At 61.6% G+C, this 66,478-nt stretch overlaps 4 protein-coding genes and 2 non-coding genes across 21 annotated transcripts; 4 read left to right on the top strand and 2 right to left on the bottom strand.

Moving 5' to 3' along the window:
- Positions 1 to 19,452: 19,452 nt before the first annotated feature.
- Positions 19,453 to 24,171, bottom strand: LOC144337603 (uncharacterized). The gene is made up of 5 exons (XM_077983502.1): positions 23,887 to 24,171; positions 23,007 to 23,691; positions 22,368 to 22,588; positions 22,119 to 22,162; positions 19,453 to 19,795 (listed from the first exon to the last, which is right to left on the bottom strand). The coding sequence occupies exons 1-5, from the start codon at positions 24,169 to 24,171 to the stop codon at positions 19,471 to 19,473; spliced, it is 1,560 nt and encodes a 519-aa protein (XP_077839628.1). The 3' UTR covers positions 19,453 to 19,470.
- Positions 24,172 to 27,575: 3,404 nt separating this feature from the next.
- MIR200A (microRNA mir-200a) lies at positions 27,576 to 27,665 on the top strand. The gene has a single exon (NR_032444.1). It is a non-coding gene; the product is annotated as a microRNA mir-200a (primary transcript).
- Positions 27,666 to 28,646: 981 nt separating this feature from the next.
- Positions 28,647 to 28,729, top strand: MIR429 (microRNA mir-429). Its single transcript, NR_032520.1, has one exon. It is a non-coding gene; the product is annotated as a microRNA mir-429 (primary transcript).
- Positions 28,730 to 39,299: 10,570 nt separating this feature from the next.
- TTLL10 (tubulin tyrosine ligase like 10) lies at positions 39,300 to 57,172 on the top strand. Of its 6 annotated transcripts, none has more exons than XM_015133880.3 (13): positions 39,300 to 39,950; positions 40,306 to 40,382; positions 40,662 to 40,968; positions 41,103 to 41,221; positions 41,352 to 41,481; positions 43,067 to 43,141; positions 43,673 to 43,758; positions 44,212 to 44,383; positions 45,250 to 45,421; positions 46,048 to 46,188; positions 55,649 to 55,765; positions 56,140 to 56,233; positions 56,676 to 57,172. In XM_015133880.3, the coding sequence occupies exons 1-13, from the start codon at positions 39,829 to 39,831 to the stop codon at positions 57,152 to 57,154; spliced, it is 2,091 nt and encodes a 696-aa protein (XP_014989366.3). In that variant the 5' UTR covers positions 39,300 to 39,828; the 3' UTR covers positions 57,155 to 57,172.
- A 2,227-nt stretch (positions 57,173 to 59,399) lies between these two features.
- On the top strand, positions 59,400 to 62,048 carry LOC144337602 (uncharacterized). Its single transcript, XM_077983493.1, has 4 exons — positions 59,400 to 59,466; positions 59,637 to 59,813; positions 59,898 to 60,881; positions 61,914 to 62,048. The coding sequence occupies exons 1-3, from the start codon at positions 59,400 to 59,402 to the stop codon at positions 60,827 to 60,829; spliced, it is 1,176 nt and encodes a 391-aa protein (XP_077839619.1). The 3' UTR covers positions 60,830 to 60,881; positions 61,914 to 62,048.
- TNFRSF18 (TNF receptor superfamily member 18) lies at positions 61,657 to 65,285 on the bottom strand. Of its 11 annotated transcripts, none has more exons than XM_015115547.3 (5): positions 64,971 to 65,285; positions 64,001 to 64,123; positions 62,628 to 62,715; positions 62,275 to 62,477; positions 61,759 to 62,209 (listed from the first exon to the last, which is right to left on the bottom strand). In XM_015115547.3, exons 1-5 carry the CDS (start codon positions 65,137 to 65,139, stop codon positions 62,085 to 62,087), a joined length of 708 nt encoding a protein of 235 aa, XP_014971033.3. In that variant the 5' UTR covers positions 65,140 to 65,285; the 3' UTR covers positions 61,759 to 62,084. The 11 variants fall into 11 exon arrangements, with proteins under 11 accessions (XP_077837462.1, XP_077837484.1, XP_077837494.1 ...); XM_077981390.1 differs by having other exon boundaries at positions 62,628 to 62,892; positions 63,609 to 64,123; positions 64,971 to 65,256; XM_077981400.1 differs by having other exon boundaries at positions 62,628 to 62,884; positions 63,582 to 64,123; positions 64,971 to 65,255.
- Positions 65,286 to 66,478: the final 1,193 nt, after the last annotated feature.

Here is a 66,478-nt window from a genome sequence, read left to right as displayed (position 1 = left end):
GGCAGCGGGGGGAGGGGGCGGCAGCGGGGGGAGGGGGGCGGCAGCGGGGGGAGGGGGGCGGCAGTGGGGCGGGCGGGGCCCAGAACCTCGAGGACGGGAGGACCCTGCCCCCGTTAGGCCGGGTTTTGGGGGCCCGGGACACTCAGCCCTGCCCCCCGCAGGCTCTCTGTGGCCCTGGGGTGGGAGAGCTGCGGTCGAGGACCCCCCACTTGGTCCCTCTCCGGAACCCGCAGGCTGGGAACCCTCTGGACTGAAGTCAGTCCCGGCTGGGGGTTTCCAGGAACAGGGCAGACGCTTTGAAGCAGGGGTGGCCAATCTTTTGGCTTCCCTGGGCCACATTGGAAGAATCGTCTTGGGCCACACATAAAATATGCTAACGAAGGCTGTATGAGCGAAAAAACATTGCCAAAAAATCCCATTATGTTTTATGTTTTAAGAAAGTTTACAAATTTGTGTCGGACCCATTCACAGCAGCCTGCTCTGTTGGACAAGCTTAAAGCCTGGAGGGCTTGCCACTGGGAGTGCACCCTCCCTGTCTCCCTCTGCCCGCCTCCCTCCCAGCCCAGCGGGCCCCACACTCACAGGGCCCGGGGTCCTCTGTCCAGGAGGCCTCCGTCCCCCAGCAGTGAGTGGGGTGGGCCCTGCAGGGGGTCTCGGCCATTGCAGTGGGGAACCCTGAGCCTGCCAGCAGGAGTGGGTACTCTCACACTCCCTCCTCCTCCACCAGGCACATGCTCAGGTGTGGCCCAGCCGCTGGGTTCATGCTCACACGTCCTGTGTGGCCCAGAGGGAGTTCACCCCTCAGGGGTGTCTTCCCATCACAGGAGCCCATGGAGGCCTTCAGGACAGGGCTCTGGGAGAGGAGGCTGTCCCCACGAGTTCCTGCCCAGTGGGAATGAGCAGGGGGTGGGGCGGGGATCTCAGGGATGGTGGCACCTCCCCGCATTCAGGCTCCAGGCCTCAACCCCAGAGGGTCTGAGCTGAGCCCTCCACAACCTCTTCTGGGGCTTCCTCCCCCAGCCCCTCTCTTGGAGCTCTGCCTGTCCTCCTCCTCTGGGCTACTCACACACATGCACACACGCACTCAGCCACACGCGTGCTCAGCCACGCACGTGCTACTCACACACATGCACACACGCACTCAGCCACACGCGTGCTCAGCCACGCACGTGCTACTCACACACATGCACACACGCGCTCAGCCACACGCGTGCTCAGCCACGCACGTGCTACTCACACACATGCACACACAGCCACACACAGGCTCAGTCATGCACGTGCTAATTATACACATGCACACACGCGCTCAGCCACACGCAGGCTCAACCATACACATGCTAATTACACATGCCGCCACAGGCCCTCTGTGGTCTCCTGCAGGGGCACACATGTTCTCCTACCTGCCACAGCATGGACTCTGGGCCTGACCAGGCTGCCTAGGACCTGGTCACAGGGGAGAGGAGCCGGGGGTGGCAGCAGGGGTGAGAGCTCGGGACCCCAGCTGGGACACGGGGATGAGCTGTGGGCTGCGTGCGGGGGATGCTGGCTGGTGGGAAAGGGGCTCAGAGAGCAGCCTCCTCCCGCTGGTTGGTGCCGGAGCCTCCTGGGGGGCACCATCTGACCAAGTCTGGGCCCGGCCCCTCCTCTGGGTGGTGGGATGGCCGCAGCTGGTCCCACCTGGCAGGGAAGTTGGCTGGAGTGATCCACAGGGCCCGGCCCACTCGGACACAACCATTGGTGCCTCGGGCTCCGGTCACCGCAGCAGAGGGCTGGGGCGCCACAGGCTGTGCTCGAGGGAGATCTGGGGGGTTCTGCGGTGTGAGAACTTAGGGAGAAGCTCCCCGAAGATGGACCTGCCCGAGCAGGGAGGCAGCCGTGCTGAGGACGGAGGAGCGGCCTGGGGTCTGTGGTGTGTTGCAGGTGAACTCTAGGGCCCTATCTCTGCAATGGGATGGCCTCTAGGTCGTGGGAGGGCCCAACCTGCGGGTTCTGGACCCCAGGGGCCACACTGGGTGGGACCCTGTTCACAAGGTGGGAGTGCTGCCCCAGGACTGTGCAGAGGCAGCCAGGGCTGAGCTGCATCCGGGGGAAGCAGGACTCTGAACCGGGGGACCTGGGTCCTGGGGAGCTTCGTGGGCTCAGAAGGTGGGGTGTCAACGTGTAAAGCAGTGAAATGGGCCCCAGAGAGTCCACAGGTGGAGTTCAGAATGGCCTTCACCAGGCAGCCAGGGAACGGTGTGGGGTGCTCACCAACACCCCCATCACTGCTCCGGGACCCCCGGCAGTCACAGAGCTCAGGCTTCAACGTTGGCCTGACACCAGGGCCAGGCCAGGAATCAGCCCGGGAGAAGCTGGGTCCGTCTCTGATGCTGGTGGGCGCGGCCCCACCCTGTTTTGTTCTTGGCGGAGCTGAAGCGGTTAGTTCAGCCTTTGTCTGGTGGCCTCTGACCCACCAGACAAAGGTGTGGGAAATGGGACCAGCTTGACTCGCTCAGGTGGGCACTCGGAGGTCCCAGTAAATCCTCTCCTCAAAGGCCCCCCCATGTACTACCACTGCCTCCCCAAATCCCGTCCCCACCCCATCCCCACCCCTGTCCCCACCCCCATCCCTCTCCCCATCTGTCAATCAAGACCGTCCTCCACACAACACCCCTGCACTGCCGCCCTCTCGGCCTCCCATTTAGCAAAACGGCTTCCCCACTGCCTCCTGCCAGGACCCCAGCCTCCCCTCGGCCTCTGAAGGCAGCCGGGACCCCTGCTCCCCTCCCACCTCCCCACCTGCACCCTCTCCTCCTCCTTCCCTCTAAAAGGATCTTCCTTCTCCGGGTACAGGGTCACCCTGCACGTCGGGGGCCCGGCTCACCCCTGATATTAGCAACCCCAAGCATCTTGGCGCAGGGAAGGCCCCCTGTCAGCCGGGTCCCCACGCAGCTCCAGGCAGCGCTGGCGTCCACGAGGGAGCAGGGGCAGCAAAGTCCTTCTCCCCAGACACCCCCGTGTTGTCGGAAAATGCCAGGTTCACCCCTGGCTGCTGTTCTCGTCTTTGGAGGACCCGGCTTTGCTGGTGCCACACGCCTGCTGCAGGCTGTGCCATGGAGGGCGGCACCTGCCTCTTCTCACGTGGCAGCTGTGACACCGGGAACTTCAGAGACCCCAGCTGGGCTGAGCCACCCTGGGCTGCGGCCTCGTGGGTCGTCCCAGATTCTAGCTTCATGGGCCCAGCCTCCTGCCCTAATGGTTGCTGAAGTGTCCTGCTCTCACACAAACTTGTGTCTAAAACTGTGGTCTTTGCTTTTCTCCCAAACCCGCCTCCCCGTGCTGCCTCCCTCAGGCCTGGGGGCTCCCCCGGCTCACTGTCTAGCCCCCCAGCCCCGCGCTGCATCCTGGGAGCAGTTCCAGGCTGACCTCTGCTCTCCACGACTGGGAGGTGGCCCGTGTAGACAGAGCCCCAGCTCTCAGTCAGGACACCCGGCCGCCCCACGCTCAGCCCTGCCTGGCTTCTCCTGTCCTTCCTGGGTGTCCCCTGAGGGTGTGGCCCTGTTGCCGGGCCCCCTCCTGCCCCCTTGCCCTGCCAGGTCCTGGGGCCTAGACTGAGGGCAGGGCCATTGCTGTGAACAAACTGGACAGGCTCCGCGGGAGTTCAGAGCTGCCCCGTGTCTGAGGGCGTGGCTGTGTGAAGAGTGGGGTTCTCGGGCTCCCCTCAGCCAGGCGGGAAAGGCCCCAGATTGCGTGTGTTGTGTGACCCCTTTACTGGACAACACCTGGAACAGCCAAGTCCATGGAGACAGAATGGGGTGGTGGCTGCAGCCTGGGGGCTCGGCCTCCCATCGGCGACGGAATGTTCTGGACCTTGATACAAGTGGTGGATACTCAGCCCTGTGAGTGTAATAAATGCTACCAAATTCTCACCTCAAAATTATTTTATGCTCTGTGAATTTTGCCCCAATCAAAACACAAACTCTCTTGCAAAATGCACCCTTGTCTCCGCGCCTTCTCCCGTCGCACCCGGCCCCTTGAGAACAGCCAGCACCTGCCTCCCAGGTCCGGGCAAGCAGGCTCTTCTCCCATCAGCCCCCGGCCGGCCCCGTCACCCTCGGTGGCTGCCCAGACCCAGGCCTGTGTCCGGTCCTCTGAGCACCTAGAGGGGAGGAAGAACGTCTTCTCTCCTGGGCCTCTGAAAAACAAGTCTGCGCCCCCGGCTGGGCGGCCCAGGGCACAGTGAGCCCTGGGAGTGGAAAAGGCGGTGGTGGGGTTTTCCTGCTCTCATCCCAGCAGCGTCCGTGGTGACACTTTCCCGCCTTTGGAGACCAATTACCCGCAGAGGCCCAGAGGCCTCGTTAACTCTGCCGCAGTGAGAAAGGGGGAAGGAGCCGGCCCACGGGCAGGGCAGGGAGGTGCAGACTCCCGCAGCTTAGGGGCCTGGAGGAGCCTGGCCACACCTGGCCCAGCTGGGTCCGGCCTCTGCCAACAGGAGCCCAGGGCCCCAGGGCTCCCCTCCCTGCCGGGGAAACAGCCCATAACGACAGCCGACAGCCTTTCCTGGGGCCTGGGTTGCATCAGCCGAGCCGCCAGCCACAAGGGCCCCAGCAGCAGCCCCTGCAGCCTCTGGGGCTGTGCCTGCCTCTCGGGGCTTCCACACGATTCCTCCTTCCCGTGGTGCAGGCTGTGCGGACGGGGACCGGGCCAGACCTGACGCTGGATCCAGAGCAGCTTCCCAGACAGGCCACCCACCCCTCCGAGGCCTCTCTCGTTCCCCTGGCGGGAGTCCCCGGCCTTCCCGGCCTCTCTCCCCACCCTTCCCACCCCCCAGGAGGCCAGAGGACTGGGGTTCCTGCTCTGAGGCCTGCACTCGCCCAGGCCGGAGTCTCCACGAGGCAGGAACCCTGGCATGCGAGCAGCAGCGCCCACAGCACCCAGTCAGTCAGGAGGGGCCTCGCCCCACAGCCCCCGCTCCTCCCCTCCCTGGAGGTCACCCCACACCCAACTGCAGTCCCTCCTGGCTGACACCGTGGTCCTCCCGGCCTGTGCCCCCCCATCCCTCCCGGCCTGTGCCCCCCCCGTCCCTCCCGGTCTGTGCCCCCCCGCCCCTCCCGGCCTGTGCCCCCCCGTCCCTCCCGGCCTGTGCCCCCACGTCCCTCCTGGCCTGTGCCCCCCCGTCCCTCCCGGCCTGTGCCCCCACGTCCCTCCCGGCCTGTGCCCCCCCCGTCCCTCCCGGTCTGTGCCCCCCCGCCCCTCCCGGCCTGTGCCCCCCCGTCCCTCCTGGCCTGTGCCCCCACGTCCCTCCCGGCCTGTGCCCCCCCGTCCCTCCCGGTCTGTGCCCCCCCATCCCTCCCAGCCTGTGGCCCCCCAGTCCCTCCTGTGCCTCCCCTGGAACCTCATTCAGTGTCACTTGAACCCCAGCACCGGACCTGGCCCCGTCCATCCAGCCTCTGCCCTGAGAGTCCTGTGTCTCCAGAGGACACACCCTGCCGGGGGACAGTTGGGAGCAGCTGAGGGCCACCCGGGGAAGGAAGGCAAGGAGGGCGTGTAATCGCCTGACCACATGGCTGACCCCCTTGTGACCTCATGATCCCCACCACCTCATGGCCGACCCCACCTGACCTCATGGCCGAACCCAGTGACCTCATAGCCGACCCCACCTGAACTCATGGCCAACATGACCTAACTGCATGGCTGACCTCACCTGACCTCATGGCTGACCCAACCTGATCTCATGACTGACCCCACCTGACCTCATGGTTGACCCCAGTGACCCCATGGCCAACCCCACCTGACCTCATGGCCAACCTGACCTGACCGCATGGCCAACCTCCGCCAGCCTCATGACTGATCCCAGTGACATCATGACCGACCTGATCTGACCCCATGGCCAACCCCACCTGACCTCATGGCTGATCCCCATGACCTCACTGACCCCCCTGACCTCATGGCTGACCCCCCAGGAGGGCTCCCAGAAGGCCGAGGGCTGGGGACAAGGGTAGAGCCCAGTTGAGTCCAGGAGGCCGGAGGGGCTGCAGGTCTGGCAGAGCCAGGGGGAGCGGCCCTCGGCGTTGGCAGAGGGTGCCGGGGGGACCCTGCCAGGGCGTCCGAGGCCCAGGGGGGGACCTTCCCCACTGGCTGACCCAGGAGGGTCAGGGGTCAGAGGCCACAAAGCAGCATGGAGCGGCCGGGAGGCCACAGGGGATCCCGCAGAGCCCTCTCGGCCCCATCCTGGTGGGAAAGGAGCCTGTCCATTGCCTTCCCGGCACCCTCTGGGGTCTGGGGCCGGTGGGCAGCCCTGGGAGGGCCCATTCTCAGTAATGCCTGGCGCTGCCTGGGGTTCCAGAGCCCCCCGCCCGGAGTCTGAGATTCTCACTCAAATTAGATGCTGATGCTGCCACCACCGCAGCTTTGGGAAGCAAATCTGTCGCCTGTGCAAACGTGGCTGCGTCAGAGCCAGGTCTGGGGGAGACCCTGGGCCTTGCCGGTGCCAGGGCAGGGTCTGCGCCAAGTCGAGGCCTCCAGGGAGAAAAGCTGCCCCCCAGCCTGGCAGTGCCATGAGTCTGTGGGTTCCAGCAGGGGACACAGTGTGCAGCCCCTCCAAGGGTGTGCAGAGCCGCCTTCCTGGGGCCACCTCTGGCCGGAATTTCCCACGGGGGTCCTGGCCGTGGCCTCAGTAAGGGGCTCAGCTCCTCCTCCTGCTGGGGCAGCCCTGTGCCTTGAGGGAGGCGGGTGGTCAGCAGTGGCCGGAGGCCGCTGTTAGCCCCTTAGAAGTTGACCTTGAATGGGTTTTGGGGTTTTTTTTTAACTGTCATTTCACCTCTGCTTGGGGAAACATCCAAGTGGCTTTGCTGGATCTGCTGGGCCGGCCAGGAGGGGCATGAAGGCTGGTGCTTGGACCCGACCCAGAAGTGCACGGACGCTGGGGGCCGCTCTGGAGGGGCCCTGCCTGGGCAGAGGGCGGAAAGAGGGGTGCAGGGAGTGGGGACCGGGCAACACGGACTCTTAGGGACGCGGGTCTGCTCTGAGCGCGGGGCTGGCCCAACTCACGCGTCCTTACTGGCTGCAGTGGTGCAGGGTGGCCACGGGGCCAGTGGGCGTCGTGGCACCAGCCAGGCGACGGGCATCGGCAGTCGGGAGCAGTGCCTTTGGCTGCGAGGACCCCGGGTTCCGGGCGCACTTTGAAAGCACAGCCTGCTCTCCTGGGAGGTGGGCTGTGGAGGACCCCAGGTTTTGGGAGGCTGGCGGGGGCGGGTCCAGGGAAGCTCGGTGTCTGAGCTCAGGTTTGCGTGGGCCTGGGTGACCCCTGGCCACTTGCACTTGTAGAGGGCGTTAGAGCCTGGGAACCAGCTGACGTGAAGGACAGCCCTGGGGCGGTGGGTTCAGAGGTCAGAACAGGAGGGGCCAGAAAAGGAGCCACCAGGAGCAGGGAGGTGGGAAGTGGGACCTCTGGTGCCTGGAACCCAGGTAGGAAGGTGGGGACCCCCGGCGCCTGGAGCCTGAGGGGAAAAGTCCTCAAGGCAGAGGTCCCAGCCTGAGGTGCCAACCCTGCTGAGGGGCCGAGCAATGTGGGGTTGGGGGATTGGAGTCAGTGAGTCTGGATCCATCTTCCAGGCCCTGCAGTGGCCCCAGCCTTCTCCCCACAGGTGGGTGATGGGACTCAGGCTGCAGTTTGCAAGGGGTCTGATAAAAAGAAGGAGGGGTGGGGGGCACAAGGGCACTCCTGCCCAGGACTCAGCGTACGCTGGTGAGGAGAGAGGATGGTGCCCATCTTGGTTGTTGAGGCCTATATTGTTTGGGGCTCTCCTTAAGAAAAAGCACAGGCCAGGCCGGGCGCAGTGGCTCAAGCCTGTAATCCCAGCACTTTGGGAGGCCGAGACGGGCGGATCATGAGGTCAGGAGTTCGAGACCATCCTGGCTAACACGGTGAAACCCCGTCTCTACTAAAAAATACAAAAAACTAGCCGGGCGAGGTGGCGGGCGCCTGTAGTCCCAGCTACTCGGGAGGCTGAGGCAGGAGAATGGTGTAAAAACCCGGGAGGCGGAGCTTGCAATGAGCTGAGATCTGGCCACTGCACTCCAGCCTGGGCGACACAGCGAGACTCCATCTCAAAAAAAAAAAAAAAAAGAAAAAGCACAGGCCAGGCACGGTGACTCACGCCTGCCATCCTGGCACTTTGGGAGGCCGAGGCGGGAGGATGGTGTGAGCCCAGGAGTTTGAGACCAGCCTGGGCAACACAGAGAGACCGCGTCTCTACAAAAAATGAAACAACTTAGCCAGGTGTGGTGGCACCTGTGGTCCCAGCTACTACCCAGGAGGCTCAGGTGGGAGGATCACTTGAGCCCAAGAGGCTGAGGCTGCAGTGAGCCAAGATCATGCCACTGCACTCCAGCCTGGGAGACACAGTAGACCCTGTCTCATAAAAAAGGGAAGACCAAGAGGACAGAATAAAGCATGAAAAATTGGAAAGAAGTGAAATATTTATTTAGAACCTGAAACAAAATCACAATAAATGGCAAATTTTGAAAAGCTGATAAATGCCACAAACATCATATAGTTCAGAAGGCTGGACGGGCCGGAGCCCGTGGATCCTGTCACAGCAGGTGGGGGTGGAGAGCCAAGGCGCGGGTGCATCCATGGGTGGCCGCACGTTCATCCCTGAGCTCGTCCACCCAGCGACACCCCAGAAGCCACGAGCTCACCCACGCCCAGCTCTTGGCTTCTAGATCCCATTCTCCACCGGGAGGAGCCGGGCCGATTCCTGGGCTGTGCAGAAAAGATACAGGAGGAGCCTGGAGCATCTTGCAGGAAACAAGGAAGAAACAAGGGAGGACTCAAGGAATGATGGAGAGGACAGGAGCAGAGCCCAGCATCCGAGCGTCAAAGCAGACAATGGGAACAGCCCATGACCCGCGGCGGGAAGCAGGAGTGCCGGGGCCGCTCTGAGTGTGTAAAGTAAGCAAATGGGGAGCAGAGAAGCTTCTCCTCACAGTGGCATGTGGCTGATAGTGTGGAAGGAACAAGGTTCCTGGGAAGCCACCGTGGGGGACAGTCAGGAGCAGGACTCAGCACCACTCTGTGCCTTCCTAGAGCCACGAGGACCTGAGACCTGCACGCAACGTCCTGGCCCGGAACCTGCGAGGGCGTCAGGGAACAGCCCAGGCCTGTTCCGGGCTGATGGAGACGGCAGAGACGAACGGCTCACCGTGTGGCCCGGGCTGGGTCCTGTCTACAAAGGACGCCGTGGGGATAACCGGGGACGAGGTGTGGGAAGGTCAGCAGCCTGCACTCGGGACTGTGGGTGTTTGAGGGGCTGCTGTTCGCAGGACGGACACTAGAATGTCAGGATAAGAGCGTCAGGCCCCAGAAGCAGCAGCATCTGCAACTCTTCCGCAGAAATTATTTCAAAATGAAAAGAAAAAGCTTCCACTAAGGAAAGTCTCTAAAACTAATAAACGAGGAACCAAGGCCCCAGCCAGGCCTCCAGCCCCCGAGAAAAGGAGGAAGGAGTGAGGTCGGGTCCGGGATGAGAAGTCGGGGGGAGCAGTTGCCACGGAGGCACCGTGTGTGGAGTGACCAGCCGAGGGGGACCCAGGGCCCTGGTGGGGGTACGAGAGGGAGGGGCTGGGACGAGTCACCCGAAACAGGAGGCCTTGCAGAGAGGAACAGACAGGCCCAAACGCCCCGGAAATTCAGGCAGGTGGGTGAGGAGGCGGGGACACGAGGTGGGGGGCCTGGAAGCTGAAGGTGGGAACAACTGCTGACCCCTCCCCAGCCCCAGGGGAGGGGGGAAGGGGGCTGAGTGGCTGGGGTGGGTTTGCTGGAGGGCTGAGGTCTGCGGGCCCTGCCCCATGCTGGGGAGTAGCGGAGGAGGGCAGGTCCCGTGGGTCCAACCCCGGTGCCCTGGGAGTCTGGGAGTCTGTAGGTGACACAGACGTGGGGTTGGGACATCAGGAGGTTGGTTTTGGGGATGCAGCAGTTGAAGGCTATGAGAATGGGGAGTGTCTGCGGCCCTCCCTTGGAGGAGGGGGAGGCCTGGGGGCTGGTTGGAGACCCCACGGGGGGTGCTGAGTGTGGGCTGCATGGCTGGCAATGAGGGGGGCTGCCCGAGGCCCGCTCTCAGCTACTCTAGGCCCTGCTGAGCAGTGGAGAAGTCTGCTGTAAGAGCACGGGGCTGCAGGCCAGGTGAACGGTGGCCAGCAGAGGCCTGAGCTCAAGAAGGTCCTCAGCACCCCCAGACTCCCCAGCCAGGCCGCTCCAGGCCTGGGGCTCCTGGTGCCCTGGAAAGGTGGGAGGTGGCGGCCCAGGGGTGCACAGGGGCCTGCAGCTCTGCCGGCCGGGTGGGGCCCCTTCCCGTCTCCCCAGCAGGTGCGTGACCTCAGGCCCAAGCTGCACGCCTGTTTGCAGGGCACACACAGACACACAGGCCCGCCCAGGTGGGTCCCAGCACCTGCAGGAAGGCCCTGCCTGCCCTGTGTTCCTTCCTGGAGGCCGGTGAGTCATCAGCCGTCCCCACCTAGGAGCCTTCCCAGCAGGGCTGGCCTCGCCCAGCGAGGGGCAAGAGGGCTCACCCTGGCGGCCTGGGCCCCCAAAGCAGGCCCCGGTTTCCCCAGCAGAAGACCAGGAGCCCCAGACCCAGAGCTTCTCGGTCTGGCAGGGGCAGGACAAGACCATCCGAGAGCGGGGGGACACGTGGGGCTGTCTCGTCCTCCCCAGGGCCCTGTTTTGGAGGCCAGACCTAGGGCCTGAACCATCGCAGTGACTGCGGGGGGAGGCAGAGCTGGGGCCCCTCACTGGCCTCTTCCAGGGCGTCCACCCCAAGGCCTGAGGGGGCCGTCCCGGCAGCTCTCACGGCTGCTCCTCCCAAGGACAAAAAATGGCCGCCCTGGAACAGCTCCCACCCTGGGTGTGCTGTCACCCACCGGGCCGGAGGGCAGCCTCGGACTCCCTGGGGGCCCCAGGGGAGCCACCCTCATCCATCTCTCAGGCCCCAAGTCCCCAGATTCCCTCTGGGCCTCGAGGAGCCAGGGAGGGGTCCCAGGGAGCGGAGGTGAGGGGCCGGGGGGTCCTGGCCGGCAGTGGGGCTGAGTCTGGGGCCGGCGTGCCTGGCGGGGGTGGCGGGGCTGGCGGGGTTGGCGGGGCCGGCGTGCCTGGCGGGGCTGGCGGGGCTGGCGGGGCTGCCGCCGGTGATTTGCCTGACATTTCCATAGCTGCTTTGGTTCCACGGGCTTGGATTTCCATACCTGCTCCCCCCCGGGGCTCATGGAGCCTGCAGCCGTAGGTTCTGTTTCTGCCAGGTGCCCTCACCTTCTGGGACTCGGCCGAGCCCTGGGACACCGGCTGGGGAGTGGTTATCCAGGGCCCACAGTGCTGAGGGTCATGGCATGTCCCTCAAGGTTCCTTGAGGTTGATCGTAAGGGCTTGGTCTGGAGGCATCTCTGGTCTGGAATCTCAGGACTCACTGTGTGTTTAGGAACTGGGTCAGCAGCCCCTGGGGTAGGCCCTGCCCGTCTGTTCCGAGGAGCCAGCTGGGGGCCGTTCCCGCACCGCTCAGGACACCTGAGAAGCCCGGTGTCCTCGCCACTCAACGGCCTTCCCAGTCACCCAGATCTCGGGCTCCAGGGCCCCTCCTGCAGTTCCCCTGTCCCGGAACCCCCACCCAGCAGGAGTGCCACCCCCCTCACGCACAGCTGGCCTCAGTGTCCCAGGCAGGGTTTGTCTCCCAGGTCCCCTCCCCACAGTCTCTCAGGGCAGGGCGCCCAGCGAGTTCCCCGGTGTCCAGGCCACAACCCTAGCAAACAACATGTGGAGGTGACGGCGGCACTGCCAAGCCCAGGCCAGGCTCCCAGGAATGCTCAGGCCCAGCCAGAGGCCTCAGGGTGAGCTCAAGTCACCAAACCCAGAAAGGCCGCACCCAGGGGGAGCCTGGAGTGTGAGGAGGGGCAGCCACGGTCCATCCTGGTGGCCTCGGCTCTCCAAGACTCAGAGGCTCTGCGCCCTTTCCTGCTCTGCCCAGCCAGGGCCTGGGTGCCCCGTTCACCTCCGTCTCTGTCTCCTGCTGCCCCCGGGGCCTCCGCTCACAGCAGCCACTTCTGACACCAGCAGAATGTCAACAAAGGTCACTGGTGGGACTTTAAATATACATTTAAATAGACTTTTTATTTCTAATAGTTTCTGATCAACAGAGAAGCTGCACAGATGGTTCGAAGATTGCAGAGACCCGGAGTCACTGTGAGCCCCGCACATCGGTGTGGCCCGTTTGTCGCAGCAGCCAGTGATGGCGAGCAGCTAAACCCCACACGCTGGTCGGCCTTCCCCTCCTGTCCTTTCCATCCTGGAATCCCATCCAGGCCCCGTGACCTCGTCACCTCTCTGTGGGCTGTGACAGCTTCTCAGACTGTCCTTGGTTTTGATGATCTTGACAGTTTTGAGGAGTGCTGGTCAGGAGTTTTGTACAACATCCCTCAGTGTGGGTTTGTCTGATGTTTTTCTCACAGTTATACGGGGGTTATGGGTTTTGTGAAGAGGAAGATAGATGGAGCTCTAAGTTCCAGAGCCCAGTTCCTTCCACCCCATTGTGTCCGGGTTCCAGGCTCTCCACACGACCCAGCTCTATCATCCCATCGGGGATCTGCACTCTCCACACGACCCAGCTCTATCATCCCATCGGGGATCCGCACTCTCCACACGACGCAGCTCTATCATCCCATCGGGGTTCTGCACTCTCCACACGACCCAGCTCTGTCATCCTGTCAGGGATCTGCACTCTCCACACGACCCAGCTCTGTCATCCCGTCAGGGATCCGCACTCTCCACGTGACCCAGCTCTATCATCCCTTGGGGTTCCAGGCTTTCCACACGATCCAGCTCTGTCAATGCTCACCTCCATCACCCAGCAGAGGCTGTGCCCATCAGGTTTCTACACTAGTGGGACTGTAAACAATTGCATTTTATTTATTTATTTATTTTTGAGTCTGTCACCCTCCTGAGATCAGAAGATCCTCCCACCTCAGCCTCCCAAGTGCTGGGACTCCAGGTGTGCACCCCCATGCCCAGCTAATTTTTTTAATTTTTTGTAGATACGGGGTTTCACCATGTTGCCCAGGCAGGTTTCCAACTCATGCCCCAGCCTTGGCCTCCCAGTGCTGGGGTTACAGATGTGAGCCATGGCACCCAGCGAACAACTACATTTTAATTCCAAATATTTAAAAACTCCGCAATTCATTGTTGTTATTATTGCTGCGCAAAGCCAAAATCAATTGAGATTTCATCACTTTTTGCACAGCAACCTTCTGCCTGCAATCGTCCTGCCAGTGTGTGTGCTTTGCACATTCTCTTAGCAAATATTTACTGGTGGCAAATGTTCTCAGCTCTCTTCTGGTTGTTGTTTGTTTTGCTTTCCGGCCAGTGCTTATTGCAAAGCAATTGTTCCACCGTCTTCTGTCTCCATTGTCCTGTAGGCGTGTCTGCCGTCGGTCCCACCGCTGGTCTTCACAAGTGAACCTTTCTCACTCTTCCCTGGCTGTTTTCCACCTGCTCATTATTGGCTTTCAGGATGGCTCACGTGGCAGCAAGCTGGGGATGTCTGTGTATTTATCCTGCTTGACATTCATGGGGCTTCTTGAATCTGTCTTTGGATGTCTCTTAACAGTGCTGGAAAATTCTCAGATAGTATCTCTTCAAATATTAATTTCTCCCATTCTCTCTTCTTCCAAGTCTCTATATTTTATGTATGTATTTTACCCTCCCACCCTTATCCATATTGTCTTTTAAAAATATCTCTAGCCTTCATTCTGGATAATTTACACTTACCTGTCTTCCAGTTCCCCAATTTTCTTTTTCTTTCTCTCTCCTTCTTTCCTTCCTTCCTTCCTTTCCTTCTTTCCTTCTTTCTTTCTTTTCTTTTCTTTTTTTTTTTTTTGACAGAGTCTGGCTCTGTCACCCAGGTTGGAGTGCAGTGGTGCAATCTCGGCTCACTGCAACCTCCACCTCCTGGGTCCAAGTGATTCTCCTGCCTCAGCCTCCTGAGAAGCTGGGATTACAGGTGTGCACTACCACACCTGGCTAATTTTTGTATTTTTAGTGGAGACAAGGTTTCACCATGTTGGCCAGGATGATTTCAAATTCATGACCTCAAGTCATCCTCCCACCTTGGCCTCCCAAAGTGCTGGAATTGCAGGCATGAGCCAACACATCCAACCCCTGATTTTCTTTTCAGCCATTTTAAATCTTCTATTAAGCCTATCCATTGAGTTTTAAATTGTGGTTATCATGTTTTCATTTCTTTTCTTTTCTTTTTTTTTTTTTTTTTTGAGATGGAGTCTGGCTCTGTCACCCAGGGTGGAGTGCAGTGGCCGGATCTCGGCTCACTGCAAGCTCTGCCTCCCAGGTTTACACCATTCTCCTGCCTCAGCCTCCCCAGTAGCTGGGACTACAGGCGCCCGCCACCTCGCCCAGCTAGTTTTTTGTATTTTTTAGTAGAGACGGGGTTTCACCATGATAGCCAGGATGGTCTCGATCTCCTGACCTTGTGATCCGCCCATCTCGGCCTCCCAAAGTGCTGGGATTACAGGCTTGAGCCACCGCGCCCGGCCCTCATGTTTTCATTTCTAAAAGCTCATTCAGTTTTTTTTTTAATCTACTACATAATTTTTATAAGGTAAAGTTCTCTGCAAATATAAAACATCTTTTTTTGTTTTCAACATACTGATTTTAGTTGTTTTTTGGTCTGTCTCTGATAACTCCAATATCTCAGGCCTCTAGCAGGTCTTACTGGTGTCTGTTTCCATCAGTTCTTGCTTGTATCATATCTTTGCGAGACTGGTTATCTTCGACGGTGTGCTGGTCACTGTACTTGAACAAGTATCTGTAGGATGATTTGATGCCTCGGGCAAACGCCCTGCCCCATGTGGCTTTCCTCTACCAGACACCTGGGACAATACTGCCTGCGCCTGAGTGGCCTTTGGGTTCTTTGGAAGACCCAGGTGGCTTGAATTGGGGCTGCAAGGATGGAGTCACCTTCATTTCATCCTCACTTTGGGAGTGGAGTCCTTTGGGGCTCCCAGGTTCTGTGGGGAGGGTCTCCTGGTGGATGATTTCCACATTGGAACAAAAGTCCACATCTGCTGACCCCGAGGAACGTGGCATAGTGCTCTAGGCTGTGTTTTCTCTGTGACTTTGGCTTGGTGAGTTCTCGCCAGCTCCTCGGCTCTTCGAAGCTTTAACCAGATGGTTGAACGTTTCGGTCCTTTTCCGCCAGCAGGTGGACCTGAGAATCTCTGCCAGCACTCCTGTGAACAGGCCACCCCACGGGCATTGGCCATGTCCCCTGCCTGGGACACTCCCTCCCTTTGGCCTTCGGGACCCCACACTCTTCCCATCCAGGAGTCCTGGGATTCCCCAGGGCACCGCCAACCTGACCGCAGCCTCCGTTCCCTCCGTCATCAGGCACGGCCAGTGCACTTCCACCCAGTCTCTGCCGGGCTCCATAGCCAGCATGGAATCCCCACTTGGGAAACTCCCACTGAAACTGCATCTGCTTAGCTGGAGTCTGCAGGAAATCTGTGCCAATGACACCAGAGAAGAGTGTGCACTCTTCCCAGCCTCCAGACGCCTTGACTCCGTCTCCATCCGCCCACTCCATTTCCCCGGCACCAGCACTCCAGCCCATTGGTTCCCAGGGATGTCTGTGCCCCGGTGGCTGAGTGGGCTGAGCCTTGGAGGCACGTGGTGACCGGCTGCCCACAGGCTGGGCTGGGAGGCCATAGGGTCGACCCCTGGATTTGACGCCCTAGAGGCCTCTGGGGACGAGGGTGGCTGTGGAGGACTGGGGCAGATCTCAATGAATAACTAAGAAGAAAACAAAGTGACAGGCTTCAGATCAAGCTCCCAGAAGAGGGCTGTATCTCAGAACACAGGCAAAGCTTCCAGATTTTTGGTTAACGCCTTCCTGAGAATTCAGTAGAGGTCTTGGCTAAGCATCACAGCGCTCAGGGATCCAGCCTGGGGGGACACAGGAGCATCAGGGCCTCAGGCAGAGGTGGGTCCAGTCAGGGTGAGCCAGGCTGCAGGAGCCTGTGCTGACCCACCAGGCCCCGGCTGGACATGGGCAGGTCCCAGAGCTTGGTTCAGGGCAAGAAGGTGGGGGGAGGGTGGCCCGGCACTTGCTCAGGAGGGCCGGGGGAGGTCCCAGGCACTGGGCTGGTCCACCCTGTGGCAACCCACTGTGGGCAGACCCAAGGTTGTACAGCATGACCAGGACCCAGGACCTCGGGCTGGGGACAGAGTGACCTTCTGGCTTGAACCGTTGTGCCCTGAGCTTGCAGTGGCCAGCAGGTGCCTGGGCCCTTGGGCCAGGTTGGGGGAGCCGGGACGAGTGGGAGAAAAGGTAGCTGGAAGAGGGTGCAGCAGGCTCCCCGCTCTGTGCAGCACTGAATCACAGTGGTGTCACCCGCCTCGTCTGGCAGCATGGCAGGAGGGTGCGGCCTGGGCAGGGAGCACTCGGCCCTGGAATCAAGGTCCAGAGGCAAAGGCAGCAGGTGGGTCCAGGGCGCTCTAGGGACTGCAGCCCCCGCCCCCGGGCCCCCAGCCCAGCCCCTCCATCCCCGCCCGGCCCCCAGCTCCGTCCTTGCCCTGCCTCCCATTGGCCTGGAGGCTCACTGGCCTTCCCGCCGGGGTGGAAACGGGTGTCTGCTACTGGGGTTCGCGTAGAGCAGGAAGGGGGAAGGCAACGCGGTGGAAAAGCCACCGCTGGGCGCCCGAGGTGGCGGAGCTGGTGGGAGGGGCCTCCGCCGATCCTGCTGAATCTCAAACTCTAGGCCCTGGGGACGCCCCACCCTTCCCGCCGGGGAGACTGGGTTTTCCTCCCAAGGTTCTCCAAGCAAAGCCTGTCTGTGTTCCAGGGTGGTGATGACTAGAGGAGGCAAAGCGAAAATTAGCCCCAGAACCTCCTTCAATTAGTGGAGGCGCCAGCGGGCCTCCCCTCAGCCGGCCGGGGGGTCACGGGCCCCTCCCACCTCCCGGTCAAGACCCCGACATTGCGGAGGGTCAGGAGGGGTGAGCAAGGACCCTGGGCCTGGCATCCTGGGGGGGGCACCGTCCCCAGGGAGGGCTGGGCAGGCGCCCCCACCCTCCACCCACCCCCCACCCCCCCGCCGGTGCTGGCGCCGCAGTGGCCAAGGATCCAGGAGCGACTCCCGCGCTGCGCGGAGAACCCGGAAGTGGAGGGGCCCGGAAGTGGAGGGGCCCGGAAGTGGAGGAGCCGCGGGCCGCCCTGATCCTGTGTCCCTTGCAGAGACGGGCCCCAGTCCTGAGTCCGAGGCTCTTGGGCCCTCCCCTTCCTCCCAGCACCGTCCCAGGGGGAAGGTAGCCCCTGGCGCAGGTGGGACCCTCCGCAGTCTGGCCCAAGAAACGGGGACCGTGTGGCTTCCTGTGGCCTCCCGCGGCTGGTGCCATCAGGAAGTAGCCCAGAGCCAGAGCACAAAAGGGCCTTTGTCCTGCCTGCCCCGCCCAGCGAGACCTTGGGCCCCGCCAGGGCTGGGGGCTGGGGGCTGGGTCCCCTCTGGCCGGCTCTGCCATCAGCCGCCAGCCTAGGGGCAGTTTCTGCTGCCCTCCTGGGTGGGGCCTCCCTGGTCCCTGGAGAGCCACACCCCCTCCCCTCCACTGTCCCCACCCGGTGCCCCCCGCCTGGCTGCCATGACAACATCCTACCCAGCAGGTGGGCCAGGCCGGAACCTTTGGCAGCCACCGGTTCCTGGTGATTCCGACCCCAAGTGCAGCCACTGTGAGGGGTCAGCTGTGGAGTGGCCCCACACTGACCAGCTCACGCCAGCTGGCAGAGCCGCCGGGCCCTCTCCATGGAGGAGCAGAGAGGCCTCAGGCGCCACCCGCCGTGCCCCAGGGCCACTCACTTCCTTGGTGGGTGAGGGATGCCGGCCTGGGCCTCCCGAGACTTGAGCCCTGCCCCTGCCCTTGTCCCCAGAGAGACCTGTGCCAGCGAGCGTCACAGGCCTCCCCTCCCTGAGCCTTGCACCCAGGCGGTGCAGGGGCCCTGCTGCACCCCAGAGCGGGCATCAGCCCTCAGCCACTCTGTTAGCTGTCCCCCCCAGCTCAGGGCCTCAGAACCGGCCATCCACGGGCTCAGAGGCACCTGAGGGTCCTGGGGCCTAGGTGGGGACTGGCTGGCTCGGGGTCGTCCAGCAGCCATACCCAGGTTCATCCAGGATGAGCAGAGCAGTGTGAACCAGTGATTGGTTCAGAAGCAGCTGAGGGGCCAGGCGTGGTGGTTCATGCCTGTAATCCTAGCACTTTTGGAGGCCAAGGCAGGCGGATCACCTGAGGTCGGGAGTTCAAGACTAACCTGGCCAACACAGTAAAACCCATGTCTCTACTTTTGGAGGCCGAGGCAGGCGGATCACCTGAGGTCAGGAGTTCGATACTAGCCTGGCCAACACGGTAAAACTCCTGTCTCTACTAAAAATAGAAAAATTAGCCGGGCATGGTGGTGCACACCTGTAGTCCCAGCTACTCGGATGGCTGAGGCAGGAGAATTGCTTGAACCTGGGAGGTGGTGGCTGCAGTGAGCCAAGATTGCACCACTGCACTCCAGCCTGGGCGACAGAGCCAGACTCTGTCTGAAAGAAAAAGCAGGTGAGGAAGTGTGAGCAAGTCTGGCCCATGCTGCCAAGCTCCCGCTTCTCCGAGCGGCTCCACACGAGAAGCAGCGGCAGCTCCAGTTCCACAGCCAGACACCGGTCATTTTCCCTCTACTAGGGAATTAGGCAGGATGGTGTGGGGCCTGAGTGTCACCATGAGACCAGGAAGCAGGTGTTCAGCCAGACGCAAATATTCCTCCTCAAAGCCAGGGGAGCGGCCACAGTGGATTTTATTACAGGGCTACGGGGGCACGCCCAGCGCCCCGCTGCTCTCCACGTCCACAGCAGCGAGGGTGGAGGGCCCTGTGCTGTGCAGGGCACAGCTCGGCTGCACCTGGGCCAGGACACAGCTGCCCAAGTGGGAGGAGCTGTGGACGGGGCTGGGGCCTTCCTCCTCCCAGGGCCGGTGAGTCACTCGTTCACTGTTTCACGTTCCAGGTAGAGACAGTTTATTAATCTGCAGAAAACTCTGGGGCCTTTTATCTTTGTGTTTTCTTTTTTGAGACAGGGTCTGACTCTGTGGCCCAGGCTGGAGTGCGGTGGTGCGATCAAGGTTCACTGCAGCCTCCACTTCCCAGGCCCACAAGTGTGCACCACCACAGCCGGTTAAGTTTTAAATTTTTTGCAGAGATGGGATCTCACCATGTTGCCCAGGCTGGTCTCAAACTCCTGGGCTCAAGTGATCCGCCCGCCTCAGCCTCCCAAAGTGCTGGGATTACAGGCGTGAGCCACCGTGCCTGGATGGTGTTTTACCGTTGAGGTCAGAGAGCAGACGTTGCGCCAGGTGTTTCGTCTGCGCGTGGAGCTTTGGAACTGATGGAGAAGGCAGAGTCCTGATCAGAGCACGGGGACAGGGGAGATGAGCAGGGAGGAGGGAGGGGAAGGAAGGAGGCGCCAGGCTCTCCGCTCAGTGGAGGTCAGTGGAGTTTGCTTCCTGCTCACACTGGGCCTGATCAGGTCAGAGGGCACGCGGGGGCCACTGTCTGTCCTCCGTGGGGCCTTGGCCTGTGTCCGAGGGAGGGAGACGGTACAGGGACGCACAGCTCTGCGAGGTGTTCCCTGGCGGGACCTCACCTGTGTTCTCTCTCTCCCTGTCTCAGTCAGAGCTGCCCCCAGGCTCCTGCAAACCAAGAGGGGGTCCAGGAAGAACTGCTCCTGGGGCCTGGACAGAACGGAGGACGTGTGCATGAGGCAGCGTGGACCAGAGGGGCCTCCCGGGCCGCCTGCTCCATCCAACCGGGCCCTAGTCCTGCCAGACTCACCTGAGGATGCCCGTGGGTCCCAGCGACACCCCTGCCCCTAATTGAGACAAGGGTGGGGGTGGGGCTGTGTGCCTGCGTCCTGGCCCTCCCAGGGCCACCCTCAGGAGTGGCTGCACAGGCTCTGGCCGGTCGGAGCAGCCCACGGAGCCAGGACCATCCTGGGAGGCTCAGGGCTGCAGCCCATGGACTCATGAGGGGGCCTTCTGGGGTCTAAGGCCAGCGGTCCCCTTTCTTCTCGCTGAGGCACCCCACGTCAGAGGCCCCAAGCTCCCACCAGGACTCCCCAGGCAGCAGGTTTCCCTCCACAGCCGGGAAGAGCCCCACCTTCACCACCCCCCACCAGCCAATTCCAAGACCACCGAAGCCCCCAGACCCGGCCCTCGGCCCCTCCTGCCCCCCGCCTCTCCCTGCTGCTCAGAGCCTCGGCCAGCACCTAGGGACCCATGTCCACGTCCGAAGCGGCCCTTCCCTCCACGATTCTCTGTGGCCCTTGGAGAAAAGAGCAGCCTCTCCCGAAGCTCTGCCCTCGGCCCTCCCTCCCCGGAGCCTTTGCCCAGACGTCCCGTCCCATCCCGTCCCGTCCAAGGGGCTGTCACTCTTCTGCCCACCTCTTGCCCATTCCCGGACAGCCACAGCCGTGGGAACCATGCAGCCTGTGGACACAGCCCCAGCGCAGCTCGACTCTGCCTGGTCCCCACGGCTTCCAGTGGCTCACCAGCCGCCCCGTCGCTCCATGAAATCTGACCACACCTGTCCCGACACTCGACCAGCTCCCAGGCAGGTCCCGCCGCGCAGGGGGCCAAGGGCCACGTCTGGGACCAGTGAGTGAGGCGGCGTGTGGGCAGCTGGGGTGTGAGCCCGAGACGGGGGTCCGGGCTTCTCCCACTTGGACGCCAACCGCAGACTCTGGATTTGGAGGTGTGGGCAGTGCCTCGTTCTCCCCAGAAGACAAGAGCCCCCCGGCCGGGTGTGTGCTGACCCCACCCCCACCTGTCCCACACAGACACCTGAGTGGGCATCAGAGTGGGCCGGGCCCTGACTGTCCGAGGAAGGGCCTGTTGGGGCGAGGGCAGTGGGTCAGAGGTCACCGGTGCCCCCGGGGCCCGCTTCCAAAAGCCCTGCCAGGAAGTGGCTCAGACCCCACGCCAGGGCCAGAGGCCAGCGCCAGTGAGCCTCCGGCCGTCCCAGCCCCCGGCCCCGCCCGTTTCTAAAGACCAGGCACAGGGCAGTCGCCTGAGCTTCCCCAAGCCCCAACCCCTGGGGCAGAGTGAGAACAGTGCCAGGAGCGCCCGGCACAGGCCCTCGGTGACGAGGCTCCCAGCGGAGCTCCCAGAGCTTGTTATGGAAAATCGTGGTGTCCGCCGGGACCTCTCTGCCGGTCGGGCTAATTACGGACTGTTTGTGATTTCACTATGGGCCCTTCCACTGGGAACCACGAGAAGCAAACACGTTGCCATGGGAGGGTCGCTTCCCAGACAGGGCGGGGGCCCTGCCCTCCCCACCCCCAGACTCCTGGTCCCCCAGGCCTTCCAAGCTCCCAGAAGAAAACTTGTACCCCAGTCCAGGGGCTCCAAAGTGACCTCCAGAGCCCAAAGAGGGGTGTTCCGGGGGCTACTGGGGCTTCAGCTCTCCCTGAAGGCTCAGGAAGGCACCCACACCCCTCCCTCATTCACCCAGCTGTGGGTCTGTGGGGTCTCGGAGCCTCCTGCCCATTGGGGTGGGACTGGGAGCACATAGCTCCTGCGAGGCCCTGGCGAGGAGACGGATCTTGAGACCCACATAGGCCTGCAGGGGTCCCTTCGTTGCTCCAAAATTAGGGGCTGGCTGGGGGCCTGGAGCTAAGACCGGCAGGTCTGGCCCCTGCCCTCTGTCCACGAGAGGCCTTGGCCCCATGGGACAGGGCACCAGCACTGCAGGGAGGTGGCAGGCAGGTTGGACCCACCCTGGGGCCACCCCACCCGCTTCTAAGGCAGCCTGGGAAGGAGCCCTGCGGAGCTGGGGGCGGGGAGGCGGGGGTGGAGGGGTGAGAGTTGCCCGCGGCCTCCCCTGTCCCTGCCCTGTCGCCCACGCTCCACGCAGGCCCCACAGAAGCCTTCCCATCCTGACTTTTGTTCAACCTCAGTGGGCGGCAAGGTGGGGGCAGGATGCGTGTGCGGGGCCTGGGCCTGCGTCAGCGTCACCAGCCCGCCTCCCGCCCGGCCTATGGGAGCCCAGGGGACACACCTGTCGGGGGCCAGGAGCAGAGATTGGCCAGCGGGAGCTCGCACCTGTGTGGGGCGGGGAGCAGCGCTCCTTGTAAGGCGAGCCCGGCCGAGCCGGCTCTTCCCTCCCGAGGCCCCCACCTCGCCACCACCTCCCATTGTCCCGTCGCCCTCGAAACTCTCCCAGAGACGGGCGAGTTATCCAGCTGTGCAGGTCTGAACTGACTTTTCCTGTGCCAGGGCTTCGCCTGAGCAGAAGCAGGAAGCTCACCTTTGCAGGGCAGCGGGCAGGTCTCCCCGCGCCAGTGGACGCCCCGTGCCGACAGACGCCCTGAGGCCTGACCCTGGCTGAGGCCAAGTGCCCAGCTCTGTGGACCCGGACGGACAGGGGCTTGGGTCCCCCCCATTCCTTCCGAAGCCGGTTCACACCCACCCGGGCCTGGCACACGGGAGGCGCTGGCTGCAGGGTTGGGGCGGGAGCAGCGGTGGAACCTGTCGGGGCAGGTAAGAGTGGGGGGGCAGGTGAGGGCGGGCAGCGGGGAGGCCGAGGCGCGGGGTTGGTGGGGGAGGCCACTTCCTGCAGGGGAGGCCTCGCCAGCCCCTCCGTGGCCGACGCGGGGCAGGGGCGCAGGTGACAGATGGGCCGTCGCCAGCCCGGCCAGCATCCAGGGGAGCTCCAGTCACTGCAGACACAGGCCGGAGCAGGTCCTTCCCTCCCAGGGAAAGGTGGGCCCCGGCGCGGACGCGGCTGGGTTTCGGGTGCGGAGCCATCTTGGGCCCACAGGCTGCATCTTCCAGGCACGGGCACAGTGTGTGGGTTCCAGGCATGGGGTGCCCTCAGGCCATCAGTGCCGGGGCAGGGCCTGGGCAGAGGGCAGCCTCCGAGAGGGGTCATGTTCTTGCCGCCTACCTGATAGCAGACCTTCTAGAAAGTTCTCTCCAGAAGCAACCACTGCCGTCCTGAGGCACTTTGTGCGGAGAGGGGAGGCCGTCGCCTCAGAGGTGGGTGCGGAGAAGGGCTTGGCCCGGTTTGAGGCCGTCGCCTCAGAGGTGGGTGCGGAGAAGGGCTTGGCCCGGTTTGAGGATACCGGCGTCTCCCTTGGGCTCTGGAGTCTGCGTTGGGAAGGGCTCGGTCTCCGCACCCTCTGCTCAGAGGCCTGCCGAGCCCGGGGACAGTGAGGTTGGCGCCTGGGGCCATGGCTGGTCTGGTACAGGTGGGGCTCAGCCCGAAGAAGGTGGAGCGGGTTCCCAGGCCCCGCACTGTGACTGGGGCGGGGACAATGTCTCTTGTACAGGTTTTTACTTAAATGCGAAACGGCACAGTACGGTGGCTGTAGCCAGGAGCAAGGTCTGACCCACCGGGGCCCAGCCTTGAACTTGCCGCAGGGGCACTTGAACGCGTTTAGCGGCCGGATCGTTGGTTTTCTTAAAGTTTGGGAACTGATTAATCCTGGTGGTGGGAGGGAAGGTTCATTGTCCTTGATGAACAAAATTCTCAGGGCGTGAAAAGCTGTTGCTTTAATTAACCCCTGGGAGCGTCTCAGGCCTCGTTTAGGCTGAGTGTCTGGGGAAAGAGGTGGTTTTGTTCTGTTTTTCTAGTAACCCAGATGAAACGCTCAAAAGCGCGGTTGGCAGCACGTTGAATCTGGCAAAATTAAGGTTTGCGTTTGTGAAAACGCGGATGCAGTCTGCGGTTCATTTTCAGACATTTTGGTGATTTGCAAGTATTTATTTGCGAAATGAGTTTGTCAGAACATTTTTTACCGTATTTAGGGAAAGATGAGACGGGCCGAGGTTGTGGAGCCTGGTTTGTTCTCTGTGGGGCTGGTGGACATGGCCCGGACGCGGGGGCCGTGCTCACAGCCAGCCTGAGAGGGCTGCAAATCCATGCCCGCCGTGTGGGTGAAATGGCGGCTTTGCCTCGCAGACGTGTAGCGCCAGCAACGCGGAGGGAAGAAGCTGAGTGCTGGCCAGGCTGAGCTCCGCACCCCACCCCCAGCAGCCTCTGGCTCCCGGCTCGGCTCCGCGGTTGGGGCGGGTTGGATTTCAGGCTTTGTTCTCCGAGACCTCACCATTGATTAAGCCCGTCGGGCAGGTTAACCAACAAGTTAGTTTTTCACGCTGGGATCACATTCCTCGCCGGGCGCTCCCACCCCACCCCGGCCTGTGCAGGTGGGACCCGGCCAGGCAGGCGGGCAGGGCGGCCAGGGGAGCCGAGGGGCGCCTGCCCGGGGCATGTGTTCCGCAGAGAACCCCTTGGTGGGGCGGCTCTGGGCCTCCTGACTCACTCCTCGATTTTCCCAAGCTGAGTCTGGCCCCGCGGTGATGATTAACCCAACACCTCAACTGGCACGTCGCTGGCTCCACTTCCCGGCGACAGTTGACAAGAAAGCACCGCGTGGGGCTCTCGGAAAACAGGGACCGTCCGTTTTCACTTTTCATTTCTTGACCTGTGGCCACGGTAAGACACGGCCGCCTGCCCGCTGCACTCCTTGCCCCTCACCCCTGTGCCAGGCACAGGGCCCTGCAAAGTCCTGGGTCCCCCAGTTGAGCCTGCCGGCCCGGGTGACCATCTCCCCGCCCAGCCCGGGAGCCAGGTCCGGCCTCTCCTGCTAGCTGCTCGCTGGCTTTACAGCTTCTGGGCTCAGGAGGCGCCTGGGAATCCTGCCCTGGAACTTAGGAAGGAGGCGTCTCCCACCCGCCTGCCACACAGGTCTGCCCCTGGGTACGAGCCTCTGCCGTGTGCCCCTCAGTCTCCCAGGTGAGAATGCAGTGGCTGACAAGCCTGGGCGGCCAGGCCAGCTCTGGCCCTGTGGGGTCACTGAGAAGGCTGGCCCTGGGTAGCCAAGAGCCTGGGGACACTGGCCCGGGGCCCTGAACCTGGCAGTGGGAGGCCATCCCCCGGGTGGGGGCAGTGTTTGGCCCCAGCTGCAAGGGACGAGTGCCGGGTACCTGCGGCCCCCCACGCAGCCTGGCAGCAAGGAATGGAGCTGAAATTCGACTCTGTCTGAACGGGAAATCTTCGTCTCCCTCAGCTCAGAAAACAGGTGAAATTGTGTCCCTGAAGCACTGATTTTTCTTTTTTTTTTTTTTGAGACAGAGTCTCGCTCTGCCGCCTAGGCTGGAGTGCAGTGGCTGGATCTCAGCTCACTGCAAGCTCCGCCCCCCGGGTTCCCGCCATTCTCCTGCCTCAGCCTCCCGAGTAGCTGGGACTACAGGCGCCCGCCACCTTGCCCGGCTAGTTTTTTGTATTTTTTAGTAGAGACGGGGTTTCACCGTGTTAGCCAGGATGGTCTCGATCTCCTGACCTCGTGATCCGCCCATCTCGGCCTCCCAAAGTGCTGGGATTACAGGCTTGAGCCACCGCGCCCGGCCTGAAGCACTGATTTGATGGGATTTTATGGGAGCGGTGGTGAAGGCCTGTGAGGTGATGGAAAGGGGAAGCCCGGTGCCTGGAGCCTGACAGGCTGGAGGCCTGGTGTGGGGTCTCTGGAGAGGGTCCAGGTGTGAGGGAAGCTGGGTCAGGTCCTCGGAGACGCGGCCTTTGGAGGAGGAGACTGGAACCGGGTGGACCTGGCAGCAGGCGGGGGTGGGCGGAAGCAACGTTTGTTGTGGTCGGGCAGACAGGGCCTGTGTCCCCCACAGCCTCTGTGGGTGGAAGGTGCCAGAAATCTTGAAGAGTGGCTCTGGCCAGCTCTCTGGGCCCGGTCAGCACCCGAGTGGGGGCAGAGAAGGGGCGGGAAGGAGGACAGGAAGGATGGTGTGTCCAGTGGGCAGGGAGCCTTGGTCTGGCCTGGGAGCTGAACCTGCCTCAGGCCCTGAGCAAGGAGGGGCCACAGGGCCGTCTACTTCCTCCTGCCCCTGCAGAGGCGGCCCGGCCCCCGCAGTGTCTGAGGCTCGGCTGCCGGTGTCTGTTTGTGGCCGGTCTCCCTCTGTGCCCGGGTCAGACCCCAGACCAGCAGACACAGAAACCGCAGGGACGGCTGGGCATAGCCAGGAGCCTGCCCCGCCCCCACCCCGCCCCTGCCCCCACACCCCCACCCCTGCACCCCCACCTCCACCCCCGCCTCCACCCGCACCCCATCCCCACCCCACCCACTCCCACCTGCACCCGCACCCCGCCCGCACTCCCGTCCCACCCCCACCCCCGCCCACACTCCCGTCCCACCCCCACCCGCAGATGCTGTGCAGTGAGCAGGGCAGCATGGGAGAGGGGTTTCCAGGTGGGAGGGACCGTTCTGTCTGAGAGCCTGGCAGACACCGGGTCTTTGAGGAGAGGAGGAGCTGGGCAGGGAAGTGGCTCCCGGAACGCCATCCTGGAGACAGAGGCCCTTGTCCCCGACCTCAGACGGGCAGCACGCGGGGCCCTGGGGGCTGCGGCTGCTGTCCAGGCCTTCCGATTGGACCACCCTGAGGGAAGGTCCCCCGCAGATGGGTGGGGGCGGAGGCCGAGCGGGGCGGGCAGAGGGTCTACGTCGGCCCCACTCTGACCCGGTCCTTGACCCCCTGGCCAGGACACTTCGGTCCCCCAGGTGCCTACCCCAGGCCCCAAAGCCAGTGGCTGCTGGACTCGGCAGGGCTGGCGGGTGGGGCTCACCTCAGCCCCTTCCCTCTGGCAATGCTGCCCTCAGTGCCCCAGGAGGACGAGGCCCCCCAACTCTGAGGCCCCCAGCGAGCCCCATGCAACCCCCAGCCGGGCGACCCCAGGCCCAGCTCGGGCAGCCGTGGCCATCTTACTGGGCAGCATTGGATGGAGTCAGGTCTCTAATACTGCCTGGTAATGATGACGGCGGGGCCCTGCACGCAGCGACCGGCCGACCCCATCCCGGCCCAGGGCCTCCCACCGAGCCCCACACTCCCCCTCCCACAGCCTGCTCACCCGACCCCACCCCATCCGGGCCAGAAGGCTCTGGGGAGAGTGATGGGAGGTTGTGACCTTGGGAAAGGGGCTGGGGCCCCCCCAACCAGCCTCTCAGAGACCCCGGAATGCAATGCTCCCTGCAGCTGCACCCAGGGTGCTACACGGTGATCTGGGGATTAGGACGCTCAGATGTCCGGGCCCTGCCCACAGCGCCCGGGCAGGTGCTGCTGCCACACCCAGCAGGTGCGGGCCGAGCAGGACCCAACAAAGGGCTCAGGAGGGCAAGGCCCAGCCGGGAGCCACGTGGAACCCAGAGGAAGCCGCCCCACCCAGCTTGGGAGCCCACCCAGCCTGGCTGCAGCCATCTTGCCTCCCGCCGGACAGGGTGGGCCAGCCACAGAGCAGACCAGCCCCCCCATGGCCCCAGGTCTGTGGCCTCAGGGTCCCCTTGCCCTGGAGGAAGCAGGGAGGGTGGCCCTGTCTGCAGTCTTAGGGCCGCCAAGCCCCTTTCTGCCAGCCCTGTCCGGTCCCGGCGCCACTCCTGGCTGCTCACCTCTCCAGGTCTTCCCTGGACTTCCACAGCAGCCCCTGCCTGCCTTGAGGGATCCCATGTCCCTCCCGGGCCCCTGTGAGCATCTTACCGGACAGTGCTGGATTTCCCAGCTTGACTCTAACACTGTCTGGTAACGATGTTCAAAGGTGACCCACCGCTCGCCGGAGACCCCACCGAGGCACGTCCGGAGCTCCTACTCCAGAGATGGGCTGGGGCCGGGGGCCAAGCGGGGCCAGCAGATGGGTGAGGGTGGAGGGCTGAGCGGGGCGGCAGAGGGCCTGTGTCAGCTCCAAAGCCCAGCCCCCAGGGGAAGGGCTGGCCTCTGCCGGGGGTGCCCCCAGGTCACTCACACCCAGGCTGGGTCTGACACCTTGAGGACCCCTCAGTGCCTCCACAGGTCGCCTGGAGGGCTTCCTGTTCCCCCTCCCGGAGCCCCTCTGCCTCACCCCCGCAACCTCCCAGGCTGGGTTTTGGGGTGACCTGGCTCCAGGAAAGGCCATAAGGCCAGGATGCCAGGGCTGGAGAGGGAAGAGGAACAGTGGCCTCCCTCAGGCGGTCCAGGCTCCATGGAGGGTCTGCTGGGGGCGCGGAAAGGACAAGGTGGATTCAGATTCCTGAGCCCCCCCACGCAGGGGAGCGGGGACACTCCGTGCTGTGCTGGTGAGGGGCAAGGGGTCTCATTCCTTCCCCCAGTCAACAAGAACGGAAATTTTGTCCAAAACCCACCAGACCAGGATTACCCGTTGTTTAATCCTTTTGGTCTGCAACCGGGGAGCCTGGGACTGCACCCCCACGCAAAGCCCCAGCCTGGGGAGGGGGTGGCCACTGGGGAGAGGCTGCCCTTCGCTGTTACTCATTAACCTGACCCAGCGTCAGGGAGCCAGCGAGCGGCTGCAGGGAGCCTTTGCCAAGAGCAGGGCCAGGTGACCAGATGGCTCCCGGGTACCCCCACACAGCCGGGCTGGGCTAGGACCAGGTGCTGGGATGGAGGCTGCCAGGGAGGCACGTCAGGGCCTCGTTCTGCAGACCCAGGAGGGATCAGGGCAGCTGCAGGAGGTGGGGGGAGCCACCCCCAGGGCCTTCCCTTCACAGGCCCTGCAGACACCAGCCCAGGACCCGGAGGCCACGCACACCACCGCCGGCCGATGAGCGTCTTACCAGACACGGTTAGACCTGGCTCTCTGTCTAATACTGTCTGGTAAAACCGTCCATCCGCGGCCTGATCACCGTTAGAGGAGAGAGCTGCCTGCCCTGCAGCTCATCAGTGTGAAGCTGCCTCATCTAGGGCTCTCGTACCCCCTTCACTATGGCCTGTGCCCACCCGCAGCTCATCAGTGTGAAGCCGCCAGGGTCTGGGGCTCCTGTGCACCCCCCCCCACCGCCATGGCCCGCGCCCACCCAGCCTCCCGGGGACCTCGAGCTGTAGTCCCTGGGCAGATGCTGTGGGCCCCATGGTATGGGCCTGGCCCCACCCCACAGCCCTCAGCCCCCTCCCCACCTGGGGAGGCCGAGACAGAAGCAGCTGCGTCCCCCAAAGTGCCTGAGCCCAGGGCAGGGAGCACATATGCCCGGCAGGGACAACATCACAGCCTCCCAGCAGCCAGGCAGCAGGACCCAGAGACCTCTGGGAGGTTCCTGGGGCCAGCCCTGAGCCTCGTCCTCCAGGGGCCAGCCCTGAGCCTCGTCCTGCAGGGGCCAGCCCTGAGCCTCGTCCTCCAGGGGCCAGCCAAGGACCAGCCGTGGGGTGCAGACCACACTCTCCCTCCAGGGACCATCTCTGGGGCTGAGGCGGGCGGGGCCAGTGCCCAGCTGCAAGGCCATGGGATAGGGAAGGCAGGTGCTTGGGGCCCCGCAGCCCTGCACCGGGGGCCCCTCCACTCCAGGCGACTCACGAGGTGTCATCTGGAGCTGTCCCCAAGTGGGGCTCTGTAGGTTGAGCCCCCTACGCTGGGGCCATCACCAGAGCCCCTTTCCTCTCTGGGGAGATGGGGCAGTCCCCGCAGGGCCGGCCGAAACCACCCCACAGGCTGCTGCCGCCTGAGCAATGTGTGTGCGGAAGAACTTGGAGTGCCACCCCCAGAATGTGGCCTCCGCCTCACCAGACCCCACAGGTGAGCCCTGGACTACAAGGTGCATGGAACACAAGCTTTGGATGCACCTTGAGAGCTCAGGCCAGGCAGGGCCACACCTGTGAGCCTGAGCTCGTCCAGCACCGCCCGGAGCTCGGGGACCTTCCGCATCCCAGCACCTCCTCGCCGCTGTGCCCGTCTGGCCAGTCCCTCCAAGCACCCCTCGGATGAAGACGCACCCCACACTGCAGTGGGGCTCACTCTCCACAGAGCCTGCTGCGTTGCACGGGGTGTGACAGGAAGGACCCTGCTGGGGCTGGCGGGGCGTACCCAGATCCTCCCTGCGCGCTTCCTCCTCCTCCTCTCCCCCCCCCCCGTAAGCACTGGGAACAAAACAGAAAAAAGTCTTTGTATAGTAATAAAGCCTGCAGTTCACGCACCTATGCTTGGACCAGCTCCTTATTTTAACCACACGAGCACGGACCCCAGCCATGCAAAGGGCCCAGCTGAGGACAGAGCCCCAGACACTGCACCTGTCCCCAGAGGCCCTTGAGGTTCCTAGGAGAGGCTCCCTCCCTTCCTTCCCTCCTCTTTCCCTCCCCCTCCTCCTCCTTCTCTCTCCCTCCTTCCCCCTCCTCCCTCCCCCTCCTTCCTCCTTCCTCCTTCCCCCTCCTTCCTCCTTCCTCTCCTCCTCCCTCCCTCCCTCCCTCCCTTCCCTCCTCTTTCCCTCCCCCTCCTCCTCCTTCTCTCTCCCTCCTTCCCCCTCCTCCCTCCCCCTCCTTCCTCCTTCCTCCTTCCCCCTCCTTCCTCCTTCCTCTCCTCCTCCCTCCATCCCTCCCTCCCTTCCTTCCCTCCTCTTTCCCTCCCCCTCCTCCTCCTTCTCTCTCCCTCCTTCCCCCTCCTCCCTCCCCCTCCTTCCTCCTTCCTCCTTCCCCCTCCTTCCTCCTTCCTCCTTCCTCTCCTCCTCCCTCCCTCCCTCCCTTCTTTCCCTCCCTCCCTTCCTTCCCTCCTCTTTCCCTTCCCCTCCTCCTCCTTCTTCTCCCTCCCTCCTTCCCCCTCCTCCCTCCCCCTCCTTCCTCCTTCCTCTCCTCCTCCCTCCCTCCCTCCCTCCTTCTTTTGCTCAGGAATCTTCCCTGACTCTTCTGTGGCCAGCTCAGGTTGAGGTTCTGGGGGAAGGGGGAGCCCCTGAGTGGAGACACCTCAGCCTGTGCTGAAGGAAGCTACCGAGGGGGCAGCCGGTGGCCCTAGGGGGCCTCTCTGAGCAGGTGACCCAGAGTCACCTGAGCGTCACAGCAGGAGCGGGGCCTGGGGACAGGATGGAGGCAGCCAGGGACCGGTGAGGAGGGCTTCCTGGTCCAGCCACACCTGCCCCAGTGACAGCCACAGGTTGGTGGTAAAGGGGCCACCTCCCTTCCAGTGGCAGGGCCTGGCCTGCCTGGAGACCCCACCCACTGCCCGGGAGGTGCCGGGCCTCCCCCACTCTGCCTGGCCCTGGGGGCCGCACCCACCTGGACCCACAGCCCGAGACCCCACTGCCCACCCGCCCTGCGCAGGAACCTTGCTGGGGTTACAGGTATCCGTGGCTGCCGCACCACCCAGATCTGGGGAGTAAGAGGTAGAGTTTTCAAGTTTGAATTCAGGGAAGCTGTGAGGGACGAGGTAGTGCCTGGCTGGGGAGCCTGGGGGCTTCTGAGGGCTCGTCGGCAGTGGGGAGTCCTCGGGCCTGGGCGGGGCCCCAGGGAGGGGAGGCTGCAGGGGTTGGGGGACCTGCCCGCTGCACCCCCTCTTTCCCCTGCACACGTGGAAACCCATCCCCCGAGGTGTTTGTCCAGGTCACGTCCTCCAAAGGCTGCTGCGCCACGAAGACGAACACGCGGCTCCCCTCCCAGCCCAGGGGCCGGGGCCCTGCCATGCTCTGTTCCCAGAAGGGTCAGCTCTGGAGAGTCCTTTCCATCCCCCATCAGCTCCCGTCGGGTCACCTGCCCTGGCCTCAGGAAGGAGGGACACACGTAGGCCCCTTCCCAGAGCCAGAGCTTCCGAACCCGGATCTGCTGCTCCCAGCCTGGAGAGCCACAGGAGCCACTGAAGGGCCCTGTCACCCCCTCAGGCGGCCCCCACTCCCTGAAGGTCCAGCCACTCAGTCCAGGACCTGCCCCAGCCCCACCTGCCGCCTGACCTGAGGCTCCCAGAGGGCAGAGGGGCCTCCTGGGTCTGCTCTGCACCAGGGTCTGGAGGGACCATCCCAAAGCTTGAGCACCAGGCACAAGGTGGGAGTGTGGGGAGGGGCGAGGACACGGTTCCCAGCTGGACAGAACCGGGAAGACAGGTGGGAGATGCACCCCCCCGCCCCACCTCCGAGAGCTCCCTCTTCCTTCCAGGGGCTCCCCAGGGACAGGTGGGGCCCCTTCTTCCCCCACAGCTCAGGCTCCAGGGAGCCCCCCAGGCTGCAGCCCCGGTGTGCGTCGGGGAGGTGATTCCGGAGCAGGCATCACACTCTCGCAAGGTGCCTTCTCCTCCCAGCTGCTGAAAAACCCACGCAGGCAGGCACAACAGACGCTCATGCCCGCCTCTGGAGGCCAGAACTCCAAAGCCACGGGGCAGGCAGGGCTGTACCCCTCTGGGGATCCAGGGGAGGACCCCGTCTGCCTCCCCAGCCCCTGCCGGCTCAGGCGTTGGTGGCTGTGGCCGTGTCGCCCATCTCTGCCCCCCGGTCCCACGGCGTCTCCCCCACGTCTGCATCTCCTCTCTCCGCCTCCGTCTCAGGCAGGCAGTGGCCATTGATTCAGAGCCTGCCCAGGGAACCCTGGGCTATCACACCAGAGATCCTGACGTAACCCCCTGCAAAGCCCCTTCTTCTCAGTAAGATCACATTCGAGGTTTCAGGGCTAGGATGTGGTTGTCTGTTGGGGGCACCCCCAGCCCCCTGCAAGGGGACCCGAAGCAGAGGCCCTTCTGACAGGCAGAGCTCTGAAGGACACGGATGGGCGGGGGACACGTGGCTGGAGGCTCAGCGTTTGAGGCAGAGGGGATCAGACCATGTCAGGGGTCTTGCCAGGAGCCCAGGACTCCCAGACCTGATATCATTTGGTGTTTTAAAGAGACGGTGAGGGCAGGCGGGCTGCAGCGGTTCACGCCTGTAATCCCAGCACTTTGGGAGGCGGAGGCGGGCGGATCACCTGAGGTCAGGGGTTCAAGACCAGCCTGACCAACATGGAGAAACCCCGTCTCTAATAAAAATACAAAAATTAGCCGGGTGTGGCAGTGGGTGCCTATTGTCCCAGCTACTCGAGAGGCTGAGGCAAGAGAATGGTGTGAACCCAGGAGGCGGAGCTTGCAGTGAACCAAGATCATGCCACTGTACCAGCCTGGATAACAGAGCGAGATTCCGTCTCAAAAAAAAAAAAAATTAGCCGGGCACTGTGGCGAGTGTCTGTAATCTCAGCTACTCGGGAGGCTGAGGCAGGAGAATCACTTGATCCTGGGAGGCGGAGGTGGCAGTGAGCTGAGACTGTGCCATTGCACTCCGGCCTGGGGAACAGAGCGAGACTCTGTATATTAAAAAAAACAGGCCGGGCGCGGTGGCTCAAGCCTGTAATCCCAGCACTTTGGGAGGCCAAGGCGGGCAGATCACGAGGTCAGGAGATCAAGACCATCCTGGCTAACACTGTGAAACCCCGTGTCTACTAAAAAATACAAAAAACTAGCCGGGCGAGGTGGCGGGCGCCCGTAGTCCCAGCTACTCGGGAGTCTGAGGCAGGAGAATCACTTGATCCTGGGAGGCGGAGGTGGCAATGAGCTGAGAGATCCGGCCACTGCACTCCAGCCCGGGCAACAGAGCAAGACTCCGTCTCAAAAAAAAAAAAAAAACAGAGAAGGTGAGGGTTAAACAAAGACACACACAGATAAAGGGCAGCTTTACAGCAACACAGGTACACTGCAAACACCTGCCAGGCGGGGACCAGCTTGATGCCAGAGCCCACCGCTGCCTACGGGCTGGGGTGCCCGTAGGTATGGGTGGGAGGGGCCTGGGCCGTAGGGCTTCATGATGGCCCTTGTTCCCGCAGAAGGTAATCGTGATGTTCTTGGAGTTTTTCCCAGCAGAGTGTGATCACGTCAGGTCGGGTGGGCTGTCCCTCACGGCCCAAACTCCCACTGAACGCTTCACTTTCGCCGAGGTCTGTGACACGGCGAGGGCTTACAGAACGGTGCAGTTTGGACGGACAGATGTGAGTTCCCCTCTGTGGGGCACTGACTTCTCTGAGCCCCCGGTTCCTGTTTGCAGAGGAGGGCACGGCAGCACCTCGTCCTGGACTGGGAGAGAGAACAGGGACCTGACCGGCTGAAACAGGGAATGCTCAGGCATCGGCAGCTGGGTGTTCGGCAAACATGGCCAGGGTGCACGGGAGCCTGGCCCGGGCCGGGTCCTGGAGTTCGGAGCATGGGTGGGGCCTGAGAGACGGCTCAGGGACCATCTGGGAGGGCCGGGTGGAGGGGCTCAGGCCCAGCAGTGACTGCCCATGAGACCCCTTCTCCAGCCTCAGCCCTCAGCCCTGCTTCCCAGGCTGGCCCCGCCCCTCAGCAGCCCCTCCCCGTCCTCGCAAACCCTTGCTCACCTCTGGGCTCCGGCTTCGTGGTGGTTGCCAGGAGACAGTTGCCACGGTGGTTGCCAGGAGATGGTTGCCAGGTCACCACTGTTGCTTCCTGGCCCAGGCTCCCAGGACATTGTGGGCTGGGCAGGTAAGGGCGCCCGTGGCCATGTGCCGGGGTCCAGTGGGCTTGGCCCCGCCCTCCTATGCCCTGCCTGCGGGTCCCCTCGGGAGGCTGCCCAGGAGAGGAGGCTGGGGAGGGGACCGGACAGGGATCGGGTAGGGTGGGGCCAGGCTGAGCCTGCTCTGCGGAGGCCACACTCGGGTCCCAAACCCAGCGCCACCATGCGAGAGGCTCGGGCCCAGGCCAGGCCAGGGAACCGTGTGTGTACTGGGCTGGGTGGGAGGGCAGGGCAGCCCTGGGACGAGCTCTGTGGCCTGGGACCAGGTCTGCTTCCCCAGAGCAAGTCCTGGACAGACGACTGCTTGAGACCACAGGGCGTGCATCCCCAGACAGCGGCTCTGGCCGGGAGGCACCGGTTCTTCGAACAATGTCAGTACCTTCCTAGGGCCCCAGGTGGCCAAGCTTAGATTCTTGGGGGGAGCTCGAAGCAGGACACCAACGTGTGGTCGCTTTTTGGACGATTTCTTCAGGTTTAAAAGTCTCCTCTGTTCATCCTACCGGGGTGCAGTCTCCTGCCGGTCTTTTCATCTCACCAGGTAAAAACCTTATTTTACAATTTATCGTAAGGTCGTGAGCTGAGTTTCCACGCCGCCTTTACACCGTGTCCCCATCGAGGGGCGTCACGACCATCCTGCACCCTGGGCGCCGCCGGCTTCCCGAGTCCCACCGCCATACAGGACGCGTCGGTCAGCATCTCGGAGTGAGACACTTTCTTTCCGGATTCAGAGTCACGTCCATCAGAGACTCCAAAACGCGTTTACTAGACGGACAGGCGTGTGGAGCCAGCGGCTTCTGACGCTCGGGAGGCTGCGTCCCACCTGCGTTCTGGCCCCGGGTTCACCACACACAGTGGGCAGCCGCTTAAGAAACCTTTAATTTCAGGCCGGGGTGTCGGCTCACACCTGAAATCCCAGCACTTTGGGAGGCCGAGGTGGGCGGATCACGAGGTTAGGAGTTTGAGACCAGCCTGGCCAACATGGAGAAATCCTGTCTCTACTAAAAATAAAAAAAATTAGCCGGGCGTGGTGGTGGGCGCCTGTAGTCCCAGATACTCGGGAGGCTGAGACAAGAGAATCGTTTGAACCTGGGAGGTGGAGGTTACAGTGAGCCGAGATCACGTCACTGCACTCCTTGACTTAATTTCCTTGACTTAAATCCCAACCCTGGTGTTGCATTTTTAATTCCCATCGGCTCTTTTGTATTCTCTATGCCTTTGCTTTAAAAGCATGCGGCCCTCTGAGGGGTCCTGTCTCCACCACCCCAGCCTTCTCCAGGTGGGCTTGTTTCCGTTTCTCCCCTTTCCTCTTCCTCTGTGTGTGTCTGCGTGTCTGTGTGTCTGCATGTCTGTGCGACTGTGTGTGTCAGTGTCTGTGTGTGTCTGCGTGTCTGTGTGTGTGTGTGTGTGTCTGTGTGTGTGTGTGTGTCTGTGTGTGTGTGTGTGTCTGTGTGTGTGTGTCTGTGTGTGTGTAGACATGTCTGTGTGTCTGCGTGTGTCTGTGTGTCTGTGTGTGTGTGTAGACATGTCTGTGTGTCTGTGTGTCTCTGTGTGTGTGTGTCTGTGTCTGTGTGTGTGTGTGTCTGTGTGTCTGTGTGTGTGTGTGTGTGTAGACATGTCTGTGTGTCTGTGTTGTGTCTGTAGGTGTGTCTCTGTGTAGGTGTCTGTCTGGGTGACAGACCGAGACTCTGTTAAAAAAAAAAAAAAAAGACCTTTAATTTCAATGAGAAAAAATAGCAGCTCACAACTTATTTAGCTACTCGTGAACATAATAAGTACACAAAATTAGAAAAGCCCAAACGAGGCCTCATTTACAATGATTTACAATGAAATCAGCACCTGGCTGCCTCTTCCAGCTGCTGCTCAGACACGGAGGCAGTTTCCTGGGGGGGCGCTGGGTGCTGTGCTTCCGCTTTCCAACCGCCTGGCCGTTTCCAAACAGCACCTGACACTGCTGCTTCCGGAGTTTCCAGGGCAGAAATTCCCCACGGACAGTGAAAGGGGCTTGTCCTCCACATGCTGCCCTGTCCGTATCATCCCGCCACGAATGATGTTCGGGGCAGAGCTGCCCGGCCTCCCCGGGTGGTGCCCTTTGTTTTCCTCAGAGTTGGCGATCGCCTTGCTTTTCACACGTGCTTGTGTCCCCGCCTATCCTGAGCTGCCCCTGAGCTCTGCCTCCCCTCACCCCACAATCATCGCCACAGCCCTGTGGACCACGCGGTGTGTGACGGGTGCTGTCCTCACGTTACTTGTGGAAACTCCACCTTCACAGCAACCCTGCGAGGCTGCTGCTCCCAGCCGCTGTGCGGGCGGAGAGGGGAGGCCACTGCGCGGAGAGGGGAGGCCACTGCGCGGAGAGGGGAGGCCGCTGCGCGGGCGGAGGGGGCGGAGAGGGCGGGGAGGAGAGGCCGCTGCGCAGGGAGGGGAGGCCGCTGAGCGGGCGGGGAGGGGAGGCCGCTGCTCGGAGAGGGGAGGCCGCTGCGCGGAGAGGGGAGGCCGCTGCGTGGAGAGGGGAGGCCGCTGCGAGGGGAGGGGAGGCTGGGGCACACAGGTCAGCTGCAAGCTCCCAGCTGCTGCATCTTCTCCCAGACACCTCACTCCTGTGAGTCTTCGAGGCTTCCCGGAGGGACGTCTCCCCACCTTTTCCCACCTCCACACGTGGTAGGCCAGGTATGGAATTCCTGGAATTCCCCGCTGGGAGCCTCCTGGGCTGGTTCCAGCCCTGTGTGTCCCCAGGAAGGCTGGAGGGCTGCTAGTGGCCTTGGTGGGCAGCCAGGGCTGGCCAGGACCACTGCCTCTTTCCTCCGGCTCTGGGCCTGTGTCTCCTGGGGCCTCCCCTCTTGCCTGGGGCTCCACGGTGGCCCTGCTGTGCAGCACCTCGGCTTCACACCCACAGCCCCAACCCCAGTGTTCGCTTCTGGGCAATTTCCTTGACTTAAAGCCCAACCCTGGTGTTGCATTTTTAATTCCCATCAGCTCTTTTGTATTCTCTATGCCTTTGCTTTAAAAGCATGCGGCTCTCTGAGGGGTCCTGTCTCCACCACCCCAGCCTTCTCCAGGTGGGCTTGTTTCCGTTTCTCCCCTTTCCTCTTCCTCTGTGTGTGTCTGCGTGTCTGTGCGTGTCTGTGTGTGTCTGCGCATCTGTGTGTCTGTGTGTGTGTCAGCGTGTGTGTGTGGGTGCCTGTGTGTGCATGTGTGTGTAGACGTGTCTGTGTGTGTGCATGTGTGTGTAGACGTGTGTCTGTGTGTAGGTGTGCTTGTGCACGTGTGTAGATGGGTCTGTGTGCATGTGTGTGTAGGTGTGTGTGCATCTGTGCATGTGTGTGTAGACATGTCTGTGTCTGTGTGTAGGTGTGTCTGTGTCTGTGCATGTCTGTGTGTGTAGACATGTCTGTGTGTCTGTGTGTAGGTGTGTGTGTCTGCGTAGACGTGTCTGTGTCTGTGCGTGTGTGTAGATGTGTCTGTGTGTGCATGTGTGTGTAGACGTGTGTCTGTGTGTAGATGTGCTTGTGCACGTGTGTAGATGGGTCTGTGTGCATGTGTGTGTAGGTGTGTGTGCATCTGTGCGTGTGTGTAGACATGTCTGTGTCTGTGTGTAGGTGTGTCTGTGTCTGTGCATGTCTGTGTGTGTAGACATGTCTGTGTGTCTGTGTGTAGGTGTGTGTGTGTCTGCGTAGACGTGTCTGTGTCTGTGCGTGTGTGTAGATGTGTCTGTGCATGTGTGTGTAGACGTGTGTGTGTGTGTAGGTGTGTGTAGACGTGTCTGTGTGTGTACACCTGTGTCTGTGTGTAGGTGTGTGTGTCTGTGTAGACGTGTGTGTAGACATGTCTGTGCGTGTGTGTGTGCGTGTGTAGACCTGTCATTCTCGTTCACACCTGGGAGTCCCTCTGATGATGCTGTCGGGACTGGGCAGCCCCTTTGGTTGTGAGTCAGAACTTTAGAGGATCCCCTTCCCCAGCAGGACTCCTGGGTGCTGAGAACCCATGAGAAGGAGCTGAGGTCTCCATTGAAGGCAGAGTATCGTACGCACGTGCCTGTTCCATGTCAGCGCAGGGTCCAGCCTCCTCCAATAGTCCTCCTGTTCTGAGTGGGGAGGGGTCTCAGGGCTCCCAACTTCTTCCATTCGTGCCCAGCCCACCCTAGGAAGAGGGCGTGAGGCTCTCCCGGCCACAGGTGCGGGGCCCAGCCTGTGTTCTGCTCCTCCCCCAGGACGGGCCCCAGTGGCCCCACCCAGCTGGGTCATCGTGCGAACGGCTGCCTCGGTTTACCCGCCTTCCCCTGCCCGTGGGCTTCCTCGTTGTCTCCTTCCCTCCTGTCACTCAGGTGGGGCAGGGAGGGGCAGACACAAAGGCCTCGTGCAGCCGAAAGCGATGCCGCCATCTCTGCAGGTCAGGTCAGCCGCAGGGGCTGCCTTTGGAGAGCTCTGCCCCCAGCCTGGAGCCTCAGGCCTGCTCCAGCCTTCTCTAGCCTCAGAGCCTCCACTGCCGTGTGCTCCCCTGTCTCCTGGGCGAGTTCCTTCAAACCCTTGAAAGTCCTCACCTAAGCCACACGCGGTGGCTCACACCTGTAGTCCCAGCACTTTTGGAGGCCGAGGTGGGTGGATCATCTGAGGTCAGAAGTTTGAGACCAGCCTGACCAACATGGAGAAACCTGTCTCTACTAAAAATACAAAAAATTAGCCGGGCGTGGTGGCGGCGCCTGTAGTCCCAGCAACCCGGGAGGCTGAGGCAGGAGAATCGCTTGAACCCGGGAGGAAGAGGTTGCAGTGAGCCGAGATCGCGCCATTGCACTCCAGCCTGGGAGACAGAGCGAGACTCCGCCTCAAACAAAAAAAAAGGCCTCAGCTCCCAAGCAGCCCCAAGATGGCTTTGTTTGCTGGAGACGGCGGTAGCAGGATCTGTCAAGGAACTGGCTGAAAATTCCTGAGATGTTCTTGAGTCACAACACAGGAAGGTGCTGGGGACAGTGTCCTGGGGGTCGGGCCTGGCGCCCGGGGGCGGCCGCAGAGGAACCCGGATGGCAGGTACCAGGTGGCTGCACACAGCCCACAACTGGCCTCTGGGATCAGCAGCGGAGACAGAGGAGACCCCTGCTCGGGCCAGGGAGTCCCCCCACCCTCCACTCTTCAGGCAGGTGCCTCACCCGGCAGGCCTGACGCTGTCCTTCTTTCCAGCTGGCACCCAGGCCGAGCTCGCCCACGCCCGAGGAGCAGCTCCGGCAGGGGAGGACTCGCCCGGCAGAGACAGGGTGCAGAGACAGCCTCGGCCCCCCACGGCGCCAAGCCCCACGGCTGCCACGGAGGCAGGAGCCAGCCACCTACAGAGGCTCAAGTCCACGGCCCTGGGAGGCGCCCTTTCCTGGGCAGGGTGGGCCTGACTGCTTGCTCCATCCAAGTGCTGGGGCCTCGGGCTGCCCGAAGTTCCCACAGGAGGGTCAAAGCAGCATCTTCCCTGCAGGGCCCTCGGCCTGGCGCCCCCCGGCCAATGGCCCACAGCTGCACCCGGTTCGTCCATCGCCGGGGACCGCCCACTCGGACCCAAGCCGGCTCCAAGAGGGGCAAGAGACCAAGGATCCAGCGGCGGCCTCGGGCTCGAGTCCCAGGTGAATAGAGCAGCCCTGAGTGGCCTCCTTCCTCTCCAAAGCCAAGGCCTCCCTGGGACGGACTTCCATCCCCAAGGAAGTCAGTCGGTCTCATGGGGCAGGGGCAGGACCCACACACGGCCACGCCCTGCTGCTCCGAGAAAAGGCCCAGCTGTGGGCGCCAGGCTCTACAGGCACAGAGGGGAGGTGCGCGCTCCGCGGCCCAGGGTTCTGCCTGGCTGGCACCACCCCCATGGGCAGCCGCTGGGCAGCATTGCCTGTTCCCAGAAGGGCAGCCCCTCATCTCCCCTGCCTGACAATGGCCCCTTGGGTCACCCGTGACATCATCATGGACATTGTGACCCCTGCCCTCCTGGGACCATCCCTGTGTCACGTCTGCACCCAGCACTGGCCTCACAGCCTAGCCCCTGTCCTGCACCAGGCCACTGCCCTGTTGGTGAGGAGGGTGGGGGTCGACCTCCCTGCCCCCTGCTCCGAGCTCCCCACCCTGGCAGGAAGGCTGGCCCTGGAGGGTGGTCGCAGCCCCTCCCCAGGTGTAAGCAGTCCCCAGGCCGCCTGGTTGGGTCGGAGCTCGGGCTGAACTTGAGCCCCAAATGGGCCAGGGGGGTTGTCCAGGGTCTTGGAGAAATGGGCTGGGAGCGAACTGACTGAGCCATGTCTGGGCTGAGTGGACAGCTCCCGTAGCCACCCGGGTGGGACCCCACCCCGTTCACAGGCCCAGCCCATGAGAGGCCAATGGGGAGCAGCCAGGAGGAGGGACTCCCGTGTCAGCCAAGCCAGCCAGACCACGACACAGGTGGGCACGGCGGGCTGGACCTGGAGGGGGCAGGAAGAGTCTCCACCACGCCCGGACCCCCTGGGCTCCTGACCAGCCACCCGCCTGCAGACTCGGATGACACTGATGCCACTGGGCCCCCAGCTGCCCTCCTGGAGGGGCTCCTGCTGGGGGACGGGAAGCCATCGCCCCACAGCACGAGGCCGGGACCTTTCTTCTACATCGGAGGCAACAACGGGGCTGCGATGTGAGTAGGGGCCCTGGGCGGTCCTGTCCCGCTGCATGCCCACCGCCTGCTCCCAGGGCACAGCCCGGCCTCCGCTGGCCGCCCGCCGGCCTCACCCGGGCCCCCAGGTCACCCCCACCCCGGCCCCCCTGCAGCATCAGCTCCTACTGCAAAAGCAAGGGCTGGCGGCGCATCCAGGACAGCCGCCGGGAGGACTATGTGCTGAAGTGGTGTGAGGTGAAGAGCCGAGACAGCTACGGCAGCTTCCGGGAAGGTAGCGGGAGCCGGCGCCACGGGGGGCAGCCTGCAGAGGGGCCTCCTGGGCCGGAGCACAGGGCAGACTGGAGGAGTGGGGACCGAGGTCCTGCACGCCCTCCACACGTGCCCTGGCCTCTGACCTCCAGGAGAGCAGCTGCTGTACCAGCTTCCCAACAACAAGCTCCTCACCACCAAGATCGGGCTGCTCAGCACCCTTCGGGGGCGGGCATGGGCCATGAGCAAGGCCAGCAAGGCGCCGGGGGGGACCCAGGCCAGGTGAGTCTGCCCCTGCTCCTGCGCCTGCCCCTGCCCCGTCCTTGCCCTGCCCCTGCCCCCACCCGTGCACCTGCCCCTGGTCCTGCCTCCGCCCTTGCCCCTACCCCCGCCCCTGCCCCTGCCCGTCCCTGCCCCTGACCTGTCCCCGCCCCCGCCCCCGCCCCTGCCCCATCCCTGCCCCATCCCTGCCCCTGTCCCTGCCCCTGCCCCTGCCCCTGCCCCGTCCTTGCCCTGCCCCTGCCCCCACCCGTGCACCTGCCCCTGGTCCTGCCTCCGCCCCTGCCCGTCCCTGCCCTTGCTTCTGCACCTGCCCTTGCCCCTACCCCCGCCCCTGCCCCTGCCCTGTCCCTGCCCCTGACCTGTCCCCGCCCCCGCCCCCGCCCCTGCCCCATCCCTGCCCCATCCCTGCCCCATCCCTGCCCCTGTCCCTGCCCCGCCCCCACCCCTGCCCCATCCCTGTCCCTGACCCTGACCCTGCCCCATCCCTGCCCCATCCCTGCCCTTGCCCCTGCCCCGCCCCCACCCCTGCCCCATCCCTGTCCCTGACCCTGCCCCTGCACCCACCCCTGCACCCGCCCTTGCCCCTGCCCCTGCCCCTGCCTACCGGGGTTCCCAGGCTGGCCCTAGCCCCCACCCGTCAGCACCCTGAATCCACCTTCCACCTGTCATTTAGAGGGCCAAACGCCCATCCCATAAACCCAGCCTCTTCCCCTCGGCTAAACAGGGAAGATCCCACACGTCCCCAGCCCACTGGGCCTGACACCACCCACCCGTCCATCTCACAGACCCACCCAGCTACAACCCACCTGTCATGTGCCTTCACCCCAAACACTCGTCCATCCAAAATCCCACACCGTGCCACCGTCACCCGTGGGTGCCCTGAGTGAGGCCGTCCATCGCTCACCCAAGTCTGGGCCATCCATCCCAGCGACTTCGTCCTCCTGCTCCCAGCCCCACCCACTGCCCTTCTATGGACCCACCCATCCCTCCCCACTTCATTGGCCCAGACATTTTTGCACCAAGCACCTGCCCAGCCAACCACAGCTGCCTCCATCTGCACCCCCCGCCCCCAGTTACCCATAACGCCAGCCTTACACCCCATCCAGCGTCCACTTCCAGCCTAGAGCAACACAGCTGTTTCCCCTAGGCACCGCGGTCCACCCAGTCGCCTCCTTCCATCAAAACTCACATGTCCAGCCGGGCGTGGTGGCTCACGCCTGTAATCCCAGCACTGTGGGAGGCCGAGGCAGGTGGATCATGAGGTCAGGATATCGAGACCATCCTGGCCAACATGGTGAAACCCTGTCTCTACTAAAAATACAAAAAAATTAGCCGGGTGTGGTGGCGGGCGCCTGTAGTCCCAGCTACTCGGGAGGCTGAGGCAGGAGACTGGTGTGAACCTGAGATCCGGCCACTGCACGCCAGCCTGGGCGACAGAGGCAGACTCCGTCTCAATAAAAAAAAAAAAAAAAAAACCGTCACGTGTCCACCCACTCACCACCCGTGCCCCATCCCCCAGTCCCCACCCACTCCAAGCACCATGAGCTGGCCCCTCGGCCCAGGCCCTCTGTCCCCTGGGCTGCAGGCTGGGAAAGGACGCAACAGCACCCACCCTGGAGGACCTCCCGTGGACAAGCCCAGGACACCTCAGGCCACAGAGGTAGACTCACTTAGCCCAGCTGGGAGGGGCCCTTCAGACCGAAGTTCAGACCTAAACCTGGTGTAGTCTGAAAAGGAGAAAGCGGGGAGGGGGTCCCACACAACGGAAAACCACGAGCTAGAGTCAGAGGCTCAGCCCGGCCGGGCAGAGACCCACGCTGGCCGTCCGGTGAATGCAGAGCTGGGCGGGGCTGGGGCTCCCCCATCCCAGCCGTGAGGACACTGCCACGAGCTGGTGTCTCATAAATGGCTGAGATGGTGCCAGCCGGGAGGGCAACCATGAGGGAAAAAGCAGCCAGCGGGAGGGTCCCAGGTGGGGGTCGGCAGCCGGAAGGATGCGGCCAGCAGCAAAGCCCGTGGGGGGGGCCTGCAAAGGGGCAGGAAACGCAAAGTCCCCACAAGGAGAACGGCCACGGACGCCAGGTGCCAGTGCCTTCGCTCCCTCCCGCCGGGCCACAGACTGGGCCTCAGACCGCCCACCATCCTGGGGCGAAGGGACAGCAGCTCATCCTCCTGCCTCCCTGCCCTGCAGGGTCCTGAGAATGGAGGAGTTTTTCCCAGAGACCTACCGCCTGGACCTCAAGCACGAGAGAGAGGCTTTTTTCACCCTGTTTGACGGTGAGAGGCTGCTGGCGGGACACCAGGCTGGCCCTGGGGAGACAGGGTCAGAGCTGGACCAAAGTGGGGGCTGGTGAGGGCAGGGCTGGGTCTGGAGGGGCTGCGTGGGGCTGGAACCAGACGAGGCGGTCAGGAAGGGGCCAGGGCTGGGCCCGGTCCGGGTGGGGGCTGAGGTGCTGGAAAGGGGAGGGAATGGCCTTCGTGGAGGTTGGGGTATGAGAGCACTGGGGCCAGGGCTGGAGCTTGGTCCTGGTGGGCGTGGTCGAGGCACGGGCAGGAGCTGGGGCCTGGCGTGTGGTTAGCGCGGGGCCAGGGTTGGAGTCGCCGGGCCTAGGGTCGCAGCCGGGAGAAGAGGGTCCTGGCCGCGCCTTAGGAGGACTGGGAGGGGCGTGGCCGGGCTGGGGGCGGGGCTGGTGGTGGGCGGGGCCAGGGCTCAGGCGACCTTCTCTGCAGAAACCCAGATATGGATCTGCAAGCCCACGGCCTCCAACCAGGGCAAAGGCATCTTCCTGCTCCGGAAGCAGGAGGAAGTTGCCGCCCTGCAGGCCAAGACCCGGAGCGCGGAGGACGACCCCATCCACCATAAGTCGCCGTTCCGGGGGCCTCAGGCGCGGGTGGTGCAGAGGTGCGGCCGCAGGTGCCCAGAGCGGGGAGGGTCTGGGGGGCTGACCCGGGCCCTACTGGTGCGGTCAGCAGGGCCGCCGAGGAGCCCTTGGCCGTGGAAGGCAGCTGCACCACCAGCCCCTGTGCAGACCGCAGCCGGGCCCCGCGTAGTCAGCAGAGGGGAGGGGTCACACCAGGCCGGGGTCACAGACACAGGATCCAGGATCGAGGGGTTGGTCAGTTTGTCCTTCAGCTGGGGCCCCCTCTGTCCCGCAGGTGGCCTGGCCTGGGTGGCCTCCCGGCTGCCAGCCCCCTACTCCCCAGCCCAGTCAGCAGCTGCAGCCTGCAGGCCTATGGCCAAGCTGACCTCTCCTTTCCGGGGTGGGGGGCTTCCTCCGGAAAGCCCTGTGGCTGCACGAGGCTCACCCCGGCCCTTGTAGAGCTTCGCTCTGGCCACAGCTGCCGTCCACTGTCCCCAGCTTCCATCGGCTCCTCCTTCACGTCCCTCCACCTGGCGTGCTCCCTCTCTCCACCTGGCGCACCCCCTCTGCCTAGCGCGCCCCCCTACACACTGCCTGGGACCCCCCGGCCGCCCGCCTGGTGTGCTCCTGCCCTTCCTCTCCAAAGCTACTTCATGCCCTCCTCCTCCAGGCAGCCCTCCAGGCTCCTACTGTGGTTAAGCCCTGGGGCACCGATCAGGGTGCCAGGCCCTTCCTTCCAATTCCCCTGACATATTCCGGCCCAGAAAGGCCCCCTTTCCCTGGAGGTCACACCTGGGTCAGAGGCCGGACGCTGAGAAAATGGCCCAGGCCTGGGGTGGGGTGTGAGGGGACGCAGGCCAGGCCAGCCCCGCGGCTCAGCCCAGCAGCCCCGATGTGGTGCCCCCAGGTATATCCAGAACCCCCTGCTGCTGGATGGGAGGAAGTTTGACGTGCGCTCCTACCTGCTCATCGCCTGCACCACACCCTACATGATCTTCTTCAGCCACGGCTATGCCCGCCTCACCCTCAGCCTCTATGACCCCCATTCCAGCGACCTCAGCGGCCACCTGACCAACCAGGTAAGAGTCCGCTGTAGGTGAGGGCCCTCCCTGTGGCCTTGGGATGAGATTAGAGGGAGGTTCTCACTGCTAGGGGATGCAGAGGGGGTGCGGCTACGGATGGAGGTGGCCCAGGCCTAGAAGTAGCCTAGGCTGCCCCCCACCGGCAGTCAGCACTGCCTCTCCCCTCCCTCATTTGCGCACAGCAGCAGAAGGGTGTGGCAGGGACCCCGCTAGCTGGGGAAAGGGCTCAGAGCCCTGCACCCCCCAGTGCACAGCCTGGCTCCCAAGCTGCAGCTGGGGTTTCTGAGGATGGTGTCTGGGTGGGCGTGGGAACCAAGGAGATTCCGAGGCCGTCAGAGGGGCCCGGTGGGCAGAGGTCTCTGGGGAAGGGCCTTCATGGGAGAGTCCAGGTAGGGGCCTTCTGTGAGGATCTGCGGGGTCTTCACAGCTGAAGGGGGGTCTCAGCAGATGAAGGTGTTTGTGGGAGGGTCTCTGCAGGCAGGTCACGGTGGGGCTGAGGGAGGCTCTCAGGGAACCCCCAGGGAACAGGCCCTCTAGGTTAGGGGAAGTTCTCCTGGGGACCCCCATGAGGGCAGGTGCCCTGGACACTCTGGGAGCCAGTCTCCAGGCGCCGTCTGCCCCAGTTCATGCAGAAGAAGAGCCCGCTGTACGTGCTGCTGAAGGAGGACACGGTGTGGAGCATGGAGCGCCTCAACCGATACATCAACACCACGTTCTGGAAAGCCCGGGGCCTCCCCAAGGACTGGGTCTTCACCACCCTCACGGTGGGTGCACTGTGCCCTCCAGCCCGGGGTGAGACCCCTCGGGGCGGGGGGCATGGCCGGGCTGGGCACCAGGCACACAGACGTCCCTGGCGTGCATGGGCGGCTGCGCTAAAGCGTGACCTGACCGTGTGGAACCAAACCCTTCCAGCGTCTCCACTCCCTTAGCTGGTAGTGACTGTCCCCAGCAGCCAGCAAAGGCCCAGCCGGGGGCCTGTCTGCACGGGCCCCTCTGAGCAGCCTCCCTGTAGGGTCAGGGGACAGCTCGGCTTCAGTGGCAGCCACCGTGTGAAGTCTTTGTTCCTTTCAGATCCTCCACTTGGCAGGGCAGGGCCGACAGCAGCCCCGGGGCCAGGTGTCCTGGAGCAGCAGCAGCCCTTGCAGGTTCCTTTCCGTGGGGTACCTCCGTGCAGGCTGGACTCCTAGCTAAGGGCCATGTGCCGTGGGGTGTCCTAATTTTGCAGGGTTCCTTTCCGTGGGGTACCTGTGGGGTACTTAAAACAACCCTGGCAGCAAAGGCCCTTGAGCAGCATGGTGTGAAGCTGGGATTAAAACGGGGCTTGGCCGAAGGACTCCTTATCTGTCTTGGTCACCTCGGCCAGGCCCCGGAAGCGGCAGCCAGGGACGGTCCTTCCTCACCCACAGGCGCGTGTCACTGTGGCTGGGACGGCGGCACTCAGAGGAGCCTCCAGTTACTTTCCTCACATCTCCCAAATTCTCTCTCAATTGCGATAATTCACAGAACACAAAATTCACCATTTTAAAGTATGCAGTTCAGTAGTTTTTAGTATTTCAAAAGTTGTGCAGTTACCACCACCAATTCCAGAACATTGCATCACCCCAAAAAAGAAACACTGTACTAACAAGCTATCACAGCTGCATTGCTGGCCAGCCCCAACCGCCGCTGATGGACCTTCTCTCTCTCCTGTCTCCTTTCTCTTAGCGTGGCGCTTTCAGGGTTCATCCACAAAGTCCACGTATCCTTTTCTTTCCTTTCCTTTTCTTTTTTTTTTTTTTTTTTTTTTGAGACAGTCTCACTCTGTCGCCCAGGCTGGAGTGCAATGGCACAATCTCAGCTCACTGCAACCTCCACCTCCCGGGTCCAAGCGATTCTCCTGCCTCAGCCTCCCAAGAAGCTGGGATTACAGGCGTGTGCTACCACGCCCAACTAATTTTTGTATTTTTAGTATAGAAGGGGTTTCACCATGCTGGCCAGGCTGGTCTCAATCTCCTGACCTCGTAATCTGCCCGCCTCAGCCTCCCAAAGTGCTAGGTGTGAGCCACTGCGCCCAGCCATGTATCCCTTTCACACAACATTCCTTCATATGGGTGGACCATATTTTGTCATCAGTTGGTGGACGCTGAGTTTTATTATTGATCTATTATGAAATGCTGTTTGTATGAACATATATTTTCAGTTCTCCTGGGAAAATACCCAGGAATGGAGTCGTGGGGTCACAGGGTAACACACTTGAACTTAACCATGAACCACTTTTCCAGTTTCTCCAGATCTTGCCAACACTTCTTTTTTAAAAAAATCACCGTCCAGGGCCGGGCGCGGTGGCTCACGCCTGTAATCCCAGCACTTTGGGAGGCCGAGACGGGCGGATCATGAGGTCAGGAGATCGAGACCATCCTGGCTAACACGGTGAAACCCCGTCTCTACTAAAAAATACAAAAAAAACTAGCCAGGCGAGGTGGCGGGCGCCTACAGTCCCAGCTACTCGGGAGGCTGAGGCAGGAGAATGGCGGGAACCCGGAAGGCAGAGCTTGCAGTGAGCTGAGATCCGGCCACTGCACTCCAGCCTGGGTGACAGAGCGAGACTCCGTCTCAAAAAAAAAAAAAAAAAAAAAAATCACCGTCCAGTCTGGGTGCAGGGATACCTCATTGTGGGCTTCATTTCCATTTTGCTAATGACAAATAACTTCATGTGTTCACTGGCCAGCTGTGTATATGCTTTAGAGAAATGTCTATTCAAACGCTGTGGCTGGCCTTTATTGTCCAGTTGTAAAGGTTTATTTTGTTGTTGTTGTTTTGAGGCGGAGTCTCGCTCCATCGCCCAGGTTGGAGTGCAGTGGCCCAATCTCAGCTCACTGCAACCTCGCCTCCCAGGTTCAAGAGATTCTCCTGCCTCAGCCTCCCTAGTAGCCGGGATTACAGGCACCCACCACCACGCTTGGCTAATTTTTGTATTTTTAGCAGAGACTGGGTTTCACCATGTTGGCCAGGCTAGTCTCAAACTCCTGACCTCAGGCAATCTGCCCACTTTGGCCTCCCAAAGTGCTGGGATTACAGGCTTGAGCCACCGCGCCCGGCCTTGAATAGAGTTATTTTTTAAATTTCCTTTTTAGATTATCCATTGCTAGTGTATCCAAATAAAACTGATTTTTGTGTGTTGATCTTGTATCCTACAACTTTGCTGAATTCACTTATTAGCTCCGTGGGTGTGTGTTCTTCAAGATTTTTATGTAAGGATCATGTCGTCTGGGAATAGAAACAGCTTTACCTCCTCCTTTCAAATATATATGCATTTTATTTCTTTTCTTACATATTGCCGGCTACTTCCAGAACAATTTTGAAAAGAAGTAGCAAAAGCAGTCATCCTTGTTTGTTCCTGATCTGAGGAGGTTTCTCATAAATACCCTCGTCAGGCTGAGGAAGTTGCCTTCTGTTCCCAATTGGTTAAGTGGTTTTTGTTAATATTATAGAAGGATGTTGAAATCTGTCAAATGCTTTCTCTGTATCCACTGAGATGATCATGTCTTATTCTCCCATCATTACATTAATGTGTTGTATTGCATTGATTAACTTTCATTTATTTATTTATTTATTTATTTTTGAGACGGAGTCTCGCTCTGTCGCCCAGGCTGGAGCGCAGTGGCCGGATCTCAGCTCACTGAAAGCTCCGCCTCCCGGGTTTTTACGCCATTCTCCTGCCTCAGCCTCCCGAGTAGCTGGGACTACAGGCGCCCGCCACCTCGCCCGGCTAGTTTTTTTGTATTTTTAGTAGAGACGGGGTTTCACCGTGTTAGCCAGGATGGTCTCGATCTCCTGACCTCGTGATCCGCCCGTCTCGGCCTCCCAAAGTGCTGGGATTACAGGCTTGAGCCACCGCGCCCGGCCTGATTAACTTTCATATGACAAACCTCACCTGATGATAGGATTGAACTATTTAAATTTAAATATGCTGTTGGATTTGGTTTGCTAGTATTTTAATGAGGATTTTTGTGTCTGTGCTTATAAGCAATATTGGTCTGTAGCGTTCTTTTCATGAATGTCTTTGACTGGGTTGGTATTAAGGTAGCACTGGCCTCACAGCATGTTAGGATGTGTTCTTCCTCTTTTATTTTTGGAGTCTTTGTGAAGGATTGGTGTTAATTCTTTGTTTGGAATAATTCACCAGTAAAGCCACCTGGGTTTTTCTTTGTAGGAAAGTTTATTATTATTATTACTAATACTACTGCAATCTTTACCTGTTATAGGTCCATTCAGATTTTCTAATCGTTAGTCTGGTCTGGTTTGTTTTTCTTTATATTTTTCTTTTCTTTTTTTTTTTTTTTTTTTTTTTTGGAAATGGAGTCTCACTCTGTCACCCAGGCTGGAGTGTGGTGGCGCGATCTCGGCTCACTGCAACCTCTGCCTCTCAGGTTCAAGTGATTCTCCTGCCTCAGCCTCCCAAGTAGCTGAGACTACAGGCGAGTGCCACCATTCCCAGCTGATTTTTTGTATTTTTAGTAGAGATGGGGTTTCCCCATGTTAGCCAGGATGGTCTCGATCTCCTGACCTCGTGATCCGCCCGCCTCAGCCTCCCGAAGTGCTGGGATTACAGTAGTCTGGTTTGTTTTTTTTTAAGAATTTGTCCATTTCACTGGGCATGGTGGCTCACACCTGTAATCCCAACGCTTTGGGAGGCTGAGGTGGGTGGATCATGAGGTCAGGAGATCAAGACCATCCTGGCTAACACTGTGAAACCCTGTCTCTACTAAAAACTAAAAAAATTAGCGGGCATAGTGGCGGGTGCCTGTAGTCCCAGCTACTCAGGAGGCTGAGACAGGAGAATCACGTGAACCAGGGAGGCGGAGCTTGTAGTGAGCCGAGATTGTGCCACTGCACTCCAGCCTGGGCGACTGAGCCAGACTCCATCTCAAAAAAAAAAAAAAAAAAAAAAAAAAAGAATTTGTCCATTTCTTCTAGGTTATCTAATTTGTTTAGTGTACATAGTATTCCCTTGTCATCCTTTTAATCAATATAAAGTCTTTTTCCCCTGATTTTAGTAATTTGATTATTCTCTCCTTTTTTTTTTTCCTTTTTGGTCAGTCTGTCTAAGGCTTTATCAATTTTGTTGATCTTTTCAATGAACCAACTCCTGGTTTCACTGATTTTTTCTCTACTGTTTTCTATTCCATTTATTTCCAGTCACGTCTTTATTATTTCCTTCTTACTGCTTGCTTGGGGTTTCGTTTGCTCTCCTTTTTCTAATTTTTTTTTTTTTTTTTTTTTTTTTGAGATGGAGTCTTGCTCTGTCATCCAGGCTGGAGTGCAGTGGCACAATTTCAGCTCATGGCAACCTCTGCCTCCCAGGTTCAAGCGATTCTCCTGCCTCAGCTTCCCGAGTCGCTGGGAGTATGGGCACGCGCCGCTGCTCCCGGCTAATTTTTTTGTGTTTTTAGTGGAGACGGGGTTTCACCTTGCTGGCCAGGCTCGTCTCAAACCCTCTTTTTCTAATTTCTTAAGGTCAAAACTTAGGTTATGATTTCAGTTTTTTCTTCTTGCTTAAGGTAGGTGCTTAGTGCTATGAATTTCCCCATGACCACCACTTTTGATGCATCCATAAGATTTTGTGTGTTGTCTCCAAGTATTTTTATTTTTATATTTTATTTTATTTTATTTGAGATGAAGTTTCATTCTTGTCACCCAGGCCGGAGTGTAATGGTGCAATCTCAGCTCACTGCAACCTCGCCTCCCAGGTTTAAGCGATTCTCCTGCCTCAGCCTCCCGAGTAGCTGGGATTACAGGCACGTGCCACCACGCCCGGCTAATTTTTTTTGTATTATTAGTAGAGATGGGGTTTCACCATGTTGGCCAGGCTGGTCTTGAACTGCTGACCTCAGGTGATCTGCCTGCCTTGGCCTCCCAAAGTTCTGGGATTATAGGCGTGAGCCACGACACTTAACCTCAAAGTATTTTTAAGTTTCCTTTGTGAGCTTTTCTTTGACCCATTAGTTGCTTAAGGGCATGTTATTTAATTTCCACATATTTGTGATTTTTCCAATTTTCCTTCGGTTATTGACTTCTAATTTCATTCCATTGTGTCAGACAACATACTTCATTATTTCAACCCTTTAAAAAGTATTGAAGAATTGTTGGAGCTGGTGTGGCGGCACATACCTGGGATCCCAGGTCGTTGCTTAAGCCCAGGAGTTTGAGTCCCACCTGGGCAACACAGCAAAACCCCATCTTTAAAAAAACAACAAACAAACTTACTATTCATTAAGTAAATCATTAAAAAAATCTAAAAACCACTTGAAACTTGTTTGTGGCCCAGCATATGGTTTCTCCTGGAGAATATCCATGTGCACTGGGGAAGGATGTGTGTCCTGCCTTTGGGGGGAGGGTTCTGTGGGTGTCTGTTAGGTCTGTTTGGTTTATCACGTTGTTCAAGTCTTCTATTCACTTGTTAGTCTTCTGTCTCTGCACTGAAAGTGGGATATTCAGTTGTCTGTTTCTCCCTCCAGATCTGTCAGTTTTTGGCTTTGTATGTTTTGAGGTTCTGTTGTTGGGTTCGTGTATGTTTATGATTATTAGATCTTCTTGGTTTATCATTATAAAACTTTTCTTTTACTCTGTAGTAATAATTTTTGTTGTAAAGTCTATTTTCTTTGATATTAATAGAGCCACTCCAGTTCTACTTTGGTTACCATTTGCATGGTATATCTTTTTCCATCCCTTTACTTTCCACCTATTTTTGTCTCTGAAACTTAAGTATCTTTTGTAGATGGTATATTATGTTTTTTAATGCACCCCGTCAATGTCTATTAATTGGAAAGTTTAATTCACTTACATTTAATATAATTACTGATAAGGTAGAATTTATATATGCTATTTTGTTATTTGTTTTCTATGTCTTATGTCTTTTTTGTTCCTCAGTTTCTCCATTACTGCCTCCTGTTGTTTTAGAGAGATATTTTCTGGTGTAACTTTTTTTTTTTTTTTTTTGAAACAGAGTTTCACTCTTGTTGCCCAGGCTGGAGTGCAATGGCGTGATCTCAGCTCACTGCAACCTCCGCCTCCCGGATTCAAGCGATTCTCCTGCCTCAGCCTCCCTAGTAGCTGGGATTTACAGGCGCCTGCCACCACGCCCAGCTAATTTTCTGTATTTTTAGTAGAGACGGAGTTTCACTATGTTGCCCAGGCTTTTCTCAAACTCCTGACCTCAGGTGATCCACCCGCTTCAGCCCCCCAGAGTGCTGGGATTACAGGCATAAGCCACCACGTCCGGCTTAGTGTAGCATTTTAATTACCTTATCATTTCTTTTACTATATGTTTTTGAGTTATTTTAGTGGTTATTCTGAGGATTGCCATTAATATCATATCTTAAATTTACTACAATTAGGGTGAGTCTGGTGGCTTATGCCTGTAATCTCAGTGCTTTGGGAGGCTGAGGCAAGAAGATCACATGAGGCCAGGAGTCTGAAAGCAGCCTAGGCAACATAGTGAGACCCCATCTCTAAAAAACAAAATTGGCAGCCGGGCGCGGTGGCTCAAGCCTGTAATCCCAGCACTTTGGGAGGCCGAGGCGGGTGGATCACGAGGTCAGGAGATCGAGACCATCCTGGCTAACACGGTGAAACCCCGTCTCTACTAAAAATACAAAAAACTAGCCGGGCGTGGTGGCGGGCGCCTGTGGTCCCAGCTACTCGGAGGCTGAGGCAGGAGAATGGCGTAAACCCGGGAGGCGGAGCTTGCAGTGAGCCGAGATCGCGCCACTGCACTCCAGCATGGGCGACAGAGCGAGACTCCGTCTCAAAAAAAAAAAAAAAAAAATTGGCTCAGCATGGTGGTGTGCACCTGCAGTCCTAGCTACTCGGGGAGCTGAGATGGGAAGATCACTTGAGCCCAGGAGGTCAAGGCTGCAGGCAGCCACAGTCAAACCACTGTACCCCAGCCTAGGCGACACAGCAAGACCCTGTTTCTAAAATAAAAAGTGTTTTAAAATAAACAATTCAGTTGTTATTAACACCAAGTTAATTTCAAAAGTATACAAAAACACTGCTTCTACACAGCCCCGCCCCTCCCTTACGCTGTTGCCAGAAATTACAGCGGGGTGTGTTTGTGTCCGTCAACATGGATTCATAATAATTGTTGTATACAGTTGTCTTTTAGGAGAAGACAATCACATACAAAAATACATTTATTCTGTCTCTTATTTAATTACACAACGACCTTTACCGGGGCTCTTTATTTCCAGCCATGAATTCAAGTTACTGTCTAGTGTCCTTTCGTTTCAGTCCGAAGGACTGTAGGGCAGGTCAGCCTCTGCTTTTGTTTATCCAGGAATGTCTTAAATTCCCCTTCATTTTTGAAGCAGCTTTTGCTAGATGTAGAATTTTTGGTCAACAGTATGTTTCCTTTCGGTAATTTGAATATGTCATCCCACCGCCTGCCCACCTCACGACCTCTGATGAGAAACTGGTCATCTTTCTGTGGATGCCTCATCCATGACAAGCTGCTTCTCTCCTGCTGATTTCGACGTTCTCTGTCTTTTGGAAGTTTGCTGATGAGGTGGTGGATCTCTGAGTTTATCCTACTTTGAGTTCATTTAGCTTCTTGAATGTGTTGATTGTTTTTCATTAAATTGGGAGGTTTTCAGCCGTTATTTTTTCAAATATTGTTTCTGCTCCTTTCTCTTCTCTCCTTCTGAGACTCTCATTATGCATATGTTAGTCCATTTGATGGTGTCCCACCCACAAGTCTCTGAGACTTTGTTTTTCTTCTCTCTCTCTTTCTTTCTTCTTTTGTTTTGAGACAGGGTCTCTGTCACCCAAGATGGAGTGCAGTGGTGCGATCTCAGCTCACTGCAGCCTCCTCCTCCTGGGCGCCAGCAATCGTCTGGCCTACCAGCCTCCCAAGTAGCTGGGACTACAGGCACGCACCACCACAGCTGGCTAATTTTTGTATTTTTAGTAGAGATGAGGTTTCACCATGTTGGCCAGGCTGGTCTCAAACTCCTGACTTCAAGCGATCCACCTGCCTTGGCCTCCCAAAGTGCTGGGATTATAGGCGTGAAGCCACTGCGCCCGGCCTCTTTCTTCTTTCTGTTCCTCAGACGAAATAATCTCAATTGGCCTATCTGCAAACAACTCAAATCTGCTGTTGAGCCCTAGTGAATTTTTTATTTGTTCTACTTTTCAACTTCAGAATTTCTATTTGATTCTCTTTTGTAATTTTTGTCTCTTCACCGATATTCTCTATTATTTGATGAGACATCATCCTCATATTTCTTTTTTTTAGACAGTCTCACTGTGTCGCCCAGGCTAGAGTGCAGTGGCACAATCTCAGCTCACCACAGCCTCTGCCTCTTGGGCTCAAGCAGTCCTCCCACCTCAGCCTCCCAAGCAGGTGGGACTACAGGCACACACCACCATGCTTAGCTAATTTTGTTAATTTTTTTGTAGAGCTAAGGTCTTGCTTTATTGCCCAGGCTGATCTCAGACTCCTGAGCTCAAGTGATCTTCCCGCCTCGGCCTCCCAAAGTGCTGGGACTACAGGTGTGAGCTATGTGCCCGGCCAATTTTTGTATTTTTAGTAGAGATGGGGTTTCACCATGTTGGCTAGGCTGGTCTCAAACTCCTGAGCTCAAGTGATCCTCCTGCCTTGGCCTCCCAAAATGCTGGGACTACAGGTGTGAGCCACACACCCGGCCCTCATACTTTCTGTTAGTCCTTTCAAGTGGGATCTTCCAAAGAACTACCAGACATAAGAAAACAAATAATTACAATTTTTTTCATAAATGAGGTCTATTTTTCTATCTCCAGTTCTGGGGATGCACGCCGTTGTTTTTTGAGGCTACAGCTGAGCTGGGGAGCAGAGGATAAAACCAGAGCACATTAAAAAACGACAAAATTCACCGTTCTTACGGTGATTCGAGATTTTATGTATCCCATTTGCTATCCGTCTCTTCTGCTATGAAAGAACTGCTCCACGGCAGAGATTTCTTGTGAGTTTTGCTCACTCGTGTATCTCCAGGGCCTGGCACAGGGCAGGAGCTCCAGGATTTTGTTGACTGAGTTTCTGGCTGTGAGCCTGTGATGCTGAGTGCACGAACGTGTGGGCAGGTGTGGTTGGTACAGGTGTGGGTTCAGATGGGAGAGCCGGTGAGGGATGTGGCTGTGGCTCTTCAGACCTGGGGTGTGATCAGGGCCTAGAGGCCACAGCCAGGATGCCTCCCTGTCTCCCTGCAGAAGCGGATGCAGCAGATCATGGCCCACTGCTTTCTGGCCGCCAAGTCCAAGCTGGAGTGCAAGCTGGGTTACTTTGACCTCATCGGCTGTGACTTCCTGATTGATGACAACTTCAAGGTGCTGTCCTGGGTGGCGGGGGCACGGGAGGCAGATGCAAGGAGGCAGGGGCCATCTGCACACACCCTAACCACACTGGCAGGCCCCAGGCAGACTCTGCAGTCAGCCCCCACCCTGCCTGCAGTCAGCCCTGGGGATGGATGTATCCACGAGGCTCACCTCCTATGCAGCTGGGATGGACCTGCACCCCGTCCTCAGGGCAGCCCCTCAAGCCAGAGCTTCAGACCCTCAGAGTTTCAGTGGACAAACAGGGGAGCAACGCTATAGAAAGGAAGCAATCTCCCAGAGCCACCTGGCTGAACGAGGACCAGGGCCTCTGCCCTGCTGGCCCAGTGGCCTCGGGGTGGGGAGGGTCTGACTGGCGTCTGGTGCAGGTATGGCTGCTGGAGATGAATTCCAACCCAGCCCTGCACACCAACTGCGAGGTCCTGAAGGAGGTCATCCCAGGTGTGGTCATCGAGACCCTGGGTGAGCCCTCCAAGCCCCCACCCCACACCCCCACAGCCTGCCCAGTCTTGAATGCCCACGTGCCCTCTTCCCAAGTTCGGACCCCCACAGATGGGGCTATTCCACCTTCTGTGTGGCAGCACCGCCCCTGCCCCCACCTTCCCCACCCCTCACACCCTCCCCACCCCTCACACCCTCCCCGCCCCTCACACCCTCCCCGCCCCTCACACCCTCCCACCCTTCACACCCTCCCCGCCCCTCACACCCTCCCCGCCCCTCACACCCTCCCCGCCCCTCACACCCTCCCACCCTTCACACCCTCCCCACACCTCACACCCTCCCCGCCCCTCACACCCTCCCCGCCCCTCACACCTTCCCCGCCCCCACACCCTCCCTGCCCCTCCTGCTCCTCCCAGTCCCAGCCTCTGACCCCCATTTACCCTCTCCCCCCCACCTGCACCAGACCTGGCACTGGAGACCTTCCAGAAGAGCCTGCGCGGCCAGAAGATGCTGCCTCTGCTGTCCCAGCGTCGCTTCGTGCTCCTGCACAACGGAGAGGCCGACGTGTGGCCGCGCCTGGGGGGCTCCTGCAGCCTCCACCGACGGCTGCCTCCGCCCACCCGCCAGGCCAAGTCCTCCGGGCCACCCACGCCGCGTGCCCCAGACCAGCCGGGCACCCGCAGGCATGTGCCACCTCCCTTGGCACCGCAGCGTCCCCAGTTGCCCGGCCCCAGTCCTGACCCAGATAGCGCCCACGATGGGCAGCCCCAGGCCCCGGGCAAGGAGCAGTCGGGCACAGGCGACAGGCACCCGGAGCAAGAGCCTTCCCCGGGGACAGCCAAGGAGGAACGCAAGGAGCCCGAGAACGCGAGGCCCTGGGGCGGCCACCCACGCCCCACACCCCACGCCCCAGCCACACTGCCCGCCTTCAGGGACCTATAAAGGCTACTTTGTTACAAACACGGTCTCTGCAGCGGTCCTGCCACCTCAGCGCCCCGAGCCCATGCCCACCGGGGTCGCCCCCCACCACGCTGGCACTGGCCTGAAAGATGCTCCCCTGGGACTTCCCCAGCCCCCAGGCCCTGCCCCCAGGCCCCAGTAGTCCCCACTCCATGGCTGGGCCCTGTCCCTGAGGAGACTGTCCTGAGGGAGGGGGGTCTCCACGGCTGGGCCCAGTCCTGGGGGGCTGTCCTGAGGGAGGGGGGTCCCCACAGCTGGCCTATGCTCCCTTCCGGGCTGCCCCATCCTGGGCTCCCGCCCATCACCCTGAGCCCCTCAGCACCAGGACCCTCCTGCAGCCCTGTGACCCCACAGCCCCCATGGCCTGGCCTGCGATCCGCCATTGCCTGGTGTCCCCAGGAAGGGTCTGGACCCCATGGGCCCCTCTGAACCCTGCTGGAGCTCCAAAGGAGGACCCCCCTTGAGCCCAGGATGGCTGCCGTGGGCACCTACAGGGCTCGCCCTAGCCCGCCCGGCACAGAACCTTCCTGGGCCTTCAAGTCCCAGGCCTGGCGCTCCAGCTCCACGAGCCCCCAACCTTCCTACAGTGGCCCCAGGACTTAGCCAGCGGTGAGGGGCACAGGGCAGCTGGCCCCGACAGGAGGGTCCCACAGAACACTTGCTGAGCTCACACTGGCCAGGCCCCAGTCAGCCCCGTGTGGCCGCCGATGGTTCTATTCCCTGTGAGCTTGGGGGTTTGCGAGGAGAGCTCTGGCAGCCCAGGGCCTCTGAGGCGTCCACCCTACCCACCCCCTCAGCCCCCTCCCACCCAGAGAGCTAAAGTATACAGGCCTCTCCCAATGGCTGGCTCAAGTCCCCTGTGCCCCCCAAGTCGAGACCTGAGGATTGGGGGTCCCTCCCCCAGGCCCACCCCCTGCATGGCCTGCCCCCAACTCCACAGGGTCACGGCCAAGTCGCCGGTTCCTCCTCCTGCGCTGCACTGCAGCCATGGGGGACCGAGGGGCCAGCAGAGTCAGCCTTGGCCCCGCGGCCACCCTGCGCTCCACGGGAATGGCAGCTCCATTCCCTGGGATTCGGCAGCCCAGGCACCACTGGAATGCACCGTCGGCTGTGGTCTCTGGCCAGCACAGCAGGTGGGGCACAGCCAGGGTGCCAGGGAGAGGAGAAGACGGGACAGAGGGAACTGGGGCCCACAGAGGCCAAAGAGGCCCCAGGTCTCAGAGCCAGTGAGGAGCCACCCCAAGCCAGGGGCAGCCCCCACCAACATGGTCCTGCCGCTGGGGCCTGGAGTGGGGGTTCCCAGGTGAGAGGCTGGGCACACACCTGGCATTGTGATGGGGCCCCCAGTCTCCTCCCAGCAGGTCTGCTGGACCTTCTAGGGGACCAAGGGCAGCAGCAGCCTGCTCTGCAGCCCACCGAGGCTGGGGAGGGGTGAAGCAGGAGGGGCCCGGGAGGGGTGAAGCTTCCATGGCTGGTCAAGCACCCAGGACTTGGTAAGTCCACACCTGCTCTTAGGGGTCAGGGCCACATTGCCTGGCGGCTTCCAAGGCCACTACACGGCCACATCACTTCGGGGTCCTCCCGACGCTGCCCTCTGCTCTTGCCACCCAGATGTCCCTGGGGCCTCTGTGCCCCCGGCCTCTGCCCCCGGATCCGCCCCACATGCCTGGTGCTGTGTCGTGCCACGATCCCAGGTCTGGACCACGTCCCCTGGTGACACTGGAACTGTCCAGCTCCCCTCCCTGTGGTAGGTGGGGTTACACCCCCAGGCTCAGGGGCCCCAAGATGTCAGCAGAGGTCACCTGAGCCCGAGGGGACAACAGAGCCTTTGTCGTCCCTGGGCCCTGACTGGATGTGTCACCGCCAGAACCCATGAGGAGGGTGCACGTTGGCAGTGGCCTGCCCCGTCCTGACCGAGCCCCACCCCCCGCAACCCAAGGTCCCCCAAAGGCCTAAGCTGAGGATCCAGATGCTGCTCAGGAGTCCTTGATGCCCCAAAGAGCCCGAAAGTCAATGAATAAACAAGGTTTCCAGAGAACCCAGGAGCAACGGCCACATCCCCACCACCCAGTCCATAAGTGCTCATCGTCGAAGCCACAACGGCATGGACCCCCAGGGAGGGGGGACTGTGGGTGCCTGAGTATCTGGCAGTACAAGGTGCTCCCCAATACTCAAGTGAAGTGACCAACCAGGGGCCACAGGAAAGGCCTCAGAACCCCTCCCGGACATGAGGAGTTCAGGCAGGGCTGGGGCGCTTCCCGGAGACGACGCCAAGCTGGAGCCCGGGATCCAAGGTAGAGGCTCCTGACAGCTGACACCCCCCACATCCCCCCTCCCCCTCTCTCTTCCACGGGTGAGTCCTGGGTCCTGCTGCCAGGTAGGGGACTCAAGGGGAAGGCATGGGGGAGTCAGCTGCCCCCATTCAGTGCCCCCAGGCACAGCCACACACCCTCCATCCCCACAGCCTCCATCGTGGGTCCTGGCCAGCACAGACCCTCACCAGCAGCCAGAGCCTGGGGTCAGCTGAGGGCCAGTGGGCCTGCGTGTGTTTCAGCTGAAGAGACCTCGGACCCTGGAGGACTTGAGGCCGGCGTGTCCATGGGCCCCTGTGCCCCCGCCCCCTCCAGCCCCTCTCCCCTGGGTGTGTCTTTAAGGCCGGGACCAGGACAACCGAATTACCAACTCCGGAAAGACCCCCAATTCCTCGAGTTTGCGGGAAGATGAGATGTGTGGGAGGCGGGGCCTGCTTCCTCCCCCACGCCAGGCGCCTCCCATGAGGGTCACTGGCCAAGAGGAGCGAGTCCTCTCCTGTGCTGTCCTCAGAGCTTCCCCAGCATCGGAGGGGACAGCGGTGACGACCCAGGTCCTGGTCAGACCACAGACCCCAGCAGCTGGGGCAGCCGGGGGCCACCTGTCCCTCAAGGACCCCCCACCTGTCCTGGGGCTGGGAAAGGCTGTGTCCAGCTCTGTCCGGGTGGGAAGGGCCCCCGCCACAGGTGTCCCTGTCAGCTGCGGGGTTCGGCCGAGTCCCGCTCTCAGTGGAGGGTGGGGAGGGGGCTGCTGCGGGGGAGGCTCCGCGGCGGCCGGAAGCGCTTCTGGGAACAGAGGTGGCCTCAGGCCCTTTTCTCAAAAGTCCGACGCCAGCGGGAGGCCGGGGCGGCTGCGGTTTTCCGGGCGGAGGGAGGCCGCGCTGTGCCAGTGGGTCGGGCTTCCAGGTGGAGCAGGGGCCCTCCCCTCCCCGGGGAGCCGAGATCACCGCGCCCCGAGTGGGAGGGGGCTGCTGGGGGGGACGCTCCGCGGCGCACCCGGCCCCTTCTCCGCACCCGGCGCCGCCCGGCCCTCCGCGCCCCGGGACCCCCTCCTCGGCCTCCCCCCGAGACCCCCGGAGGCGCACCCGCCCCCACGCGCGAGTCCCCCCCGCCTTCCCCGGGCTCCGCGACGCGCGCTGGGGGCCCCCCAGGCCCGGAGGTTCGCGCTCCAGGTGAAGCTCGTGGGCCGGCCCGGGAGGAGCCGGAGACCCCGGAGACCCCGCCCCGAGCCCGCCCCGCAGCCCGCGGAATCCCCCGCCCGCCGCTGTGCGTCAGCCCCGCCGCCCCCGCGCTGACGTTTCCGCGCCGAGGCCCACGCGAAGCCGCCCACGAGGAGTTTCCGCGCTGAGTCAGCCCCGCGGGACCCGCACTGCGCGGGCCGCCGGTGTTTTCTGGGGAAGGTGCGGGACAGCCCCGGTGTGGGGGACGCGTGAGGGGAGCCGGGGCCGGGCGGGGGGAACCCGGGCTGCAGGCAGGAGTGCGCGGGGCAGGGCCCGACCGCTCAGCCGCCCCGGGGCTCGCACGGGAGGAGCGCACCGAGCCCAGTGCCCAGTACCCAGCCCCGAGCCAGTTTCCAGTACCCAGCCCCGAGCCCAGTACGCTACAGCGCCGAAAGGCCAGGTCCTGCTTCCAGGGCTGGGCACCTTCCCCGGTGTCCCTGTGCCCCCCTTGGGCTCTCCACACTCTGGGTCCCATGTGGGGTGGGTGCTGATGCCGCCTCTGCCCCATCCAGCTATTGTGAGCTGGGCCCGCCGCCCACTGGGAGTTGAGCTGGGGGCCAGGTGTGCGGTGCCTCCTGGATGCTGCTGAGGGGCCTGCACCGGCCTGCCCGCCACTCCCCGGTAGCAGAGCGAGCCGGTATCAGATCTCACCTGGAGCAGGAGGCTGGGCAGGCCAAGGGTGGGGTGGTGAGGAGAGAGGGCTGGCCTGGAGACGGGGCCCCCACCACTGGAAAGTGCTGGATGTGAGTCCTGGGCTCTGGGCACCCAGGGGCCGGCAGGCTGTGTGGCCAGAAACCAGAGATCCAGGGGCGCCAGAGAAGAGCCCCCTGACTGGGGAAGCCGCTGAGCCTGTATCCCTGAGGATCACTGGGCCTAGGACTGGAATGGCCCCTCCTCGGGCCCCACCCCCACCCGGCCAGGAGTTCCCGGAATGGGCCCTGGCTGCCCTCCCCTTTGCCCCCTGTGGAGGGGACCATGGCCAGGCATGGGCACGGTGCCCCAAAGCCCAGCCCCGGCGCCCCGTCCGCCCCCAGCACCCAGCATGCGTCCACTCAGGTCACTGGACAAGTGTTTATTGAAGGCCCCAAGCAGCCGGGTCCCGTCCTGGGCACTGCACACCCGCGGGCACAGCCTCCCGTCCTAAGACCCCACCCCAGCAGTGCTGTAAGGGAGGAAGGGGGCCATGGCTGTGTCTCTCTCTCACTCCTGCAGGGCCCAGCTGTGGCCGCCGACCTGCATGGTCCAGGGCGCTGCTCACTGCCACCTTCCTGCACCCACTTCTGCTGCCAGGGGAGCCGGGCCCGGCCCAGAGCAGAATTCGGAGCCCGGGGAGCTCCTAGGGAGGGGCTGGCTGCAGTCGGTGGCCCAGGAGGATGGCCAGGCTCACACCCACAGGTCTCCCAGCCGCCCTTTCTCCTCTGCCAGCCGCTCGCCCCGCTCCTCCTCAGGGAACTGGCAGCTGCTGGCGTCTTCGGTCGACGGCGGCACCTCCAGCAGTAGCTGGGTCTCTGCAGAGGGGCCACGGTCAGCGGGCAGCCAGGCCCCCACCTCCCCCCACCAGGCTGTGACTGACCTCGGGGCCCCGTGGGCTGACTCCTCAGCTGCCAGATGTGCAGTCCAAGCTGGGCCGAGGTCAGGAGGAGGACGCAGGCGGCCACGGCCAGGAGGACGATGGTCAGCCACCCAGGCGGCTCTGCCGGCGGGGACCCTGGGACGCACACGGCGTTGTGGGTCTTGTTTCCAGGGAACACGGTGAGAAACCCAAACTGGGTGCAGCTGGAATACACGGACACAGCCCCCAGTCAGCCCCCGGCTGCTGTCCTCGGCGCTGTCTGGGGCTCGCCACAGTGCAAGGGACAGGAGAGGACCCTTCCTTAGAGTGAGCCTGGACCACCCAGCCGCCGGCAGGGCCTACCCAGGACTCACTCTGTCCAAGGTTTGCAGTGGCCGTCGTGGCCCCTGGAGAAGGTCCCCAAGGCACAGTCGACACACCTGAAGCCAAAACTGAATTTCCCTGGTGCGGGGTCGGGGGATTGGGGAGGGAAGGAGGGAGGGAAGCTGCTGGAGTTGCTGGGATGGATGAGGATGGAGTCAGGCCAGTGCAGGGGTCCATCTGGGGTCTGGCTGCTGAGTCGAATGCCCCCCCACATCATCCATTCAACAGAGTCCTTGATGGCCCAGGACTGGGGCCCTGGATGTCAGTGCCCACGTCTGCCCATCCCAGATGGGGCATCTGGGGTGGGACCTGGGGAGGGCACCTGGGGGAGGAGCGCAGAGTGCACTGGGCCTGCCCATTGGGGGCTGAGGGCGGGCAGAGGCCAGGCAGGACTCAGTAGAACAGAGGGTCCCAGAAAGAGTGAGGCTGGGTCCCAGCTGACCCCAGACCCTGCCATGTCTAACCTCACACAACCTCCCCAGTTCTACTTCCTCACAGCCCCAATGTGCCCAGCCTGGCCCCTCCCGTCAGGTAAACAAGCGGCCAAGAGGACCTGAGCTGCTTGTTCCAGGAGGAGGTGTAGCCCCAGGGCCCAGACAGGACTCGGGGGGCACAGGGCAGGCTCGGGGCCCAGACAGGACTCGGGGGGCACAGGGCAGGCTCGGGGCCCAGACAGGACTCGGGGGGCACAGGGCAGGCTCGGGGCCCAGACAGGACTCGGGGGGCACAGGGCAGGCTCGGGGCCCAGACAGGACTCGGGGGGCACAGGGCAGGCTCGGGGCCCAGACAGGACTCGGGGGGCACAGGGCAGGCTCGGGGCCCAGACAGGACTCGGGGGGCACAGGGCAGGCTCGGGGCCCAGACAGGACTCGGGGGGCACAGGGCAGGCTCGGGGCCCAGACAGGACTCGGGGGCACAGGGCAGGCTCGGGGCCCAGACAGGACTCGGGGGGCACAGGGCAGGCTCGGGGCCCAGGCTCGGGGCCCAGACAGGACTCGGGGGGCACAGGGCAGGCTTGGGGCCCAGATAGGACTCGGGGGGCACAGGGCAGGCTCGCTCGGTATTCGCTGAGGACAGACAGGATGGGTGTCCCAGGCTTGAGAGCCAGACAGCCCCCCCCCGCCCCGCAGGGGTCTCACAGTCCTCGTGCTGGATGGAAAAGCCCAGGCCGAGAAAGGGGGGACGGGACACTCCTGGAGTTGCATGGCCCGTGGTGCCCGAGCATGGCCTGGGCTGCCCGGCCTCACAGGACCCAGGACCCCACACACCACACATGCCGGACACCTGCGCCCACGAGCTCTGCCTCGGGCCCTAGTGGACCCCCTGGCCTGTGTGGACGCTCACAGGCACCTCCAGGACTTACCCTGGGGCTGCACCCCCTGGCCTGAGGGGCAAGGGTGGTGCTGGCAGGTCGTGCAGCAAGGGTCTCCGCAGTGGAATTCAGGCTGGACACACACGCAGTCCCACTCGGAGCAGCACTCCTCGCCTGGGCAGGAGACAAGCCAGGCCCCCAGCAGCTGGGCTGAGGCCCCTCCTCGGCCCTCCAGGGGAGCGGGGTTGTCCGTTCCCCACCCACAGTCGGCTCCAGGGAGCCGAGGGCTCCTGGCCGGGAGTCCGGACGCTGGGTTTGTCCAGGTGTCTCTCTCTCCTGGGACCGTGTGGACTGGGGCTGCTCCGCCTTTGTGCCCCACAGCTGCCTCTGCCCAGGCGCTGACTGCACATGCCACCAGGGGCTGCCTCTGTGGGACCCAGGGATGGCCCCCAACAGTGCAAAGCCCCCTGGAGGCCCGTGGACACCTCAGAGGCTGCCTGCCTGGTCTCCAGGCGCCGCTGTCCCCACCAGCCACACTGGGCCTCCGGACAGAGCCTCCCTTTCCAACCCTGGAGGAAGAAGCTCTGAGGTGACTTCCTGCCAGATTCCTCTCCAGGCTGGCCGTGTCAGTTGAACCCTTACCCCCAGGTGCAGGTCAGAGGCAGGCAGCAGGCCAGACGGCGGTGCAGGGGGAGCTGGGCGATGGCCGAGGGTTCAGGACCCACCCAGCAGGACCTGGAACAGCCCTCCTCCACCTTGGGACCCCAGACCCCCCTTGAGGGTGCTCCCACCCGGCTCGCCCCTGCTCCTCGCCGCGGGGACCACTGGCTGGAGCTGGCACGCCTCCACCTCTCTCTGGGATCCTGCCTCCCTCCGAAAGGCTCTGGCCGCTGGCGGCCCTGTGCCCACCCTCCTTAGACCTCAGCGGCGCCGGTCTGAGCACGGGAAGGGGGCGCCCGCCCATCCCGGCTCCTGCGCCGCGCCTTGGCCGGTCCGTGTTAAGTAAACACGGTTTACTTACTCTGGTAATCGCGGCAGCAGCGCGTCGGGTGAACGCGGCAGCAGCGTGCGTCCTTTCCCGTCCCGAGCAGGAGGCGCCCAGGGCCGCACCCGGGACCCCCGGTGGGGCGCTGACCCAGGCTGGCCGCACACAGCAGCGCCAGGCAGCACAGGGTCCCGCACGCACACATCGCCCCGTGCCGTGCCACGCTTGGGTTTCAGGAGGCCACGGCAAGTTGGACTCGCCCCGTCCCCGTCCCCGTCCTCGTCCTCACCGCCCTGCCCGGAGGTGACTGGGACTGTTCCTGACCTGAGAGTTCCGCCCGGCGAGATGCGTGTGAGGAGGGGGTGTGGACGCTGCAGACACAGCCCGATCGCAGCAAGTCGCCGGCAGGGGCGGGGAAACCGGGCTGGCGGGGATCAAAAAGGTTTTCTGTGCAAAGTCTGCGGCCACGGTGGGCCCCGGTGCGGGGAGCGGGGGCGGCGTTCCACAGCTTGTCCGTGGGGGCTACCGAGAGAGTGGGACTCAGCCACACCCTCTGCATCCCACCGCCTCTGGGTGGTGTCTGTGAGACCCCGAGAGGTCTCCGCAAACCTTGGCCACCCCCAGAGAGCCTCAGCCATGGAGCCCAGCGCTGGGGAACCCCACAGAATGGGGACGGGGCCCCTCAGCTTAGCGCGCCCCACCTGGCCAGCTCTGGGTGTGAAACTCACCATGGGCTGCAGGCCTGTGGGCTCCCTCCCTCCCCCTTGCTTACAGCTCCCCAGGACCCCCTCAGCTGCCAACCCAGGAAGCTCCCCAGGGCTTGGGAGGGGGCACCAGGAGGAGCTGGTGGGGAGACGAGAGGGTGCGTGGTGCCTCCTCGGGTCAGTGTCAGCCGCCCCCAAGGGTACCCAAGGCCCAGGGCAGAGCGACCTGCCGGGTCTGCCGTGTCTCAGGCAGGTTCCCATTCAGATCTCTCTGGAGCCATCTTCATCCATTGCACCAGACAGATCCGGGTCCTGCAGAGCGTTGAGGGGGAGCCCCTCGCAGAGCTCTTGGGAGGCCGTCCTATGTCTCTCTGAGCCTCAGTTTCCCCTGTGGGCACTGCAGGGTTCTGGGACCCTGCCTCCACCAGGAAGCCTCCCTGGATTGCCCAGCCCTGCTTCGGTGCCGTGCAGCACAGTGGAGACCCCAGGAATGCTGGAGGCGGGGGCTCGGGAACTTGAGCGTAGCTGTGCCCACAGCTGGATGTGGTTAGACACCTCTTTGAGACCTGCAGCCACCACCTCACCCCATAAGGCGGTTCCTCCTTTCCCAGGGTAAATGACGGGAATTAGCTGTTTGTGACACCCTGGAGTTCTCAGATCCAAGATGGAGGAGCCTGCCTCGGAGAGGCCGTCTTCAGACACTGCAGAAAAGGAAGGGGTCTCCGCGGCTCCAGGCTGCCCGGACACTCAGACGGAGGGGGTGGGGCCATCTGGGCCTGGGGGCCTTTGAGGGGCCTGGAGATCTTCATTCCGCCCCTAGCCTGGGAGGGGCTCTGGGCC

This window comes from Macaca mulatta, chromosome 1, assembly GCF_049350105.2.
Source record: "Macaca mulatta isolate MMU2019108-1 chromosome 1, T2T-MMU8v2.0, whole genome shotgun sequence".
In the NCBI taxonomy this organism is placed as follows: Eukaryota; Metazoa; Chordata; class Mammalia; order Primates; family Cercopithecidae; genus Macaca; species Macaca mulatta.
Note: the sequence above shows the minus strand (reverse complement) of the source record. Positions and strands in the feature narration are given on the sequence as shown.

Excerpts from the sequence above, each read along its gene's own strand:
- TNFRSF18 (XM_077981336.1), bottom strand. The coding sequence starts at position 63,912 with ATGTGTGGTGTGTGGGGTCCTGGGTCCTGTGAGGCCGGGCAGCCCAGG. Across the intron at positions 62,893-63,608 it reads TGTCTGGGCCCCGAGCCTGG|GGCCCCAGTCCTGGGCCATC; the intron begins GCCCCGAGCCTG and ends ACTGACATCCAG. Across the intron at positions 62,478-62,627 it reads CACTGCAAACCTTGGACAGA|CTGCACCCAGTTTGGGTTTC; the intron begins GTGAGTCCTGGG and ends CGTGTATTCCAG.
- TTLL10 (XM_015133880.3), top strand. The coding sequence starts at position 39,829 with ATGGCCCACAGCTGCACCCGGTTCGTCCATCGCCGGGGACCGCCCACT. Across the intron at positions 41,222-41,351 it reads CTACGGCAGCTTCCGGGAAG|GAGAGCAGCTGCTGTACCAG; the intron begins GTAGCGGGAGCC and ends TCTGACCTCCAG. Across the intron at positions 41,482-43,066 it reads CCGGGGGGGACCCAGGCCAG|GCTGGGAAAGGACGCAACAG; the intron begins GTGAGTCTGCCC and ends CCTGGGCTGCAG.
- LOC144337603 (XM_077983502.1), bottom strand. The coding sequence starts at position 24,171 with ATGGTGAGGTCTCGGAGAACAAAGCCTGAAATCCAACCCGCCCCAACC. Across the intron at positions 22,589-23,006 it reads TCTAGAAGGTCTGCTATCAG|GTTCCACCGCTGCTCCCGCC; the intron begins GTAGGCGGCAAG and ends CTGCCCCGACAG. Across the intron at positions 19,796-22,118 it reads CTGCTCCTGGCCCCCGACAG|GCCCCAGGAGCAGTTCTTCC; the intron begins GTGTGTCCCCTG and ends CGTTCTGTCCAG.
- LOC144337602 (XM_077983493.1), top strand. The coding sequence starts at position 59,400 with ATGAGGAGTTCAGGCAGGGCTGGGGCGCTTCCCGGAGACGACGCCAAG. Across the intron at positions 59,467-59,636 it reads GCTGGAGCCCGGGATCCAAG|CCTCCATCGTGGGTCCTGGC; the intron begins GTAGAGGCTCCT and ends CCATCCCCACAG. Across the intron at positions 59,814-59,897 it reads CTCCAGCCCCTCTCCCCTGG|ATGTGTGGGAGGCGGGGCCT; the intron begins GTGTGTCTTTAA and ends CGGGAAGATGAG.